At 28.6% G+C, this 72,089-nt stretch overlaps 6 protein-coding genes and 1 pseudogene across 27 annotated transcripts; 6 read left to right on the top strand and 1 right to left on the bottom strand.

The window, feature by feature from the left end:
- Positions 1-12,585: 12,585 nt before the first annotated feature.
- On the top strand, positions 12,586-18,091 carry LOC126552725 (uncharacterized). Of its 21 annotated transcripts, none has more exons than XM_050207521.1 (11): positions 12,586-13,571; positions 14,037-14,105; positions 14,199-14,282; positions 14,353-14,436; positions 14,507-14,590; positions 14,661-14,744; positions 14,815-14,898; positions 14,969-15,052; positions 15,123-15,206; positions 15,301-17,048; positions 17,170-18,091. In XM_050207521.1, exons 1-10 carry the CDS (start codon positions 13,364-13,366, stop codon positions 15,435-15,437), a joined length of 1,002 nt encoding a protein of 333 aa, XP_050063478.1. In that variant the 5' UTR covers positions 12,586-13,363; the 3' UTR covers positions 15,438-17,048; positions 17,170-18,091. The 21 variants fall into 21 exon arrangements, with proteins under 21 accessions (XP_050063478.1, XP_050063477.1, XP_050063487.1 ...); XM_050207520.1 differs by having other exon boundaries at positions 14,019-14,105; XM_050207530.1 differs by lacking the exon at positions 14,199-14,282.
- LOC126551756 (zinc finger MYM-type protein 1-like) lies at positions 16,129-16,803 on the top strand. Its single transcript, XM_050205846.1, has one exon. The coding sequence runs from the start codon at positions 16,129-16,131 to the stop codon at positions 16,801-16,803; it is 675 nt and encodes a 224-aa protein (XP_050061803.1).
- Positions 18,092-27,366: 9,275 nt separating the features above from the next.
- On the top strand, positions 27,367-29,545 carry LOC126551755 (uncharacterized). The gene is made up of 3 exons (XM_050205843.1): positions 27,367-28,763; positions 28,874-28,968; positions 29,133-29,545. Exons 1-3 carry the CDS (start codon positions 27,367-27,369, stop codon positions 29,543-29,545), a joined length of 1,905 nt encoding a protein of 634 aa, XP_050061800.1.
- A 13-nt stretch (positions 29,546-29,558) lies between these two features.
- Positions 29,559-31,162, top strand: LOC126551754 (ATP-dependent DNA helicase pif1-like). The gene is made up of 3 exons (XM_050205842.1): positions 29,559-29,679; positions 29,725-30,275; positions 30,428-31,162. The coding sequence occupies exons 1-3, from the start codon at positions 29,559-29,561 to the stop codon at positions 31,160-31,162; spliced, it is 1,407 nt and encodes a 468-aa protein (XP_050061799.1).
- A 6,257-nt stretch (positions 31,163-37,419) lies between these two features.
- On the top strand, positions 37,420-44,551 carry LOC114119120 (uncharacterized). 2 transcript variants are annotated; one of them, XM_050206215.1, is made up of 9 exons: positions 37,420-37,636; positions 41,989-42,235; positions 42,298-42,526; positions 42,594-42,956; positions 43,148-43,241; positions 43,333-43,602; positions 43,690-43,759; positions 44,084-44,249; positions 44,319-44,551. In XM_050206215.1, the coding sequence occupies exons 2-9, from the start codon at positions 41,989-41,991 to the stop codon at positions 44,443-44,445; spliced, it is 1,566 nt and encodes a 521-aa protein (XP_050062172.1). In that variant the 5' UTR covers positions 37,420-37,636; the 3' UTR covers positions 44,446-44,551. The 2 variants fall into 2 exon arrangements, with proteins under 2 accessions (XP_050062172.1, XP_050062173.1); XM_050206216.1 differs by lacking the exon at positions 37,420-37,636 and having other exon boundaries at positions 41,942-42,235.
- Positions 44,552-49,337: 4,786 nt separating this feature from the next.
- On the top strand, positions 49,338-52,611 carry LOC126551753 (E3 SUMO-protein ligase ZBED1-like). The gene is made up of 4 exons (XM_050205840.1): positions 49,338-49,507; positions 49,591-49,721; positions 50,873-51,505; positions 52,280-52,611. The coding sequence occupies exons 1-4, from the start codon at positions 49,338-49,340 to the stop codon at positions 52,609-52,611; spliced, it is 1,266 nt and encodes a 421-aa protein (XP_050061797.1).
- Positions 52,612-66,678: 14,067 nt separating this feature from the next.
- Positions 66,679-68,255, bottom strand: LOC126551751 (uncharacterized; annotated as a pseudogene).
- Between the last annotated feature and the right edge of the window lie 3,834 nt (positions 68,256-72,089).

Raw genomic sequence — 72,089 nt, 5'->3', positions numbered from 1 at the left:
TATAAATTGTGATAGATGTTTAATAAAAGAAAAATAACCACATATTTTACTTGCTTTACCAAGTCTACCATAAAATACGCGGATGCGGATGAAAAAAAATAGTAAGATCCCTAAGGTCATTACAGAAAATGAAGTTGTGGACTTGCCGGTAATATTTGTTTAACTAATTAATGTTAATTATTTTATTTATGAGGAAAATGGGAATATTAATTTAAATTACCTACCTAGTGTATTAGGCTGTTGATTTCAATGTCCATGATATTAGCTGTTATATTAACAGTATTTTGACTGATGCTGATAGATATTTGGTAAGAATTAAATCTTTTGTCAGTCCTTAATTATACATGTACCATATTGTGTAGTGTTAGTTCATTATTACAACTAATACAACCAAAATTGATTAAGATTCTTAAAGGTGTATGGATACCACCAGCTACATATACATATCCTTTACTCGATTGTAATGCAAAGAGAGGTTGAGAGAGTTCAAGCCCCATTGGCTGAAGGCTCATAACTGGCTGGAATATTCTGAAAAGTACCAAGGTGCTTTTTGCGAATTCTGTTTGTTTCAAAATTTGGGGGCGTTGGTAGTCAAAAATTAAGAACCCTGGTAGTGGAGGCTTTTACTAATTACAAAAAAGCTACATGTTCGCGCTAATCAATGTGTTATCGCGGGACGGTGGTCTGAGCGACGACGACGACGTCGTAATTATCTTCCTTCCTCTTCATCCACCACTCCATCCTTGTAGTTGTGTAATTATTATAATATCATTGTTATTTATTCTCTTTGTATTATATTATTTTCTAGTGAAAGATTATTAGTCGGCCTTTGGTCACATATGTTTTATTATTATTATTGTTATTATTTTGAGACCAACGCCCTTTATTATTTTTTTTCTCTCTGTCGTAATTACTTTTACTTTGTTGTAGTTTTTTCGGCTCGTCCGCTACTGTAGCGATTGGTGTCTTTTTTCTGTTTTTTTTGGAATATTTTTTATTAAGTCGCATTGAGCGCAATATTATCAAAACGAGTTATATTATTATACTTGTATTTTTATTGTTATTCGTTGCCAGTGCGGCTCGAATACTCTTTTTTGCCAATCAGGCGTCCAAACATTGGTGCGTTATTATTTTATTCACCACCCGACTTGTCGTGTGCACTTCTCGCCACGCCGACTCTCACTGAAGGTTAGTCATACATCCGGCATATCTGTCTACGTTAGTTGTCTTTGTTAGTTGTTCTGGTACCGTCACCAACATCACGTAGAACACCTCCGGCCGATCATCGTGCTGCTGCTCACGTCCGCGTAAGACCGCCAGACCTCACCGTGGTGTGTGGGAGGCCGCTTAGGTCGACAGATCATCAGGTTCCTCGAGTGCTGCCCACTGCCTCCAGACTCCACTTAATTTTAAGTAGTTTTCAAGGTTTTGCCTAGTCATATAAGCTCTGTGGGCAATGCACCAAATCGAATCGCCCACAGAGCTTCCCCCTAATAACTAAATTGGCATATCCTATTTCCCTTGTGTATCCTCACCTGTCGACGACGTCGTTGTCATAGTGCACCTTAGATCGCATACCTGGTTATAACAAGGCGTCGGGTATACTAAGTTGCCTACCCTAACACGCCCCCCAGACACTTTGATTATTTTATTCGCTCTCGGACGTCGCCAAGTGGTCCTTAGGGTAGCCCCTCTAGTTGGGCGCATACACTACAGAAGTATGTATATTTATATGAAAGTTTCATGAATGAACCATATGTATTTGATGACCATAGTAAACAAATTGCATAAGTGGAAACTCGAAGCAGTAAAAAGGCTACATCAAAAAATTTCACTTTTGATTAGAATTTTAATAATGTCTGTAGTCAAATATAAATAATATAATATGAAATCCATTGCATTGTTTAGACATGCATACCTCATTACCCAAACACTAATATACTACCAGGCATTCAAAATTCAAACATTTTCTATTTTAGTGGTAACTTATACATAACATGTGCATCAATTTAAAATAACTAAATTAAGTTTTAACATATTAAAAATCTCTATTATAGTATATTTATTTGCGATTGATAAATAAATACATACCTAAATAGAAAATTATTTGTATTCAGTTATCATTTTTAGTTTTGACTCAATTTATTGTTCAATATAAGGATAAATTAATAAACAATAAATAGAAAATAACCTTATACCTTATTATTATTGAAGCTGATAACCCACATGGTCATGGCTATGGGGGAAGGGGATAGGGGTCAGATTTAAATAAGTATAAATATTTTAGACTTAATTCCTAAGTAGGTAATCCATTTTAATTAACCCAAAATAAATTGTCAACCAACTTGTCATGATTTTATAAACTTTGACACGGTCTTGTCGCACGAATACCGCGATCTCACCCGCTAGACCCCCTTGCCTAGTTATCACCACTCGTTCGATAATCAATCGGGACGCCCGAGCGATTAATCGAACCAGTTTCTGAGTCGGCGATGAGCCCCGAAGCTCCCGCGGCGTGGGTGACGACCGCCGAGAGCGACGGCGGCGTTTGTCTGTCTTTAACCGCGCGTTACGCTACGTCTCCGTCCGCCGATCATCAGACCGCATCTGTCGCGACAGTTGAATATTATATCTGATATATATATATATATTATTATATGTATATGTTACTGTCAATGATGAAAATTGAATATTTACGTTATTAACCAGTCATTAACGTTAGAAGCCAATTCACTAGGTTATTTTCGTTAACTACCGGGTAATAACGTCAGTATCTAAGAAAATAAGTTATTGTTGTAAATTACAAAATAAAATAAAACAATTTTACACAATGACCGAATCTTAACGTTATTAACCATTGACTGTTGGTTAATTCGTAAATAAAAAATACCCATCAATTTTATTAATTACAGACTATACTTATTAATATTTGTTTTATTATTTTTTTATTACTAATAATATATTATATTTATTATTTATTATTTATTTTTGCAAGGCATGCTGTTATGGCATTTTGAGTTACACAATATACCAGCTGATCGACAAATTCATTTGTTTGTTCTACACTTAAGTTTGCAATTGCACCTTCTGTAACCTTGGGATCCAGTGACACTATTAAAACCTGAAGCTTCTCTCAACGTAATTTCTTTTTCGGTATTTACAGATTCCAAATCAACGAAATTTTCTTTGCAAGAATCAATCTGCGACTGAGTATACATATGCTTAATAATGCTGTTTTCCGTACCTAATATTATATAAATCGTCTTCAACCTGGGTGATAACTGCTAATAGATTCCGTGGTGATCCCCGTGCTCGATCAACATCAGGTATTGAAACCTTAACTGTGGTACCAACTTCTAGTGGACTAAATTTCTTATTCGAAATAGTCATCATTTTTTTGGCTTGTTTCTTGAGGCATTCACTTGATTTATGTCTTTCATTCTGTATTTGCTCATGACGTTGGCAATTCAGGCAATTTGTACTTTCATTGTCAGCTTCCAGGGAAATAAAACATGTTTCACACTTTCTTAGGTTTGTATCTAATATATTTAAATAATATATTATTTTTATAAAATTTAATACATAATATTAATTTACCTGTATCTATCATATTTTCTTGTTGTTCTGCAATTGGTGAAACAACTTCTTCAATATTTTGTGCTAAATCATTTAATCCAGTTTTTTGCATTTGATTAAATAATTTTTCTATATCTTCTTCTGTTTTTAATGAATTTATTTCATCATTTGGTAGATCAATCGATAATAGTCCTGTTCTGGCAGTACAGCCGAACATGGCCTCATAAGGAGATCTTCCCATACCTTAAAAAATTACTATTTTTATAATAACCATAAAATAACCGTAGATGAGTTTGGAACAATTATACTATAATTGTTATTATGCTCTAATACTTCGACAATGCCCTTATTATTTTAACACATTAATACACTATATACTATCAAACATTCTAATTATAAGCAAACAACTGTAGTATTATTGAAACCGATTAGAATACAATTAGTAATAATAATAACTGGAGTTATTTCATTAATTAATAATCATAAAAACAAAAAAAATAAAAATAAAAAAATACTAATTTATATTTTATTACTATTATAATATGCAACCAATGTCAACCAATTTTAAACATATAAATTAAAAACCTATTTCATAAAATAATTTTTTTTTTAAAGTGGGTAAGTACTTTATATTATTTTAAGTAGGTATACTATAAATACTTTTTTTTTACCTGAATGAAGAGCTTGGTTTTTCTGAAACTGAATAAATTTCAAACCAGAGGGCCAATCTATACTGTTGTTTTCTGCCATCCACGTAGCCAACATATCCTCTACATCTCTATTTGCTCGTGAACCTTGGCTCTGGCTGTGCCTCGGTTTACCGTGAACAATTTTTACGTTTTCCCACATATTGTGTAGTTCAGTCATAGTCGAATTTACGAATTCACGGCCATTATCTGACTGCAAAATAGCCGGTGCGGCAAAGGTCGTGTAAATGTCAAGTAAATTATATGCAATCTCCTCTGCACGTTTACTTTTTAAAGGCCTTAAAATTACGAATTTCGTTAAATGGTCTTGATAACAAAAAATAAACCGAAAATCGTTAAAACGTTGAGACTGCATATCTATTAAATCTACTTGTGCTCTCGAGTTAAAAGCATTGTGTAATATTGGTTTGGAAACCAGTCCTCTTTTTCTATTAGTAGATTTTTTTTGGCAGAGTGAACAAATTTGTAAATATAGCATAATTGTTTCCTTAGTTATATTACAATACTTATTTTTTATTTCCGCAAGCATTCGATTTCTCCCACCGTGTCCAATAGATGAATGAGTAGTATGAAGAATATCAAAAAGCTCTTCATTTGATACATAATACAACATAATATTATTATTTTCTGATACAGAAATTTCTAGAGTACAAATATTATCTATCTAAGATATCGATATTGATTTAACTCCAGGACAAATCGCGTTATTTAAATATGCACCAATAACCTCGTGTGATGTAGAAAAGAGTTTTAGTCAGTATAAATGTTTCGCGGACATCGTACTTACCTTAGTTGGCTCGTGAACGGCGATGACTAGTGCTCTGGAGAAGGAAGAGGTGAGAGATACAAGTAATATATAATAAATAAATAATGAACACAACTTAGATCATAATATACAAAATATCATATTCAACCAAGTACAAATAAATGATAACTCATACGAGTAATAATATAATAAATAGATCGTCTGTCTTTAATAACAAATAATACTTATTAAATAAATTATTATAATAGAGTGGTATCTTAAGGAAAAAATGGAAATAGGAAACTCTGGAATTCTTCTTGATTGACCGGAACTGGCAAGATGGAACGTCTATAGCTTAGCGCCAAGCAAACCGGAGCTGGCCGTATCCAAAGCTGGATTAAACTAATCGTACCGGAACTGGCGAATGGCGAAGCAACAACAAAAGATTGCCAAAAACACGGTTCTTCGAACGAATATATAACACAACTTGTAGGAAAAGCCAATAATGAAAAAAAAATACACGTGCTTCTTATCAATTACTAATAGAATCAAGAACTTGACGACGTGAACACCGAGCAGCAACAAAAAACATAACGGCCAGAAGACATGTTGTTGTTGTCGCGCAGTGTTGCCGGACGCCGCACGTTCCAGCTAAACGGGAGGCGCTGAATTCTCGACCACGGAGGACATTAGTGGCATGTCCCAGATAGCAAGAAATTGTTTTTTTTTATATCAACAAAATATTTTATTTTTAATTATATCATTAAATAATTGTTACAGTTTCATTATATGCTCATCAAAAAAATGTTATTTTATTGATTATATAATGTTATTTGGCCAACAGTTTGACATTTGATAATTATCAAAAATAAAATAATGATTTATCATTATTTTTATAATATCTTTAAATTAACACACAAATTATGTTAGAAAAACATTTTTTATTATTATTAATAAAATATATTTTTTAAACATTTCATAATTATTTTACTAAACTGTTGTTTAAACAACTTAAAAATATAATTTTCATTATATTTTAATATGGTTGGGAGGTGCTACTATACTATAATATACTAGTATAGTGTATTTATCTTATTATAAATATATTGTAGGTAATATACATAATGTGTATTTTTACATTATTTTGTTCTATTTAATTGATTCTTAAATTTTTAATAATCTTTTTAATAACTACAGCATTTATAATTATAATATAATATTTGTGTATGCTAATTAGTGTTACTTGCATCACTAACTCTATACATTTATATTAGACCAGGTCATCATTAAAAATAAATATAATATATTAAAAATATAAAAAATTGTGCCTTCAAATTTAACACCAAAATTATTTTTGTGCTCCTCATTTGGTATTTTGTCACCGATATATCTTTTCAGAGATGGACTACTTTTTAAAGTTATGACTACATTATATGTTTATGGTAGACATTTAAAAACATAATTAATAATTATGACTGTTAAAAAGTTATTTAACAGCTGACAACTACATTACAAATTATATGATTATGAATTTGCTTGATGTTTATTTTGCTCATAATTTATAAAATGTATGGACATAACCTGCACAATTATAATACACAAATTTAGCACCAATTTTCTTTTATTGTACTACTATTCAAAAGCAATTTGTTATTATAATTATATTCTCTGAATTACAAATTTTAAAATTGAAATTAATCAATCCTTCATAGATTGAATAGTTTTAGTTTTGGCACATCCCTGAACTTAGCGCCCGAAATGAATATCTTTAGAGGCCCCTCTACATCAATCGTATCAAATTTATTGAATTTTTTCATGAGCTTGATGGAGTCTGGAAATAATTAATAAAATTGTTTTAATAATTTATAGTTATATATATATATATATATATATATATTAGTTGTAGACAGGATAATGAAAAATAAAAGATAACAACGCAGTCATTACCAAATATAACTGAACATAATGTTAATGTGTAGAACACCTTTTTTCCTTTTTGTCCTTTATAACTAAATATATTCAGCAATTTATCTTTGAAAAGGAATTGCTTCAGTTCTAAAGTCTGTAAAATAATTCAATTGTACATATTTTATAAGTTAAAATTATAGATGCATTATATATATATTTTTAGAGGATTGTTAGAAACTGACAAATTTTATCTCTAAATTTGCACCTTTTGTAAATTATTTAAGTTATACAAATTTATAATTTTATCAACAATATTTTAATCTCAAACATTAACTTAATATTTAAGTCTTATTGTTCAAACATATTTTCAAATTTAACAATAAATCATCAATAATCTATAACAGTTTAATCATCCAAATAAATAGTTTCAAAATGCAGTTTCACAATCTTCCTTTAAAAGAAATTATTATAATTATATTATATTAATATGATATTGACCAGTTTATTATTAATAATGTCATCATAACAACAAGTGTAACAAAAAGTATCTTACAAATTTCTGATCGATTTCCAAATGAACTACATACTTATATCAAAATGTTGTACCCAAATAATCAAATTAATTAAATTTATCAATACTAATTTAGGTATTAAATTTACAACTTTTTTTCTGAATTTCTGATTGGAAAATTTGGATTCAAACAACGACAAGTCTTCTTCATTTTCAATAGGAAGGATTTGAAATATTTCCTTTTGAAATGTATTCTCATCAGTTAACATCTCACCATAACCAAGCCCAGTTTTTTTCAGATTTATTTACTAAACTATCGATTTTATCAGATAGTGACATAATATCATACTTGATATTACATATGGTACGGTTCATTTTGTACATACGATCTAAAAAATATCATATTATAGAAATAATTATACAATATATTAAATAGTCTTATAATTACTAAAAACACATATTATATACATATTAATTACTAATATTTTTCTAAAAACATATTATAGTTTCCTATAATTTTTAGTTTTAAAACTAACGCTTAACTTTTATTATTATTTATTCTATTTATAAGACTTTAATTTATGATATTAATAATACTAAAAATATTTTAATCATTTGCTATACTATATAATATATATATTGAGAATACCAATAATTTTAATTGAACTCTTGAGACTCAGAACACCATATTATAATTAAATAACAAAGTAAATATAATATAATAGTTGTCAGTATTATCTTTATGTATACTATCTACAAACATGTCCATCAAATCTACTACTTGCGAGAATAATTATGATATTATCTATTTAATTTAAATCTAAATTTGTATACAATACAAATTTATCTTTTTGAGCAGGTTGATAGTCAGCTGGCAAATTCAACAATTGTTGAGAAGAAGGTTGATAGTCTGACAAATCGAATAAGTTTTTTTCTTTTCTGTTACTAGTACTCTCAATTTGAAGTGGTTGAACAGCTTGAGGTATATTTTCTTCAGTCGTCACTTTAAATGGAGAAGATGATGAAAAAATTATGGTATTTGATGGAAATTCCGGACCTAATAAAAATGTATTTATTTTTATCAAAATATTAATATTTTTTAAATATTTTATAAATTGTATACAAGGGATATTTCAATGATTTACTGTTATATATGGATTAAATATACCAACATGACAATTGGGGTAGGTAATTATTGCAAATTGACCTTGCACAGACATTATTCAAAAACAAAGCATGACATTTTTAATAATATGTGTAGGGACTCCAGTTGAATTAATATTTATAAGCCTAATATGTTTTAAATATTAGTTACCTATTTATAACTACTAACATTATTAATAATAGTAAGTATTTTTATTTTTATTTTTTACTAACCTTTCTGAATTTTTGGAGACTCTGGTAAACTACAATGTTCTACATAATAACTTAGCTTTCTTTTTACATTTAATGTTCCACTGGGGATATTATCTGTTTGTAATGTTGAATCGGTTGGTGTAACTAAAATTGTATTAAATAAATGTTATATAAAATTGTATCATTCTTAATTGGTGTAATATTAACTGTAGTATTAACAATGATTGTCTGACATATAGGAAATGACCATTCACAATGTTCAATTCCATAGATGTATTGGATTCCATTGCTGTATTGATATCTTCTTGTTTAACTTAAAATATAAAAGAGTACATAATATAGTACTTTATTAGTCTTTGAATTATTGTTTATGATTTTTTAAAAATTACTTAAATCATCATCAGAAGCTGGACTCCACATTTTCTCATTATACAATTTTTTCTTTTTTTCAATTTTCCTTTTTTTAATGTTTTTTGTATGGTATAAGTTTTGGGTTGATTCAGATAGTTCAGTAGTAGATAGATCAGAGGTAATTTCAGATATTTTAGCTTTGTTACGAGCTATTTCATAAGTTTCTGGAAAAAAAACCAATGTACAACTATTATAAACATAAATTACATGAACAAATGTATATTTAACTAAACCATAGGCATCTATACTATATTGTAATATCAGATATGTGTATATAAATATGCAGATAGATATTGTATAAATACTAATATACCTACTATACAGATTAATCTATATCATGTTAAGTACCATATTTTAATAAAAGCATAAAACAATTTGTATCATTATATTCAAATATACACTTACCATAGCTTTTATTATTCAATTTACGGCCTTCTAAATAATCAAATTTCAATATATTTGGTAATGATCTGCGTGTTATCATTTTTTTAGCATTTTTTCTCGGCCAAGCGCATCTATGGTTTTTATACCAATGCGAAGGCACAGCTTCAACCGAATTATCATCCTTAAAAACAACTACACACCACATTGTATAATTATAAATAGCTAGACAAATCTAAAAACAAAATAAAATAAACAATTGGATGTGCATTTAAGTTAATTTATACTAAACATAATAAATACATATTTAGGTGCCTATGTATAGGGGTAATGAATTGTATACAATTAAAACAAACATAAAAACATAAATGACTAAAACTTGTCTTAAGACTATGTATTTTAATACAATCCAATGCAAGTATATTAATTAAACATTATAAACATAAGGCTACCTATAACATTTTTTTTGTAGAATGTATTATTGGTAATGCAATAAAATTGTTATTAAATGGTAAAACTATCATTTTATTTTTAATATTATTAATGGTATACGATACATAATTATCTGATAATTGGTTAACAATATAAATATTTAAACATTTTGATTCAATAAGTTTAATGATTAATGGGCGTTTGTTTTCAAACTGTTTACATATTAAAATAATATCTTCAGTGTTTTTGTTTTGAATTATGTTCAAAATTTTTAAAACATTATGATCATGAGTGAAAAAGTATGAGTCAGCTTCAATATGTGTTTTAATACTCATTGTTTCGAATATTATGGTTCTAAATTGATCTCCAGTCTTGATATACTCTAAAACAGGGCCACATTTGTGCAAACCAGCTAACCGGTTTAAAGTTTTTTTTAGTTTTATGGTTGATTTTAAGTCACAAATTTCTTTATATCTATTCACAACTTGTTCTAAAGGCTTGTTTGGCTTTCTCAGCATTCTTTTTAATGAGCACATAAAATGTTCAAATGGAAATGCTGAGCAAGTATCAAACGGTCCAAATCGGTCATAATCTTCATAAATATGGGTTATACCATGAATGTTATGCGAGATAAGATGACGGCCATACATTTTTTCAAAATTGTTAACAAAATTATCTAATAGTATACGAGAAACATTAATATACTTTGCATAATCAGGACTTAATAAAATTATCATTGCCACACTTAAACCAAAAAAATGTTTCCATTGTTCATCATGTAAAATAGGTTTAGTTACAATTATACCAATATATACTAAAAAATTTCTAAATTCAATCGCTTTCCAACCACTCACTTCAAGTAGTGTTCTAGGTTTTCTAGCAAATTCGCAAGGCACGTGGATTTTCAATTGTTCTAATGCTTTAGACATTTCTTCGATTTTCCATGACGGATGTCGGATTCTAATTGGTCCTTTGATCCATAACATTATGAGTTTTCATACAGTCCCTAGGCACACCAAATGCATGTAATCTAAAGAAAAGGTAGTAACAACATTAAACATTGGCAATGTTGCCAAAAGAGAAGTGTTACCTACATGATGTTCTTCTTGTGACTGGAACTAAATAATTTTGATGAGTCCTTGTTGGCGGACATCTTATGGATGGTGTATATGGAAAACAAATTCTATTGGCCAAGTATTCAAATTCAATTTCACATTTTGAGCAGGAATAAAACCCCGAATGTCCTTTTATCTTTAAAATATATGATTTTGCAGGCACATCGCAACACATAGTTCGAATGGAAAAATTGTACTTTTTACTATCAATCTAAAGACCTTGTTCAATTAAAACTTTAGATTCATCAATAAAATCTTTAATAAAATCATTGCTATCCTTTGGTTTTTCTTTTCCACAATATATTCCAATTGGAAATACACTCTCATTGTTAGGATATATGTAAGCTAGTATTGGCCAAAACTGTTCAGAATTACTTTTAAATAGTGACAATCCATCGATTCCCACAACTATTTGAATATTTAAATTATCTTTTGAACATTCTGATATATTTTTTTTAATACCATTGGCAATACCAAAATTGTGATATTTACTTGGTTCTACCACACGCAGATTAGGTTTTGCATTATTGGAGAGCATTATAGTTCTAGCATCTTTAGGAATAGTTTCAAAGCAACTATGTTGTCTAAATATTAATAATAATTTGCTTAAAGCATTTTGAGGAATATTATATGTAATGACCCATTGTGTAATTAATGATATAATAGAAGATATGTCATTGTCATTGTTTAATAAATGTATATCATCATCTTCATCGGTTTCAGATGATAAATACTTAATTTCATCATCAGCCGAGTCATAAATTGGATCTTCAGTTAGTTCAGTAGTATTTTGAATTCGATTTTGGTTTAAATTTAAATTTATAAAAGTATTATTTTCATTTGGATTTGTTGGCAGATCAATTTCAACTATACTTTTAGATTGTGGTCCACTTTTATTAGGTACAATTAAAGAAGGAATATCATAATTAACCACCATGACATCTTCACTGATATTAAAAGAGATATTAATATTCCGTAACTCATCTTCTACTCTTCTTCGTTTTGATCGACTACTTAGATTTGATTATTTTCGATATGACATTTTATCTGAATATGGAATACTATACTGGTCAGAGTTGATAGGTAAAACAAATTTTATATAATTGATAGGTATACTGCTTAATTATTTTATTTAAATACAATTTTAGGTAGGTTTGATGTTTTACTTAAGCTATACTGCTATATATTAATAAATACAGACTGCATAACATGTTTAAATAAGTAGGTAGGTTATTAACTTATGTAGGTATATATTATTGTTGATTTAAATATTTTAATTTCAGAAAATATTTAAATATCATTCATAATTCTATACACAACTATTTTAAACACTTAGGTATAATACATTTGTATGAATACCCAGGGGCGCCGAGACCTATATTGATGTAGGGCGACTGCCCTACATATTGAAATGGGTGGGTGGGTGGGTGCCGAGTGGGCAGTAATTGATGCCTGATAGAATTGATAGATATTCACTGTAAGAAAGATATATAAGAAATATATTAGGTACCTATGTAAAGTATAATAATTATTATACGTAATACACTATAATATAATACCTATTGTAGTTGGGTAACTAATACAATATTATAAGAATAGTTAATAGTTTAGAATATTACAGGACGTATAACGATAATATAGCTATTTTAACAACTTAAATGTTATGATTTACATTATTCATTTATTCGTAACTCGGGCCGTTGAATTGTATATTTGTATTATTTTGTACTGCGTTAACTGTTGAATGTCATATTATACACTATACAGTTTGTAGTTAGTGAATACTGGGTATTTTTCATTAAAATATCGAATAAATAACAGGAAATACGTCAACACATGTAATGATGGTTGGTACAATAATTGTAACGAAAAATCTAAAATTATCGCGGAATATCGTAATCACATGGAATACCCGTAAAGTGGTAGTATGCCAGTATAATATCAAAAATATTTTTAGATTTTATGGTTTTATTATAAAATAATAAAAGTATATATTATTATATATAATTATTATTTTATCGATGAAAACATTATTAAATATTAATTTTCACATAATTCTTCATTCAGTCCGTCAGTCGTGTGCTGTGTTACCATTTGGCATTTTTTATTTATTTAGCTCTTGTGTAAACTGTGCATCATTTAATTATTATAGTGTTGATTCTACATTATACGTAATTATTTATTTTTAAAATTCTCACGTGTTATTAATTACAAATTTATTATGTCGGAATCTGAAAAATTGATGTGTGTATGCGGTAAAAAACGAGAAAACCTGAATATTACAAATTGGAAAAGACACCTGGACAATTGTAAGCAACGTAAAACGAAAATTAATTCTCGAAGCATTACTTCCTTTTTTAATACACCGAAACCGAAGAAAATATGTATGGATACCGATATAATTCGTTATCCTTATCCAACTCCAAATGGTAATTACTTAAGTCTTAAACTTTGATAAATATTTAATAGTTATTGCATATTTTTGCAAATGTTTACAAAATTCGAAATTTATTGCATAATTAACAGAAAATTTAAAAAAAAAAATTATAAAATAATATTTTGTCAAGTAGGAATATTAAACAGAATTTTGTTGGCATTATAATAATTGAAATAAAGACAACATTTATAAAAATACATTAAGTTCAAAAAATGTTTAAGACATTTTTGTTTCATTAAGTATTTAAGTACCTAATTAATTATTTGTGAATAAATTTTACTGCATATTACGAGGCATATTATAATATGGCATATTTCGTTACTTCTTAGTGCATAAAAATCCGTGATCTAGTCATGTATATTACAACGTATAAAATAAAACCAATTTATTTATAACAATTTAGTACTTATTTTAGTATCTTTTAATAAATGTATTTTAGCGTTCATAAATGATCCAGGTTCTAGTGTTCATGAGCAAATTAAGAAAAAAGACATGATTCTTACTCCCAGTTCAGTAAATAAAAACGGTAGGTAAAAATGTTTGATAATATCAAAATAATAATATAATAATATGCTGTTTTAAAAGTTGTTCTAATGCCTATTTAAATACACATTTTTAGTTTTGGACTCTGTTGTGGGTAATACATTTAGTCAAATCGTAAACGAAATTGATCAAGATAGTGGTAATCCTTTTAATAAAAATGGTAGGTAAAAATGTTTATAGTATGCTGTTTTAAATGTTGTTCTAATGCCCATTTAAATACACATTTTTAGTTTTGGACTCTGTTGTGGGTAATACATTTAGTCAAATCGTAAAAGAAATTGATCAAGATAGTGGTAATCCTTTTAATAAAAATGGTGGGTAAAAATGTTTATAGTATGCTGTTTTAAATGTTGTTCTAATTCCCATTTAAATACACATTTTTAGTTTTGGACTCTGTTGTGGGTAATACATTTAGTCAAATCGTAAAAGAAATTGATCAAGATAGTGGTAATCCTTTTAATAAAAATGGTAGGTAAAAATGTTTATAGTATGCTGTTTTAAATGTTGTTCTAATTCCCATTTAAATACACATTTTTAGTTTTGGACTCTGTTGTGGGTAATACATTTAGTCAAATCGTAAAAGAAATTGATCAAGATAGTGGTAATCCTTTTAATAAAAATGGTAGGTAAAAATGTTTATAGTATGCTGTTTTAAATGTTGTTCTAATTCCCATTTAAATACACATTTTTAGTTTTGGACTCTGTTGTGGGTAATACATTTAGTCAAATCGTAAAAGAAATTGATCAAGATAGTGGTAATCCTTTTAATAAAAATGGTAGGTAAAAATGTTTATAGTATGCTGTTTTAAATGTTGTTCTAATGCCCATTTAAATACACATTTTTAGTTTTGGACTCTGTTGTGGGTAATACATTTAGTCAAATCGTAAAAGAAATTGATCAAGATAGTGGTAATCCTTTTAATAAAAATGGTAGGTAAAAATGTTTATAGTATGCTGTTTTAAATGTTGTTCTAATTCCCATTTAAATACACATTTTTAGTTTTGGACTCTGTTGTGGGTAATACATTTAGTCAAATCGTAAAAGAAATTGATCAAGATAGTGGTAATCCTTTTAATAAAAATGGTAAGTAAAAATGTTTATAATATATAATATTTACAAATATTTAATAAAATAAAGGTTGGTAATAATAGTTTTTTTTATATATATATTTATATAGATATGAATTTTATCAATACTAACATGGAGACTGTCGATATCGAAGTGGATACTGAGATGGAGACTGTAGACATGTTCAGAAATGATCCAGCACATTTTGTCAAGTTAAAACATATAAACCGGAAATTAGAAGTTTAATATTAGAACTAGGTCCTTGTCAACCATTGTCAAATGATCTTCCAGGAAAGAGTTTTCCTAAAAATGGTTCAAAAGAAAATAGAAGCTTTAAAGAAATATACTATTACCGGATTCTTCCTGACAAAACAAAATGTCTCCGCGATTGGCTGTCATATTCTCCAAGCAAAAACAAAATATATTGCATGCATTGTTTTTTATTTGGGACAAATTTGCACAAAAATTTAGAAAAATCATGGACAAAAAATGGATTTGACTCATGGAAAAACTTGTCTTCTGGAATAGAGTATCATGAACTTACAAATGATCACATAAACGCCACATTAAAGTATAAACTTCGAAAAACTTCAACTCCAATTTTGCCTAGTTTGGAATACCAGCGTAAAATTGAAGTCGCAATGAATCGACAAGTAATAAATGAAATTATAGACATTGTTTTATACTTAGCAAGACACAATCTGGCTTTTCGAGGTCATAGAGATAACTGGTCAGTAAGTTCGCCTGGTGGTAATTTCAAAGACTTGGTTATTTTAATAGCTAAAAGTTCAGCTCCATTATCTGACCATTTAAATAGTATAAAACTAAAAAAAAAGGTCAAATTTCTTTTGTTACCTGGGAAAGACAGAATCAGTTAATAGATTCAATATCTCATGATATTTCCTCTCAAATTCAACAAGCAGTTGTTCAATCCAATATGTTTAGTATATCTATTGATTCTACTTTTGATGCTTCACGTCGCGAACAAGTATCATTTGTTATTAGATATGTTGATGATAAATTTGGGTTAATTCACGAAAGAGTCATTGCTATTAAAGAATCACCTATTACAACAGGAAAAGACTTGTACAGCTTATTTGTTGCTATTATGGAAAAAGAAAAACTTAATTGGAAAGATTGCCTTGTTGGGCAGTCTTATGATGGTGCTTCAAACATGCGAGGAAATTACAAAGGCTTACAAGCACATATAAACAGAGAATGTCCACAAGCTTTGTATGTATGGTGTCATGCCCACCGACTAGCCTTGGTAGTCAAGCAAGCTGTATCCTGTGACTCAAATTCAAGAGACTTGTTTGGAAATTTGGAAAGTCTATATGTCTTGTTATGGTGTTCAAAAAAAAGAGCAGCAACATTTAGAGAAGCTCAAAAAAAACACTCAGACTTAAAATACACCCAACAACATGCTGTTAAACGAGTCTGTACAACACGTTGGAATTCCCATTCAGCAGCTTTGAATGTAGTTTTCAAGTTCCATCATGCAGTTTTACAAACATTGGAAGAAATAAAAAATCTTGAAGGTGTTACTGATGCAACTGTTGGTGCCAATTGTAGTGGTCTTATAGAATATTTTACATCACGGAGATTTTATTAACTGCTTTCACATTCAAAAAGCTATTTGACATATTAGAAGTAGTTACAAGACAATTCAAACACATGATATGGATATTTTATTGGCAACAAGTATCGTAACTAAAACAATTAATTCGATTAGAAAATTGAGAGCAAATAATTCATTTGAGGAAATTATAAAATTAACAGATAATTTTATCAATGAGAGTGACACAGATTTTTTACCATTAAAAAATATCAGACCTAGGCGTGTTCCAATTAAAGCAGGTATGATATTATTTATTTCAATTTTACAATGTAGTTAACTAAAAAAAATTTTCAAAGTTAAATTATATATTAGTTATTTTTAGTGAATAAAACAACTAATTGTATTTTATTAATTATTTAGGTGAACTAATGCAAGATGATCCTATTGTTTGTCCAACTAAAAAGTTTGAGGTAGAAACTTACAATGCTGTAATAGATATGACTCTAAATGAATTGAGTGACCGGTTTGAAACCACAAATATTGGACCATTAAGAGACATAGCATTGCTCTCATATCGTAGAATACAAGAAGTGCACAATGATCCAACAATGCTACCAAAAGATTCATTTATAGAGTTATGTGAGGTCTATTCAAAAATTAATAGAGATTGTTTGATTTCTGAATATATGCAGTTTTGTAAAAATTTCAATGAATTTGAGAATAACTTAAATTTACCAAAGTTTTTGCATGATGTTAGTAATAATAATTCAAGTGATGATGAAGATGAAAATGATAATAATGATGACATTTCTATGCTTGAACTAAATACATATGATGATTTAAATGAAACTTGGGATGATCAAAGAACAATTAAAAACATTGGAAGTACTAAAAAAATTTTTCAAATGTTTTGTACAGCTAATTTAACCAGTTGTTTTCCAAATTTGTATGTAGCATTAAAATTATCAGTCATTCTTCCAATTTCTAGTTGTAGTGTAGAGCGTTCATTCTCGAAATTAAAACTGATAAAAACTAAACTTCGAACTTCCATGCTACAGGATAGGTTAGAAAACTTGATGAAAATCAGTTGTGAAAAAGACTTAGATCCAGTAGTAGACAATATAATTTTATCGCTAGCTGGAAAAAGTTCCCGCTTATGTAAAGCATTAGTGTATTAATGTACTTTGTTAATGTATGTTTAAGTTATATATTTTTTATGAACAAATGTTTAATTTTTCTTTTTGTAAATACATTCCACCATTGATTATAATAATTTGTTATTTCTATTCAATTAATATGAATTTATAATATTAAATAATTAAAAATTGATTTGTTATGACAATATGTTATTATTATTTAATATTAAAAATGTAAGCAATGAGTTTGAGTTTATACATTTGTATTTAATTACTAGTATTACTAATGAACTATAATTATATACATATTTTATATTGAATCTAAACATAATATCTATGTTTGCATAAATAGGTAGTACTAATCAAACCTGTAAATTGAGGAACATAAAAATACACACATTTTTTATAAATACCTTTATACCTCTGTAAATTTCAGTAAGTACTATATATTTCTTATTAGTAATTATTTATTTGTATGATTCTAAAGTGGGTACCAAAATTATGGATTTTTGCTTGTTACACGCATAACACAGTTTTATGAACGTATTAAGGATATATCTATATTATAACTGCCTTATTGAATGCAATTAAGACAATTAACTTACCAAATAGGTATTTAGGTAAGGTGGGTGGGTGGGTTGTCAATTATGATTTGCCCTACATATATTTTTATATTTCGGCGCCCCTATGAATACCTACTATGAATGGCGTATGGGTAGGTACCAAACACCAGTGGCGTAACTATAAAATTCTAGCCGATGTGCAATATTATTTTGTGGCCCCTAAAAATAGTTATACGAATAAAATTAAACAATTACACATTACATTTATGATGTAAATGAAAAAACATGTTCTAATGGCAATATTTCTACCCGTTTCATGGGCGATTTATTTTTATACTCTATACGGGAATAATATTGTAATATCCGAGGTAATATCTATGACAGTATGGCCAAATAATAGTATAATATTTATAGATAAAATTCTTCGTAATATAAAATATTATGGTTTTATTGTAATTTATTATTTATTATAAAATAATTTAAAATATTAACAAAATATAAAATTTTAATATACATATTTTAAACAAAGTATCAAAATTCATAGGTCCCCTTTTGGACCTTTTAGGCCCCAGGCCCCTGTGCAATGCACACCTATGCAACCAGTTACGCCACTGGTAGGTACATTAAAATATACCTATCTATTTTATGATAAATACAATTAAAAGCAGTTAATTTTTAATCACCGTTAATAACATTTGCCTGTCTATATCTATAATAAATGATAAATGAAGTAGGTAGATTATCTGTAAATTAATGTATATATTTTACTTACCAGTTGGCAGTTACCAATTAATAGTCTTGCCAAATCAAAGTTGAAAGGAACGTATATTTTTGAACTAATATGGATGTGATATCGTACGGAAATAGTGACAGCTCGGAACAGTCAAAAACTCAAAAATCACAAGTCACAATAATAATATGAAACTATGAAAATAATTAAACTTAAACAATCGTTTGGTGCGTGAAATGCGTATCGTCGCTGTCGACCGTCGTGCTCGCAGCGTCGTCTGGTTTTAAATTTTAATCGTAATAATTTGTTAATCGTTTATTTTAATACATTGTTCCGATTTGGCGATTTCTGATTGTAAATATACCTAATGATAAAATTAAAAATATAATATTATTATTACTGATATAGAAGTATAATCACTATAATCAATCGGTCGTTATTAACGTTTGCGTCTATACTCGGAAAACTCTATTATTAACACAGATATAGATAATAAACTAGATTGCTAACTAGTGATATGATGTGAAGTTATTATCCGCCATTTTGAGTAGGTCAAATGCATGCTGAAAACCTAAATTTGAATTTAAGTTTAAAATATTTGAAATGTAATTTTTTTTTTGTCTGTTCATTGATATTCATTATATTCATTTTTGTCACAATAAATTATGATTGTATATTTTTTTAAATATATTTTTTGATTATAATATTAATGTAGTATTTAATTCTTTAAATGTATGATTTAAAATTTTAGACAATAAATGAATTATTTGTTAAAACCAGTCTGTTGTTGTTTAACACATTATATAATATATAATATATTATTACCTAAATATTATATTATTTATACAATAAACCTATTATTCTCAATACTCATTATTTATTTATACTTTTTTCATAGAAAATAGTTATAGTACATAATATGCTAACTCCTGTTTGACCTGTATATACTTGTAAATGTTGTACTAAGCGTACAAAATATTTACATACATGCAAGACCACATAAAATAAAATTAATAAACCTAATTTGGCATACATATTTGAACATACGATTACATTCTTATAGTAAAATATAAAAATCATCTTTAATGAAAATGGTTAGTAGGAGGCAAAAACTTCATAAAACAATCTTATTTTATAACATGTAAAAGTATTTATTTTTTTATGCAATATAACATTGTTTTTATTTGTCAAAATACACCTACTCTAACTGCAGTTAAGAAATTGCTCAATTAAATATACCTACATACCTTAGTATTATTAACAAATAATAATATAATTGGTAATAAAATAGTATTGTAATACACTTACTTAATTTATAAGTTAATACATAAATTATAAACATAATAGGTATGAAATTATTCAATTGATTATCATCTACATTTCAAATTAATTAGACGACATTAAATTATAAATTATTTAACTAACGTCAAATAATAAAATGAACTTTTTAGCTTCACGACTTCACGAAAAATACGTTTACAAATTTAAAATTTTTTAAACATGAATTCATAGATCAATATAATATATTTATTATAGTGAGAAATTATTGTGTACTAATAATGGCGGATTTGTGGCTTCAAACGTTTATATGGTTAATGTAGGGAACCTAGCAATCTAGTTTATTATCTATATCTGTGATTATTAATAGATGCTTTATGGCTTTACGCAGCTGCGGGCGTACGTATTTGGACAAACCCGATAATAAACTGCTAGATGCCAACGTAGAAAAAACATATACATTATATATATTATATATTTATAGATTATCATATTTAAAATATATTTATGAATTATGATAGAATTATCACATATAATATATAAATATAGAATAAAATAATATATAACATTTATATAGTAGGTATATTATAATATTATTTATATTTTAATACATTGTTGTTTCTATTTTCTAACACATTGTATTATCATAATATACTCGGAAACGCGTCCTCGTCGAAGTGACGCGTATGTATTTAACCAATGTAATCGAAAACGCGCGCGTACGATACGTCGCGAATGGTACGCGGCCATGTAAAACGGGCCTTAGGTACTTAGGGCGTTATATAATATAAGCGGTAACAGTAGCTAGAGTATATTAGTACACCTATATTACCTATATATTATTATTTATTATACACCATACGAATTACGAGTATAAGACCATCCTCCATAATATGAACATATTATACATTTTATTATAGGTATTATGTCAAATATAAATTGTGTTTTAAATTACAATTAAACGAACATAGGTACCTACTTAATTTGAACTGGTCTTGAATAAATCACAATACATACAACATGTCAACATACACATTATTCAGATTAAATCGACAAAGCATATATATATATATATATATATATATATATATATATGCATATAATATATGAGCTATGAGCAGCATATTATAATATTAAGGCATATTTGACCAAAATGGATTTTGTACAGTTACGAGGACGTCGCACTCGCATATTATATGTTGTCTACTTATTGTCTCCATCTTACACGCGTACAATATAGCAAATTTCACTCTCAGCAGATCACGTTTAGCTCCGTTAATTTAAAAATGAGAGTGAATATACCTCTTTCAGTTAAAATTTCATGTATCTGTACGATCATTTATTTTAGTTACAACAAAAATCAAAATCGATTTTGCTTATAAATTCCCGTTTATTCCTTAATTTTTCATTTGTTTTTCATGGCGCCTTTAAAAACTAGGTACTTGTAAAGTTTTACTATCAAATAATTTTTTGATTATAATATATATTATTCTGAAACGTAATATAATTATTTAGATTTTAATAAAATTATGATCATATTTTCGGAATATTATTTTATTATTTCATAAATAATGTCATATTATTGATATATTCAAAATCAAATTTAAGCAATTCATATTTAACAACATAATGATAATACATTACGAATATTATTTTATTATTTAGTTTTTGATGTCATATTATTAATATATTCGAAATATAATTTAAACAATTCATATTTAATAACATAATGATAATACATTACGAATATTATTTTATTATTTCGTTTTTGATGTCATATTATTAATTCTTTCATAATATTATTTCATAAAATAATTATTTGATGTTTATTTTATAACATTATTTTTATGATGAAGATACGATATTAATAAAATATTATCATTACGAAAATGCTATCTGGGGTATGCGTCAACAATTAATCTATTTTACGTTCAAATCGCCGGATGTTCGTATCAGAAAATTATTGAAACAACACATCATAATATTAGCATGTTATAATAATCTATATCTATATCTATACTACTATATAAAATAGAACCCCCTTTTTTGTATGTACGCGCATAACTCTAAAAGTACCCAACGGATTTTAGTACAGTTTTCACTAATCAATAGGTCTAGATTCAGGGAAGGTTTTAATATACAATTTATTCGTATAACTTGAATACTTGATTAATAAAATTAAAAAATAATTGTGCCATACCTTCGTACATACTTAAATTGCATAAAATTATCGCCCCGTGAACAGATTTCTCTTGCGCAGTGGCACTTTTATAAGATTTTCTAACCCAGTATCTCGAGTTCGAATCTCGGTATCGGAGAAACATTTTTTGCATTGTTTTTCCGCTTTTTACTTATATCAGTTATATGAAGTTATTTCCATAGATATTAAAGAATGGATAGGCCATTTGTGCTTATCTTACGGGCATGAATTAGAAATAATTTTGAGGTTATAGAGGTCTTAACACAAATAGATAACAGAATTAGGATTAATTATTTAAAAATTATTTATATTATTATACAATATACATATTACATTTTATAATAATAATTTTAATAATTTATAAATTCCAATATCTATTATCTATACATCCATCAATGATAATAATCACAAAATATAATTTATGATAAGACCTCTGCTTGAGTGAGAGGCATTAATAAAATCTGTCTTTCTCTCTTCCCCATTCCGGCCACTGAGATAGATAAGAATATACTGAAGCGCGCACTTGCCTATGCTCGTATGTTACGAAAAACGGGCTGACGTATTTTTCGTTACCCCCACTCCTGTATGGCAAGAAATTGAACTGCCATACCAATAACATTGAAAGACTACACATTTTAACTTGACACAACTCTGGGATAAATGGTCGTATTACGTGAACTTTGGTATCAAATTTTTTGTTTTTATGTGTACTTCAAACTCGTATTTACAAAAAATACAAAATAAAAACTCTGAACATTTTTATTTATTTTTGTAATAACTCAGGTTTTTTGAGTGGGAATCTAGATATTAAAATTAGGGTTTTAAATTTTAATTGGATACTAATTTATATTTTATTACAATAGTTATAGAACCTATTAATTGCAATAAACAGCATGATTTTAAATTAAAAAATTAAAAATATAATAATTAGATAATATATTATTCACCTATGGAATTGAATAGATTTTAATTTACTTTCCTTGTTCCAACTCTTTGTACATCTAAAGGCCGAACATGACAAAACCATTTTTGTATGGAAATCAACTTAAAGTTTCAATTACCTTATATCTATCTATATCTATATCTATACTACTATATAAAATAGAACCCCCTTTTTTGTATGTACGCGAATAACTCAACAATGCCTGGACCGATTTCGCTCATTCTTTTTTTGTTTGGGTCATAATTGCCAGGAGAAGGTTCTTACGGACGAAAAATTTAAGAAAGTTATCGGGTTAGAGAAATATGACGAGGTGGTGATGAAATTACAGAAGCGCCATCTATCCAGAAAATAGTCAACTAAATTATTTTTGGTAGTCAATGGCAACCATTTAAATAAAATAAATCATTTATTTAAAATGTTTTTAAAAATGCATGCAAATAGACATACAAACTTAAATCGTTGTCATAGTAAAAAAAGAAATTAAAAATCTATATATGTATAAAAATGGAGACAAAAATGTATAAAAATTCATCAATTGAGAACAGCTGAACCGATTTCGCTAATTATTTTTTAGTTGTAGTTGTTATTGTCTGGAGAAAGTTTTTACGAAAGAAAATTTTTAAAAAGTCAACTGAATAAGTAGAAAAAGTGCAAAATCTATTCATTGATGTCTGGGATTTGAACTCGATACCATTGTCTTATTTACTCTATGGTAGACGTAGACATCTAAACATCAGCTCGATGTACAATCAATATAATCTATGGTTTCTATAGTTATTTTAGTTTGGAAATTTGAAATTTGTTGAGTGAATTTTTTTTAGTTCACAATAATCTATCTATCTTCTATTTTTATATAAAAAAAAATAGAGACAAAAATGTATAACATTTCATCAATTGAGAACGGCTGGATCGATTTCGCTCATTCTTATTTTGTTTGGGTCGTAATTTCCAGGAGAAGGTTCTTATGTAAGAAAAAGTTAAGAAAATTGCACGGAAAATTAATAAAAATACAATGAAAAATAAAAAATACCGATGACTACTATTACTATTATTATTATTATTATTATTTTATTTTCGGTAATCATGGTAACAATTTTTTTATTATTATTATTTATTTCCCCCATTTTTGTAACATTTTTCACTGATGATTCGCTCCTATTGGTCGCAAGAGAAGGTGCTTATGTAGTACAATTTTAGGAAAATCCACCAGAAAACTTCGGAATCTGGATGTAAAAAAACAACAACAACTATCACTGCAGTGATAACTAAACTATATTAAGGTCACTATTGATTATGATTGAATATAATAATTATAGACCTGTTGTTATATTTTGTTAAAACTATAACAACAAAAATAAGAATTAGCAAAATAAGTCAATGTCTACAGTAAATTTCAAATTCACAGCAATAAACTAACATAACAAGTTATGTTATTAGATCGATGCTTACAATTTATACGGTACATTCGTAAAATCGTAACACAAATTTAGTGTGCAATAAGAAAGCATTTTACAAAATTCGCATACTAAAGTGGTGGTTTACCAAGATTTTTGAGAATCAAAACGGTCAATGAAAATGTCTAAGTTTTGAACACCATTAAACCGAATATTAAATAACAAATTAATCAAAATTTGAATCATATTATATAGAATTGGCATTTTTAACGGGCAACGAAGTGCACGGAGCCAGCTAGTAATTAATAAAATGTAAAACATGTTATTAGTAAATACACAAAACAAAAATAGTGAATACTATGCATGAGATAAGTGTAGGTATTAGATTTTCTAATAGTAGTCTAATATTTCTAATAGTTAGCCACAACATCAGAAAACAATGCCTTTATTATGATAATTATTTTTATTTATTTCTATTATATGAAATTTTTTACCACCCTTAAACATTTTTTAAAACTATATACAAATGACATCTATTTTATTTTATGTTATTTTTATTATGATTAATCTCTTATAGATACTTCAAATGTATATTTTATACCTATAATTTAAAATATTTGGTGTATTATTTTTATTAAATATTATTATGATATAAAAGTAGTTACTATTATTAAACGAATATTTCATAATAATATATTATAAATACCTATGTCAAAAAAAGTGTTACATAATTAAGTTGATATAAAGGTACATTAAAATTTAAAAAAAATGTATTTAGTTGGTACGGGGCTTTTTTTTCCAAGATTCATTATAATAAAATTATTAAAATTATATTTTTAATATTAATTTCATTAAATAATATAAATAATAATATGGTATCGCGTGATGAGTGTTATACTATGTATACTACAGCGTGGGCAATTTTGTTTTTAATAAAAATGTTGTTCAGAGTTTTTATTTTTATATTTTGTAAATACAAGTTTGAAGTACACATAAAAACAAAAATTGTGATACCAAAGTTAACGTAATACGATCATTTATCCCAGAATTATGTCAAGTTAAAATGTGTAGTCTTTCAATGTTATTGGTATGGAAGTTCAATTTCTTGCCATACAGGAGTAGGGGTAACGAAAAATACGTCGGCCCGTTTTTACATCATAGTTCGCGCTCCAGTATATTCTTATCTATCTCAGTGATTCCGGCACACTTCCCTCTATACGATTATTATAGCGATGGCCTATCCATTCTTTAATATCTATGGTTATTTCAGTATACAGATAACACATTAATTATCGTTGTCGACGCGTATGGCATGGGGAACTGCTGTGTGTATGCATGGACTTAGGTCCGTATTTCATTTTTTTTATTTTTAGTTATCTCTAAAACGTCTACAGTAGAAGTGGAGCACGTTCTCGACGTATTAGTGTTATATTGAACAGGCGCACCAAGCGAAATAATTTTAAGTACAATTAAAACGACGTTTTCGGTCGATATATTAATTTTATTTTTGAAGTGGACTGTCACGGTTGGTTTTTGAAGTTGTAGTTACCGTACGTTTGAATTTTATGCCTGTTCGCGTAACCAAAATAGACCAAAATACTCACACTGGCAGTTTCCCAGGTATCTCCACGCCGCGCGCGTGACATTACGCGTTATCGAATGCTATTGACTCTTTTCGTGCGCGCGGTTGATAATCAAAACACGATAATAATAATTGGTTCTTTGAGCGCACAGTCGAGACACGTCAGTCGTTTACCAAGTCGTCTAGGCAGTCACTGCGTGTTACGTGTAATCGCTCGCCGTACATCATCGTTGTTATTATTATTATTATTTAAATTTATTAATTATTATTACCATCCTATTTTACCTTTCCACCTATTGTATTGTTAGCCTTTCGGCAATCAAACAATGCCTAACCGAAAGTCTACTATAGGACGTAGTACGGCAAATGCTAAAAGAGTACGCTTAGTACGTAGCAATGAAAATTCTGTTGAACGAAACAATAGACTTTTACAAAATCGTGAAAGAAATAAAAATTTAAGAAATGTTAATGCATGGTTTAATAAAGAATACTCTGCAATGAATTACGATTTTACTATTGATTACAAAAATGATCCGATGGTTACATTAGGTACAATGTCTATTGTTTGTCAATATTGTTTAGCTCTAAAATGGAAAGATGAATCTAAAGGAATGTGTTGTTTAAATGGTAAAATTAAATTAGTAGAGATTTGTCCCCCTCCTGAACCATTGAATTCTCTCCTTACAGGTGATCATCCTAAACATGGATAATTCAAGCGTAACATACGTCGTTATAATAATGCTTTTCAAATGACATAATTTAAAAGTCGTAAAATAGTTGAAGGTAACTTTATGCCAACTTTTAAAGTACAAGGCAAGGTATATCATTTGGCTGGCAGTCTACTACCGAATAGATCTGACGAATACAAATTTTTGCAAATATACTTCATTGTCGATCTTGAAACTCAAGTGACAACTCGATGTAACATAGATTCTAGGAAACTGTTAGACAGCTCTTTGATCAGGTCATTACAAGATATGTTGCACTCACGTAATATATACATACAATCTTTTAAAACAGCCATTAAAAGTGTCCCACCAAATGTTCCCGATTACAATATAGTCATACACGCTAGCAGGGTACCAACAGGTGAACATCGAGGACGTTATAATGCGCCATCTACAAGCGAGGTAGCCGTAGTGATATCTGGCCAACAATTTAATAAACGAGATATTGTACTGTGTAGCCGAGACGATAATCTTAAAAAAATATCCGAAATTCACAGGTCTTATGACAGCCAGCAATATCCTCTAAAGTTATGTCGTAGTGAAGATGGATATTCTATCGATATTCATCAAATTGACCTTCATACTGGAGTTCCATTACAAAAAACCGTTTCGTGTATGAATTATTACTGTTATCGCATTATGAAAAGACTAAACAATTGTAATATGTTACTCAGATATGGTATGTTGTTAAACCAATATTTAGTCGATCAATATTCTAAAATAGAATTAGAACATTTAGCGTACATACGAAACAATCAGACAACATTACGAGCTGAAAATTATATACATTTGCAAGATGCCTTGAACTCAAATGAGCCGAGTACCGAAATTGGACAATTAGTAATCCTACCATCATCATTTACTGGTGGATCACGATATATTCACGAGACACAAGACGCAATGACCTATGTAAAAAATTATGGCAAACCTAACCTGTTTATCACTGTAACATGTAATCCAAATTGGGAAGAGATTAAAACTAACCTTTATCCTAACGCACAGCTGCAAGACAGATATGACATAGTCAATAGGGTGTTCCATTTGAAAATACAAAAACTATTGACTCTCATTAATAAAGCTAATATATTTGGTGAACCACGTTGTTTTATGTATACGGTCGAGTGGCAGAAACGTGGCTTACCACACATTCATCTTCTATTATGGCTTGAAAATAAAATAACACCAGACCAAATTGACAATGTGATTTCAGCAGAGTTGCCAAACAAAGAAGATGATCCATTATTGTTCAACTCTGTAGTCAGACACATGATTCATGGACCATGTGGAGTTTTAAATACAAAATCTCCGTGTATGACGGAGGGAAGGTACTCAAAAAAATTTCCAAAATTATTTCAAAGTCACATATCAACTGGCGATGATGCTTACCTCAAATATCGGAGACTATCACCTGAAGAAGGCGGACAAATTGCTATAATTCGAAATAATGATATTGATAACAGGTGGGTAGTCCCTTACAACCCACTGTTGCTTAAAATATTAGACGCACACATAAGCGTGGAACTGTGTAGCTCTGTAAAATCAATTAAAATATTACCAAATATATAAACAGAGGTAGTGATCAAGCTACATTTAGTTTAGACAATCGAAATGAAGTGGAACAATTTCAATCTGGTCGATACATATGTAGTTCTGAAGCGGTTTGGCGTATTTTATCTTTTGATATACACGGACGAGCGCCTGCTATTATTCACTTGGCAGTTCACTTAGAGAATGGACAAAGGGTTTTTTTACACAACATAATGTCAATGACATTGTGAACAATCCACGTAATACTACACTGACTACTTTTTTCAAATTATGTGCTAAAGACGAATTTGCTAAAACCATAACATATGACAAGGTTCCAAATTTTTATACTTGGAACCAATCTATCAACAATTTCCAACGACGACAACGAGGAACCCCCGTCGAAAATCATTCTGGGGTAAAAAAAACTGATACCCTTGGCAGAGTGTATGTAGTTCATCCGAATAACAGTGAATGTTTTTACTTAAGAATTTTGCTCCACGTGATCAAAGGTCCAATTTCTTTTGCAAGTCTACGAACTGTGCAAGGAGTGACGTACGATACATTTCAAGAAGCATGCAAAGTAATGGGTTTGTTAGAAGATGATTTCCAATGGGAAAACACATTATCTGAAGCTACTGTATGTTATAAGATATTTATTTGCCATTTTGATAGTATTTTGCCAAGTAACAGACTCGATAAGGCTTTGGCATAATCATCGTGCAAGTATGGCTGAAGACATATTGTTTCGAAAACAACAAGAATGTCCATCAGATGATATAAATTACGATGAAAATATTTTTAATGAAGCTTTACTTGAGTTGAATAAAGTGGTGCAATCAGTTTCTGGCAAAAATATCACTGATTTTGGATAAATTCTATCGAACAATATAGATCTGAATACCAATACTGAATACTTGCGAGAGACGTCCTACGATAGTTTCCGTCTATTACAGGTCGTTCAAAATGAGAGACGTTTAAACTCTGATCAGAAAACGGTTTATGACGCAGTAATGACATCTATTAATAATTACGAAGGCAAAACATTTTTCCTTGATGCCCCTGGTGGTTCAGGAAAAACATTTTTAATTAATTTATTGCTCGCCAAAATAAGAACAGACAGAAAAATCGCTCTTGCTGTGGCTTCATCTGGAATTGCAGCTACGCTTTTAGAAGGTGATAGAACTGCGCATTCCACTTTCAAGATCCCGCTAAAAATGTCCTACGATGACACATCAAGTGTCTGTAATATATCCAAACAAAGCAACACTGCTCAATTGATGCGGGATTGTGTGTTCATTGTTTGGGACGAAGCATCTATGTCCCACAAAAGTTCGGTTGAGGCATTGGATAGAACCTTGTGGGACTTACGTAATAAAAATACATTAATGGGTGGCTGTACAGTCTTATTTTCTGGAAATTTTCGTCAAATCTTGCCAGTTGTAGTAAGAGGAACGAGAGCTGATGAAGTCAATGAATCATTAAAGAGATCTTACATTTGGCCAGACATAACTAAATTGAAACTGAAAAAATATTATCATCTGACCAAGGAAATAAAACTTTGGCTGATGCTTTACTCCGTGTTGGTAATGGTCAGTCACTGACTAGAAATGGTAAAATTGATCTGTCTGAGCTTTGTTTTTTGATATCTAATTTGCTGGACCTAATTGAAAATGTTTACCCAGATTTACCTAATATTTCGACTAAAACGTCAAGTTGGCTTCAAGAAAGAGCAATATTGTCACCAACTAACGATCAAGTCAATAAAATAAATGACATGATGCTGTTAAAATTCAATGCACCAACAAAAGTTTACTATTCCATTGACACTGTTTTAGATGCAGAGGAGGCGATACATTATCCAACTGAATTTTTAAATTCTTTATCTCTTTCAGGGACCCCACCACACAAATTAATTCTAAAAGTAGGTTCTCCTATAATTTTACTTCGTAACTTAAATCCACCAAAATTATGCAACGGTACAAGATTACAAATAAAGTCTTTAAAAAACTGTCTGCTTGAGTGTATAATCCTTACTGGCTGTGGAGCTGGGGAAATGGTCTTGATTCCTAGAATATCAATGATACCAACCAATTTGTCATTCCAGTTCAAACGGCTCCAATTTCCCGTGAAATTAAGCTTTGCAGTGACTATTAATAAGGCACAAGGTCAAACATTAAACTTTGCAGGTTTAGACTTAACCGTCCAATGTTTTTCCCATGGTCAATTGTACGTAGCTCTGTCACGTGTCACATGCAAACAAAATCTATTTGTGATGGCCCCAGAAGGCGAGACACTTAACGTGGTGTATCCAGAAATATTTAATGCTTAAGACAAATTGTTATAATTAACAAAAAAAATAAAAATCATACATCATAACGAAACAAATATATTCCACATGTATATATAACATTATACTAAACTGTAGGGTTGGCAACACCATCCTGCACCTCCGACAGCGCACTGTTTTGTGTGTGTGCGTATTAAGTATTCGTAGTAGTTAGTCGTTACGTCTTATGTCTAATGTATTTTTCTTATGAACCACATTATTATGTTATTACGTATTTTAATCTTTTTATGTCAAATATAGTTCTTCTTTTTAAATCTTAAGTGATTAATATTATTTTTATTAATAATGGGTCGGCGTAAAGGTAGCGCCTCCTACAACTTAAGAAGTGGGATTAACGCGATTCAACCGGATGAAAATGGCGAAGACGTGCAAATGCACAACCACGATGTCGCTGCCGATGGCGATGCTGTTCACGAAGCTGTCGTAGCACCTACAATTATTATACCACCCGCGAGTGGTGAAGGTTCCAATCAGAATACAACTCCTGACTTGAACGCAATGTTTCAATTACTGATGGAACAAAATCGCATGCTCATACAACAGCTGTCTGTTTCGAATTCAAAGATCGATAATGAACTTGGTAATTCGTTTTATGTCATGCCGGATTTGAATCAAAGTATTAAGTCGTTTACCGGTCGCGAAACCGGCTCGGAAGCAAAGGATTGGCTTAAGACTTTCATTGGAATGGCTGAAATAAACAAATGGTCCGATGCATTAAAAATTGAGTCAATTCGTGCAAATTTAAACGGTCCAGCTCAGCAATAGTTTAAAAGTCGTCAGTTCAGCTCTTGGGAAAATTTTGAACAACAATTTACACGAACATTCATTGGTGTTCCAAATCGTACAGAGTTATGGCATACATTGGTCGCTAGAACACAATCTAAAAATGAAGCAACTATAGATTACTTTTATGATAAAGTACGTTTGTGTAGTGAATTATGTTTGTCATTTGAAGAGACAAAAACACAATTATTGGAAGGTTTTTATTCACAAAGTATGGTTACATATTTATTATCAAAACATCATACAGAAACGGATGGTATGTTCGACGACATTTTAACTTATGAACGATTAAATAAAATGCGTACAACTGTTCATGGCTCAAACAAGCAAACCTCAAGCAATTTAAATTCATTTATTAAAACTAGTGCTCAAAAAAATGAAAAAAACATCTCAAATCCAGAACCAGAGAAAATCAAAACCAAACGTTGCTTTAATTGCTATAGTCCAGCACATACTGTTAGTAATTGTCCAGAACCTAAACGGAAGCCAGGGTCGTGCTTCAGATGTGGATCTACAGAACATCAACAACGAGATTGTAAACTGAAAATGAACAAAACGAGTAACTGGCTAGACCTAAAAAACTATGAACTTCTTTTAAATTTTTAGGTATAGGGAAACTATGTATAGCATCAACATTATCTGGATTAGGTGAGATACCTTTATGACTAATTTCATAGCCTAAATAATGAATTTTAGTCTGTAAAAATGAACACTTGTCTAATCTTAATTGAAGGTGATTTTCAGTCATAATATCAAATACTTGAATTAATATACTAATATTCTCATCTATTGTTTCAGTACTTATAAGAATATCATCCAAATAAATCAAAATTTTATTAGAATTTACTAAAGAATGAAAAATATTATTAATATAACGCATAAATATTGCAGGACTATTACAAAATCCAAAAGGCATACAAGTATATTCAAATTGACCCATAGGAGTTACAAACGATAAATACTTAACCGAATCATTGTGTACTTTAACATGATAAAAAGCATTTTTTAAGTCTAATCTAGTAAAATATTTTTTATCTTTTAACATATCAAGATGGTCATCAATTAATGGTAATGGAAATCTATCCTTAATTGTTACTTTATTTAATTCTCTAAAGTCTACACAGAGTCTAAGGTTACCATTTTTCTTTTTTACTAGTACTATAGGAGAACAATATGGAGAAAAACTAGGTCTTATGATAATTGATAGATGGTCCAGGAGACATAAAATATTAAACTGGGTGACGTGAAGGTGCTTGCTCTAACTCTGGTGGATCACGTCTGAATTGTGCCTAATCTGGGCCCCCTTATATATCGTCCAGGGACTCCCGCGGTACCTACAGCTCCCTGTTGGTCATCTGCACCTGCATCCGCTTCTTCCCACGCTTTGCGTTATCCGAACGATGTCGTGCGTCAATTATGTATCTATAATATTCTACCGGGTGGGTAATTACGCACCTAGTATATTCTACCGGGTGGATAATTACGCATCCAAACATTTCACCAAATAGCAATCATATAGCCATTATTTCTAGCGGGTAGAAAGCATACGTGTGATGATACCTTTTGATTAGTTATCTTTTACCTTTCATTTTAGGTCCCAAATTGTTGGTCTATACTCGATCATTACTTGCTTAACTGCTCACCCTTAGCATAATTATAGGGATGTTTGTTATGCCCCCTAGCGTTGTGGTTATTGTCGGCTACAAAATGTAATTTATATATTATATTTAATATAAGTATCAGAGCACGTTGCAATATATTTAATCATATTATCATAAAAAAACAACGATATGAAAACTTAATAAAGCATTTTAAAATATTAATATTAATTTTATCCTATGTCTAGATTCAGTTATTCAGTTATTTAATTTGGTATGTGGGTAGAACGTACCTAACATTCGTGTGTAATATTAATTAATTATTCACGAATTTATTTTATTATTTTAATTGTATTAATCAAGATGAAGTAGATTTAAATATTAAATATATATATATATTAATAATATATACTATACTAACATACTTTATATTGTATTCTTAATTGATTTAAATTTGATATAACTAACATTATTATTAAGTTACCAATGTAAAACTGAAATTGTAAGTGTAACTGAGTGCATTTAAGAAAAATTGTAAAGATTTCTGTCTTGCAGACATAACCTTTTTTTTTGTGGAGAGGTGTTATGGGCTATGAGATATCTAAAAGATATCTACGAGATTACAAGGCTAAGTTAGAATGACCATGCCTCGTGTCAAGGGTAATGCGGATGCTACTATGGCCATGACGCGTGTCGGGATAGTAAGCGCACCAATAATTACAGTGCACTAATGATGCATTTGAGATGTTATTGCACATTCTAAAATTCGTGTCCGAATTTGCAACAACAATTACAAGGACACCTGGTTTTACCCAGAAGGCGACAACACGACGTAAACAAGAGACGCACCACAATATATAAGGGAGCCCGAAGACCAGCAACGGCAGATGTACCAAAGCTATCAACAACTGAGCACTTTCACGACACTCAGCCACTTATTTTGTTTGTTACATGTATTTTATTTATATGCAATAAAGACATATTTCGTTATTAAGTTTAACTTTCATTCAAATTAACCATTTAGATTCAAATCTGATACTGGCACACAACAATAGTAAAATGAGAAATTAATATATAACCATTATTTTCATATATTGTTTTTATATCCATCATACTAATTTTAGGTACACCAGTGTTAAGCAATTCACAATTTCCGGTAGTTGGAGGTTTAAGTATAGAATAAACAGAGAGAATTTTATATATTTGTATGAATGTTGGTGTGGAAGGATGATCATTTGGACCTGAAGCTTGGCGAACAGTTCCAAAAAATAACTAAAGAAAATTAAATGATTAAGTATAAATATTATTAATGTATATTTGTTTATTCTTACTTCGAGTGAGTCTTGATTTATTTTAATAGTTAATACATAATTAAAGCCACATTTATTTAACAAATATTCTGTTAAATCAATAGTTGACTTCTGTCACTCTTAAACCATCAGCTGTATTGCTGGTCAAAAAGTTATCTTTTGAAATCAAACCGTTTTTCACATTTTGTTCCCAACCATTAATAAAATGAATAGTATTCTGTAAAACCTACAATTAATACCATTTATACAATTAAAACTACTATTATTTAAATACTTAATTAAATTACAATAATAAAATGCATAGAGGTAATTTACTATTAGGTCATTGCTATTTTCCCGTATACCCTCTTTTGAAAATTGTCTGTTTCTTCACTCCCACCGAGTCCTGCACATTGACTTTCTCTATAAAACTTAATTCCATCTGCCATAGATTGACTTAATACCTTAAAATCATACATAATAATTAGGTTCTAAATAAAATAATATCAGTTAAAATAACTAAATTGTTTTATAAGTATACCTGTGTGGCCAGCTTAACACTCATTTTAGCCAAATTATCCAAAAACAAATGCCTCTTTGTTATTTTTGGACAAACTCTAATAACATTAATGGAATCTCTGTTGAAAACTTCCACAAATATAATATATATCCCCTTTTAAATGGAATATATCTTGAAATTGTTCACAAATTTCTATTATGGATTGCCTTTGTTCGTTATCCATATGCCCACTTCTAATTAATTGTTTAATTTTATCTACGCGCTTATTATTATTGTTATTAGTTATTACCGGTTGAATGTTATAATCGAATTCGCGGTCATATTGAATTTTGTTTAGATCATATCCCCATATATTTTGAGGTTCCTCTGTTATATTTAACATACTTATTACTACTTCACCGTTTTGTACGGTATTTACAATATTTCCACAAAATACACTCTCCTTAATTTCTTGCCTATGAATAAAAATGTCCTTATTTTCTACATCTTTCGCAGCTTTAAGTATAGATACTATAGTCTCTGTCCTAGGTTTTAATATTATATTCCTGTTGTCTACATTTATATTAATCGCTAATGTTTTATTTGCTAAATCTATTAGGTATAGAATTATTTCCTTTTAAGAAACTATTACCTATTATACCATGCTTCCTTATGGGAAAATGCTTATCTACTAAATTAAATTCTGTACTTATTTCCTGTCCTTGTATTATTAAAGGTATTGTTATTTTGCCTAACGTTTGTATTGTATTATTACTTATCCCCTTTAAATAAATTTTTAGCGTATCGTCTATAGTTAGAATCCGCTACGTAAAACATCAATTTTTATAACGTTCACTTCACTACCTGTGTCTACAAGAAATTCTAACTCGTTTGTTATACAAGCAGGTGAAATGCATTTAACATGGTTGTTATTATTTATTGTTGTGAGTATGATTGGGAAACAATCTGTCGGATCCACGGATACGTAATTTATCGCATGCGCTCCGCGAGTCGCCTGTGACACCCGTCCGTTTCCCGAGTTAATAATATTTCCACGTTCGTCGCGTTGTTTTTGAAAACTTACATCGGCCATGTGTCCTCGTTTATTACAATAGGAACACGTTTCTTGTGCATATGTTACGTAGCCAAGTCCGTCCTGCGTTTGATTATATCGATTGAGCGGTCTTGCGTTCGCTCGGCATTGCGATGCGAAATGACCTTCGAGATTACACACTGTAAAAAATGTTGTTAAATTTCAATTAACGTCGCAATGTAAATTTACTCAGTATATGTATGCTAGTTAATTTTGCAAGTAAAAGTAAGTAAATTTTTCACAAATATTTAGATAAATAATGTTCACACACATTTCTGTGTAAATTTATACTAAAAGTGTTGTATAAATATACAAAGGTTTTCAAAATAAATTCATTTTATGTGTAAAATGTTAGTAAATTTATCACAAGTACTATTTAAATTTTGTTTGTATACATTCTTGTGCACATTTCACCTACAAGTTCCCTTAAATTTTTATAAACTTAATCAAAGTAAATTTAATTTAATATTAAAACATTGGTGAATTTATATAATATATTTAACGTTCATTGATATTAATTTTAAGTGTAAAAATAATTCACAATACTGCAGAATAACTTATAAGCTTGAAGTCATTTTAATCCTCCAAACATATTAAATTAAATAACCTGCAGTCTGCAGGATTCTCAAAATAACAATTTTAATCAGTTATTTCAATACCTTCAAATAGTCAGAATATTATACTTGGATCAATGCTCTAATGCAGTTAATTTAACAGACAAAATAAATGCAGTTTAATTCAATTATAATGCTTGAGAACATAGTGTGCAGTTAAAACAACTATCGCATTTCTATGTGTAATGTGTACCGTATCTACTATCTACAACCCGTATGACCGTATATACTATTACTATATACTGCAATGACAATGAGCCCTGCCGGCCAGCGGTACGTTGTACGTATTATTATTTATTTTAGTACTTTATATTTCTGATTCCGGGAAATACGGGTTTTCATGATGACAACGATAACGACCGATAACCGTTGATATTCGATTAATTTCGATTATTATATTTTATTATTAGTCTGTGTGTCACTGTGAATCGTGATTCGTGATTCGTATTCGTGACAGTGTCGTGTAATGTGTTTATTGATGTTATAGACTGTTATTTTCATTTTTTGACCGTCCATAGATTTACTTTTACCTACGTAATTTTACGCTTTCGATATCTAGACGATCAGACAATTTCAAAATGTAAGTATAAAACTTAAATATATGTTTCTTTTACTATTATAAGGTATTAGCATATATAATGTTTCATTTGGCTTAGAAAAAAACACATTTTTTAGTATTATAAATAATAAAGTTAAATATTAATTTAAAAATGTAGGTAAACCTACATACATAGTACATACATTATTATATAATATATTGTTATACATATTTAAATATGGCTATTATATTAAATAACAGTATAACTAACATAAAATAAACCATAGTTATTATTGTTATTAGTTTTATTATGTTAAAAACTTTATTATGTATTGTTTGAATTTTAGTATGACTTGTTCATATTTAATATTCTACTATATGTATAGTATATTTTGTTAATTATACATTGTATAGGTAGTACGCAGATGTAGGTAATACTATTGACATACATTGTAATCTATGATTTTAATGTGATTTAAATGGTTGAATTGTAACTCATAAAAAATATTGTTATAGCTGTAAGTACCTATCTAATATTAGTATTTTAAATTTATTAATTTAGATCACCAAGAACTTGATGTATTCAGTAATTTTAAATCTATAGTACTCATACCTATAGGGATTTATTTAATTTAATAAATACCTGCCTATAACAACTAACTCAGTATAAATAAGGGCGTCCTGTAATAATTTTGATTTTAGATTGAAAGTGTGTAGGTAGATACAATGTACTTTTTAAGACTAGTGTTTCCAATCTTTATGAGAATTTCAGAATAACAGATAATAAACCATACTAATTTTACTTAATCTGTTTTTAATTAATAAATAAAGTATAAAAATACATTTTCATGTTATTAATGAATAATATAATAGGGACCTAGTTAAACTAAATAGGTAGGTATTATAGATGTAATTTGGTATTAATTTATTATACATAAACCTATTCTTATTTATTTTTTTTTTTAAATGTAGATGTAACACTTATTTGTTATTTTATAGCTAATCTTGTTTTTAAAAATTAATATACCTAATGATTAATTTAAATCCGTTTTAAGATTTACCTACATATTGCTAGAATCTTGCTAGAGTTGAAGTAAATAATATTTTTTTTTATTCTTCAACTTGCAGCAATAGTAAAAGAGCCTATAGATTATATTATAGATTGTATTATAATATAGATTGTTACTACTTATTGAATTAAAACTAATAAAAGGCTGAAAGTAAGTTTCTTACTGGGGTTATATTATGTAGGTAAACATTTTCAAAAAAAGCAATACAATGGCTCTCTTAAATTTTTTTGAAATTAATTAAATAAAGATATATTATTTTTTTTAATTTACCAAAACATTAAATTAAATATAAAATATTAGTAGTCCTTGTTCCTGTTGGTCTTATAAAATAAAAACATATTATGATATCTCTATTATTTCAGTAGATATTGCAATGGGTAAATCCTCACAGGACACCCTGTGTACCTAATAATAAAAATTAATTTTAAGTATTGTATTTTAGTTTGTCACTCAAAACCATCAAGAAGGATTAATAATTATGTTGACTTGTAAGCATTGTCTATATTCTACTTCTTCAGGAAAAGAATTTTTCAATCATGTTTTGCTCCATCACAATGTTAATCGGATACCCAGTGTAAATTGTGGTTTTCAAGACTGCCCAGTAACATTTTCCACTTTGAACAGATTAGAAACTCATATTTTACAAGTCCATAATAGAGAATCTATGAATAGTAGTGATACTGAAGAAGATGAAGATAATAATCAGAATAGTAAAATGTTGCAATGTACTCATTACGGTTGTAAATATTTAACTAAAAATCAATCCACACTCCGCTCTCATGTTTTTCGAAATCACCGAAAAAATAATTTAGTAAAAGTAAATTTTTCTAATGACCAACCTTCTGAACCTGTATCTAGTACTGAAACCATGATTATAGATGATGATGATGATGATGATGATAATGTACATAAACATATAAACAAAAAAGAAGAATTACTTATAGTTTTTGCGCATCTATACCTAGTCTTACATTCAAAGTATAATGTACCAGACTCAACGTTACAGTTTATTATAGAAAAATATCGTATTTTAATTAATGAGTCAAATCAGTTATTGGAAGAAAAAATGGTTCGTGCATTTTATGAAAAGGGATATAATAAGTCAGACATTGAACCTATAGTAAAAATGGTTATGCAGCAACATCCTTTAATAGAACTACACTGTTCAAATGGAAAAATGGGTTCAGATTTTAAAAGGAAAAAAGAATACATGCGTCTTTTTCCCTATATTAAGCCTATAGGATACAATCTGGGTTTAAATGGGAGTAATAAACCTTGTCAATACCATTACATACCGATAAAATCATCTTTGGAAAATTTATTTAAATTTGATTCGGTTTTTGAACAGTATAAAAATAGACAAAACTATTCTCCTTCACTAAATGTAATTGAAGATATTTATGACGGATCTCTTTTTCAAAATCATCCTATATTTGCCAAAGATCCAACGGCAATACAAATTATCCTTTATCAAGATGAAATTAATCTAGCTAATCCTTTGGGATCTGCTAAAGGAAAATTTAAACTCCATAACTTCTATTATACAATTGCTAATTTACATCCTTGGTGTCGGACCAGTACCGATCACATGCAGATGGTTTTATTATGTAAAACAGTTGATGTTAGGTATTTCGGTCTTAATAAAGTGCTTGAACCATTAATTTCAGAACTAAAAGATTTGGAACAGACCGGAATACATGTAAGAGGCGAACAAATTAAAGTTAATTTAATTGTAATACTTGGAGATAATTTGGGAAGTCATAGTATTGGAGGTTATACTGAGAATTTTAGTACCTCCAAATACTTCTGTCGTTACTGCGAGGAATCTAGGGACAATTGGTTACTAGCATATAAAGACAGACAACTTGTTGAGTATGATGATGAAGATGATGAAAATAATTCAGAGAATAATGTATCTATGGAATCTGTAGGTTCTCACAGTCAACCTTTACCACGTATACAAGCTCCTAGTCGTACGCGAGAATCCTATAATTTTTGTGTGAATCAATTGGATACCAATCCTAATGGTTTTCGTGGTATTGTGAGTAATTCACGTTTCAACGAGATAAATAATTTTCATGTTGTCAGTACAATGCCTCCATGTTTAGCTCATGATCTTTTTGAAGGAATTGTACAATACGATTTATATTTAGCCTTGACATACTTTGAAAAAAAATATAAACTAAAAAAAGAAATCATAAACCGCAAAATAGATAATTTTGCATTTTTAGGACTTATTTTTAGGAAAAACTAGATAAACCATCAAGAGTTCCTATTAAAGGCTATAATATAGGTGGACATGCTGTTCAAAATTGGGTATTTTTAAGGTTCATACCCTTAATTATTGGTGATAAAATCAATAGAAAAAATGATGTCTGGAAAATGATAATATTACTTATTCAAGTTGTAGGTATAATATGTTCTCCATCCATATCTAATGAGCTATTAATTCATTTAGACAGTTTAATAAAAAAATACCTTAGTATTAGAGTCAAATGTTTTGAAGTACCTCTTCGTCCAAAACATCATTACTTGGAACACTATCCACAACTTATACAAGTTTTTGGGCCACTTATGGGTGTTAACACGTTGTCATTTGAACACAAACATGTGTTTTGCAAAAACTTTGTTCGGACATCAAGAAATTTTAAAAATGTGACCAAATCCATCAGTGCAAAACATCAATACTACCAAAGTGCATTGACAAAAAACAAAATATTTAACAACAGTCCGATCATACAGTCCGCTAACACTCTCGAAGAATGTACTTATGACAATAATATCATGAAATGTCTCTTATCTGTATTTTCTGTTGATGAACTAAATTCATTGCATTTTGGAACAGAGGTTATTTACCGTGGAACTCAATATTGTAAAGATCAATGCATTGTTATTGGCTCTCAGACAAATTTAGATATTTGTAGAATTGAACTTTTTTGTATTAAAAGTAAAGAAGTATATGCAATAGGACTTCAATGTGATGGCATTCTTGACGATGAATTTCAAATTTATGTATTAAATCTCAGTGATAACTATATTATTATTCCACTTTCAAATCTAAAAGATTACACGTCATATTCAGTATACACACATAAAGAACATTCCATAATAGTATTAAAACATATAGTAAATTTATAAATAGCTCTCACCCTATATTATATTACAATATTTATGAAGTTACAATGTAAATCAATTTATTTATTTTATATTTATATACATTTTTTACGAGATTCTAACATAGGTATTATTTTAAAATAGGTATCATACCTAATAATACAATTGTATATTTCTTTTACATACTAAGTTTATTTTCTTATTTCTAAGATGGATAATAGTAATAGTAATGATGAAGATAATCCACTTCCAGTGTCAACATTTAGAATGCAACTAGTTCTGAATAAGTGCAGACCATATTTATCACTACCAGAAGATGAACCAATATTAGTTGAACGTCTAAACAAATTAGGTGTGAACTGTTTGGATGATTTAAAATTATTAAACTTTGAAAACGATTTAAAGGGTATAATAAAAATAATCCAGTGTCGTCAGTTACACCTGGAACTGTCAAAAGGTATAATTTATTTGGAATAAAGATATTCATATTTGATTTAACAAGTTATTTAAAAATTGCAGATGTTACGATTAATGAAAGTATTGATACACAATCTGTAATCCACAATGTTTCTTCATCATCTGTAGAACATGAAGGGTCTCCTATATCACAATCAAACACTGTATTTGGCTTCAAAATACCAAAGTTCCGAAAATCTGTAAGAAAAGCTTTACAGAAAGGTTCATTGCGTAATGACGAGAGACTTCATATAATTGAAACTGTGTCAAACCACATGCTTGACACCATGAGGTAAATATATCTTTTTTTACATTAGTTTTAAATAATTTATAATATGATAAAATAATTTATATTTTAGTAATCCTGGACTTCGTGAATGTAGACGTGTTGGAAGAATGTTGGAAAGCAAATTTCCAAGTGCTTTAAAAAATAAAGAATTTGACGACAATTCGGAATACATAGCAAAGCAACTGTTACATCACATATATTACGTAAGACGAAAAGAACGACAAGATCTGAAGCAGAGGGGCTCATTACCACATAACTATAGCAGTTCATCAAAGACTTTCAATGAAAAAAAAAACCAATATGGAACACATCCTGAGAGATATGATCCAAGTTCTATACCAGATGGAGAAACTTTAAGTACTTTGGAACAAAAAAAAAACTGGTTAAAAGCTACATATCTGTTAGTCGACATAGACTGGAACCGTGTCACCAGGTAAAATATAATAGTATTAGGTATAGTATATATATTATTATATTCCAAGTTTTCAAGAATTTGGTGATAATATTATTATATATTTTAATAATATTTCTGGTACCCAAATGTCATCGATCTTTTTGCAAAATTGTTAATAAACCTTTAAATTATTTATATCCTATATGCATTTAAATCAAATTTTTCCACAGCTATATGAAAACTACGTATGCTTCTCAAAGACAGATGATTTTAAATGATGATCCAATTGATACAATATTATTAGAATGGCCATTCCTCGGCAAGGTAATTTTTGTTTATAGTATGGATTCTATTATTATAGTGTTGTAAATCATTACTCATAATTTTAAATATAATGTTATATAAATATCTATAGGAACTTTACCTGAAGAACCATTTCTACTACCTGACCAATATAGAGGATAAAGCAATCGATAATTTTAAAACAAAAATACCAAAAATGTTAAAGTTTGTCCAGGCAGAAGCTGAAAGAAAGCGAAAAGATAATAAGTTGCAAACAAGATTAATGAATATAATTAAAAAACATGATAATAATAAAAATAACTATAGTGATTTTTTGACTATACTATTATGTTACATGGCTATTATGAAGGAAAATTTTGAGCTAATGTGTATTATGTTTGAAGTAAATATTATTATCTGCCTATAGCTTATCATTTTATTTTTTTATCGACTTATTTAATTATTAAATCTTTTTAAAATTAAATTATAGGACACATGTAGTCATGATGAAGTGCAATCAAGTCAGAAAATAATTTCAACACCTATTGTAGCTTGTCTTGGTAAGATTATAGTTTTATAAAATATAATCAATTTCTTTTCTTGAGTAAAAATGTTTCACACTTAGACCCAACTTTTCAACAAAGATATTGTTAGATGAAATATTAATAGTTCCCAAACAATTGTAAAATCAGTCATACTATTTAAACTAAAAATTGTATTATGTTGAATACATCTCTAAAATCATTGCAATATATCTAATTTGAATTTTAAAAAACCTGTTGCTCTAAAATTTTTTAATACTTTTGGATATTTTGATGATTGTAATTCCTAACTGCTAGTTTTATGTCATATATATAATAATTAATAATGTAACAAATGCATAGGTGATATTTGGTCCAATCCTAAATGCTTTGTCTTTGTGGATAAGCAATGTTTATGGCGTGAACCACTGGCAGTTGAAGAGGCAATTATTATAATGTTTATGTCATATTATGTATTTAACATTCAGTATCCAAAGGAATTAGCTGGTATTTTGCAGTTTCTCCAAAGGTAACTCTTATATTTTATGACAATTTCTATTCTAAAAATTATTTAATTATTTTTTATGTGTTTTTACAGTTCTATGTTTAATATAAACGAAAAGGGGAATAAGGTGAAAAAGAAAACTTCTTCTGAAAAATTTGTGCCGAAATTGCTTAAACTGATGACAGATTATGATACTTATGTCAAAAAGTGGACTTGTTAATTTGTTTTTTTTAAATATTTTTTCTGTATTAAAAGAGTACCTTAAGTTTACTTACCTTACTTAATATTATTATTTAAGACATCATTATATATTCTATATATATATATACATATACATTTTTGTTTTTTATTTACTTAACAATATATTTACAATCTATACAAATATGGTATAATAAGTAAGTCTAATGACAAATTTGACAATGGCGTTAAAGAATAGGAAGGCTCGCAGTTGTGCCACCTGACAAGTTTAAGTTTATACTATTATGCAGGTCCTTGAACCATTATCTTTTTAACCTTCTATGTATGGAGTGGCAGAGGATAGTCTTAGGATTGGAATGCTAGAAGAACTTAACTTTGAATACAATTTGTGGGTTGGTAGAATCAGGTCTTTGTGGAGATTTTTGTTAGTTACATACTTAAGGGTAGAGGTTATTAATAGGAGGAAAATAGATTGAAACAAATGCAGGGTGTTGGTGTTTGAAGGCTTTGCTAAAGAGTGAGTAAATTTAAAGAATTTCAATTTCTTAACATTTAAAATTTGAAACAATTTGAATTTAATAAAGTTCATTATGATAAGTTATTGGGGAAAATCCAATGAAATATACATTATACACTCACTATATAAGTAAACATTATAGTTCATAGTTAAATTAACAATATCAATGGCATACATTTCAACTGTTACTAATTCTTAAATTTAGCGTAAATTTTAGAATTAGTAACAGTTGAAATTTACTAAATTTTAACTTGCATATTTAACTATTAACCGCTAACTAATATGAAATTACAAGTCACGTATGTTTGTAAATATCAACCCATAATAATAGATAAATTTACAAATCATAAAGATAAGTAAATTTCAAGTATGACCTACTGATAATTTTACACATCAAATAGGTTAATAAATTTCAACTTCACTATGATTGTAAATTTACAAGTTATATGTTGTAAATTTAAACACATGGTGTTATTAATGTGTGTTGCCACACATTTTGTGCAAATTTACACAAATAATTAATAACAGTGCATGTAAAACAGCATTTTACATTTAAATTGTTGTTCCTAGTTATTTGGTTGCCATTAGTACTCCCATTGTTAGTGTTATTAATATTATTGTATCTATTATAACTCGGTGGATTATTATTCCGTTCGTGGTTAAAGCTTTGATTATACGGTCAATTATTATACTGGTCGCTATTTCTAAACATGTTTTGCGTTTCATTATAAGAAAAATTGTTATTAAAAGGTCTATTAGGTAGTTCATTATTTTTAAAAATGTCTTGCACTTCGTTATAAGTTCGAATATTTTTATCGGCCATTAGAGCTATTTGCATAGCATGTTCAAGGGTAGTCGGATTTTTTGCTTTTACTTCAAATTTTATTTCTCCTGTTAACCCATTAATGTAGCTAACCAGAGCCTGTTCTCCAATATTTTCGCGTAATGTCATTGTCTGAGATGATGTTTTTCCTACGGCTACCGCATTACAAAGTTTTTGAAATATTTCCTCTAGGTACACTATTATTATAAGAATGTACGGACTCGTTAGGCTTTATTTTTATAATATTTAATTCTATCTGTAAATTCGCGGCACCGTATGGTGACTCGAACGCGTCTAAAATTATTTGTTTAAGGTCCTCCCAGGCATTAATTTCTTTGTACCTAGTCGCGTTGTTAACCTTACCAGTTAGTTTAGTTGCTGCAATCATTTTTAATAAAAGTGGTAATTGGTCGGATTCTACTGCATCAATTATGGTTTCGCATGCGGAAATAAACGGATAAGTGGTCTCTGCCAGACCTGAGTATTGGGGAATTATTTTTAAAGCTTCGGTTACCTTAAGTGTAGTTATTTTTGGAGATGCCATTTTTTTTATTTTTACTGCCCTTTTTACTGGTATATATTCTGAATGAACAATATTTTTATTGCTTCTTAATCCTATCGTACACGTATTATTTGTAATATGATTTTTTCAAACTCCTCTTAATTAATTAATGTAATAATTTTATTTAAATCTGCTGGGTTACTTATTTCTATATCTTCTTTAATTAACCTACTTATTTCTGCTTCAGTAATTAATTCGCTACTACTATCATTTAAATCTACAATACTACTATCGTTTTCTATTATACCTATTATCTTATCTAATGTTTCTCGAGCTATTTCTTCAACTCGTCAATAATTTCGGCGTCCTTTTCTGCAGAACCCGTACTCATTAATTAATATTTCTCTCAATAAATCTCAAATAATTCTCATATATAATCTCAATAAAAATTCTCAAATAATCTCATATATAAATATAATAAAATTTTTCCTACTACGATGGACCAATAGACCAAAGGAGACGATTACATATATAAATTATGCCTACAAGACTGCTGTTTTCATTTTGCTTGCTTGATCTTCTCGCCGTGCCTGAACTGCAACAATGATTGTAGATCGATTTCCACAGAGTTGTTGGAAAGACGTCTCAATCCAACGGTGATCCACTTGGTGAAATTGCCTCTGGTTGAAGAAGTTGACAGGAAAATATTAGTAATATTTTTAATCTGTCTGGTTCTCGGAAATCAACCCTGTCCACAGCGCCAATTTTTCTGTTGCGTCCCGACTAGGTCGATTCATGCATCAACGTACAAAATGAATACGTCGTGTTGTCCAAGTATAAGTTAATTGTTTATTAAAATAGTTCTTGCACGAATACAATTATTATAAGCTTAAAGTAAATTGTATATAATAAGATAGTGAGTGATGTTACGACCTGCCTCAGAAACTGATATCAAAATGACTTGAGTGGTGTTACGACCGGCCTCTGAGTGTTATAGATATCCCTATTCGTTGGTTATACTGTAACTGTCTGTCGAGCTCTTTTCTCGGTATTTCTTTTATATGATTAATTACAAGAGTGGGTGGTGACTCCGTCATACGAGGGGTCCCGGAACGACTGCTTGTGTATTCTTACCCATGATTCTTATCGAATCGTTAAGACGCCGAGTTTCGACTTTGTAAAGAGACGTGTGATTTTACTTTAATTGTCAAATTAATATAATATTCCACTCTCTCGTGTCCTGTACTCGTGTGCCTGTAGTATTAATTATATAAGTTAGGAAATTTGACATTGTATGATCTTATGTATATAAAATAATTGATACGGACAGTACAGGTTCGTAACACACTTATAAATAACATTACGTCATCGTGCTGGATTCCATCTGGTCACAAAAGATACATTGATCCAATATTTTGGCAATTGTTGAAGAATTAACTTTATCAAAAACTTCAGATGTCAATAAATATATAACCCCAGGCATATAAACCAATAATGTTCCAACAATTACGTTCACAATAAATCTACCTTCAATGTCAGTACTTTCATCCATAGATATCCAAATTTTATTCCCGACGACATGTTTTTTAATTTTATCAATTGTTTCTTCGTAACATTCATTTAAATAAGTTTTTCTTAAGGTAGATTCACATAGAATACCTTAAGGGTATATTTTTCTAGGAATAACCGAAATTCAGTATTCATTATTTTATTAAGGGGAATATTAGCACACATCATTGCCTTACATAAATATTTTGAAAAATCACACTTTTTGGAGGTACTTGAAGACAAAAACTGTTGTGTAGTTGATACATTTATATGATTTAATGGACGATTTAACAACCGCTCATGTTTATTCGTTTTTACATGCTGAATAACCGTAAATCATTTTTTTACAATTCATTTTAACTTCACAGACTTTACAAAATAAAATAGTACCGTCAGTTGAAAAAATATTTTCACCAAATTCTAAGATATTTTTTTTAGTTTGTGAATTTTTCAGCATTTTTTATACATTTTTTGTATTGTTTTAACGCTTGGGTAAATTTTATAGAGCACAGATCAATTTTACTAACACGCCAAAGTTCACACACGAGTACACGACTGTCAACTGACGGGGAAAAATATAGTTGCCCATATAATTTAATAATACACCTATAAATACACTATTATATGGAACAAATTTGTATTAGATTAACGATAATAATTCTGTAACATAGATATAAAATAAACGAGTTTTATACAAAAGATAATATTACATACTGTTGGACGTTTTTGCAATAAAGATAAATACACTCTTTAATAATAATAGTCGATATGTCGACTATCTAATATGGTTAGGGTGCGGTAGAGCTGGCGGTATTTACGGTATACCGGTGAGTCACCGGTATTTGGAACTACCGGTATTTAAAAATACCGGTATTTGAATATTCCGGTATACCGGTATTTTTCGGTACGGTGAGTAAAGATACGGAATTTATCGAATGTACGGTATTTACCGAAGAGACGGTAATTATCGAAGAGACGGTATTTACCGAAGAGACGGTAATTATCGAAGAGACGGTATAAATTATACTGAAGGAACGGTATTTTTCGGTACGGCGACGGGCGACGGCGGTGCCGATTACGTGGCCGTGCTATTTCCGATAATTTTTTCTTTTATTAGTTTATTCTTATCTAACATGTGTTGTGTAATTATTCTTATTCTTATATTAAGTCAATATACAGGCCACAGGGTGTATCATGCTCGGATGTATAGGAACAATAAGTGTATATTATTTAATATTAATCAATTTATGTTCGCATACTATGTTACATTCTATATTCGTATTTTTACATACCTTTTATTACATATCTATATTTTGATACCCATTAGTATTTAGTCTACAACAAAATTATTATTACTTGGTACTACCGATATGTAGTAAAGCACATCGATATTCCAGCTCGTATTACGGCGTGGTTATACACTGACGCGCAATGCGTATCATAAGTACTGTGGCACTCTAAGTGTTAACATCATTATTTGCTTGTTGTGTTTCTTGTCAAGTCATTACACAAGATTATAGAGTTATGAAAACAAAATCAAAAATTTGGTTATATTTTGAAAAACATCCAAATGAAGGGCTTTGTAAAAAATGCGGCGAAAAAAAAAACAGCAAAGGCGGTAATACGAGCAATTTAAAATCACATCTGCGTTACAAACATCCAAATTTGTACTCAGAATATTTGAAAATTGATGGGTAAGCATACATACATACATAATATATCAATTTTTCATAAAACTAATATTATCTTAAATGTATTATTTAAATCATTTTTAAAGAAATAGTACAATTACTACATCTGAAGAAACGCAAGAGTCCAATATTGATGATCCTGTTTTAATAAATCTTCAAAGCAATTTGGTTTCGGATAGTCAGAGCAGTGAGGCATCAATCTCTACAATCTCTAAAGGTTAGATTATGTGTAGTTGTTAAAAACTGTCAAAAATAATTATCTATACCTATAATTTTTTTTTTTATATGAAAATAAAAACTATAACTAATTTTACAAAAATACAGCCTCAATTGATATTGAAAATATAGTATGAAGTGGAGTGGTGTTGGTGTTATTTTATTTTACGTTTTGAATTATCACCGTTCAATTATAATTAAAACACATTGATGGACAGTACTGCTATAGCAGTACTATTTTCAATAGTTTTATACGGTAGAGAATTTCCCACTGCCCCACTACAACTCAACGGACCATTGGGCACTGTATTTTAAAACCACTTATTTCTATTTTTAGTATTTGCTGTTTATGATAATAATATTATCGGTAATATTATTGACAATTATTTACGACAGCTGTTTATTTTAACGAATAACAATCAGATATTGAATTTACTATTTATAATTTATTTATTTATATAAACTATCGATTGTTTCGTCATAATATTTAGTTATTTGATGGTACTGCTATAGCAGTAGTGATATACGCACTTGATAATTACTATGTAGGTGGACAATACTGTTATAACAGTAGTCAAATTACTACTGCTATAGCAGTAGTATGTAATTGCGTTTCAAAAGTTACACAAAAAAAAACCACAACAATTCAGAATGTCCATCAATGTGTTAAAGACCGGATTTTGCATAAATGCATGTTATATTATACGTCTTATACTTTTTGTTTATAAAAATTTAAATTTTATTTTGCATGTTATGCACTTTTTTCTTGCATATTTTACAATTTAAAATGCATATAAATACGGTCTTTAATTATAATATAATATTATTACATTATAGTTTTATTAAAGTATGTATAAAAAAAACAAAATGGAAATCTATGATTGTAAACTTATAAAGTTATAAATAATAAGCATATTATATATATAAAAACAATGTCATTATCAACACAAACATGAAACAATATTAATAACTACACCTTTACTTTACAGTATACATTTTTTTTTAAACTTACAGGAACAAAATATAAATCTAGTGGTAACTCACCAATAAAAGTTGGGATTTTTAAACAAAGTAAATTAAAAGTATATCACCCACTTGATAAAAAAACAATTGAAAAATATAAGCATGCCATTGCCGTTTGGATGTGTGCAGACATGCAACCGTATAATTCGGTAGAAAAAAAAGGATTTAAACATTTACTTTCCGTCCTCTGTCCTAGTTTTGAACCTCCTAGCCGAAAATATTATTCTGACCATAAAATTCCTCAATTATACGAAGACGTAAAAAATTGCATTAAGGAAAAATTAAAAGGTGTATCGTATCTTGCCCTCACAACCGATTGTTGGACATCAGGAAATGGTCATCCATTTATTGGATTAACAGCCCATATTATAAATGAGGAATGGGAATTCGAAAATTTTTGTTTGGCATGCACTTCTTTGAATATCGATCACAATAGTTTTAATATTAAAAATAGTATCAAGCAAATATTACATGACTGGGATATTGACGAATCTAAGATCGCGGGTATCACCACAGATTGTGGATCAAATATTTTAAAAGCTGTTGAACTAATGTCATTTAATCATGTTCCTTGCTTTGGACATGTTTTAAATACTGGTGTTACAAATGCATTTTCCTTAGAACCTGTTAAATATTGTACTGAAAATGCAGTAAAAGTAAGATCTGTTTTCCACTACAGTTCCAAAATGAAACGTGCATTATTAAATGAACAGACAAATTTAGATCTTCCTCCTCTAGTTCCACCGTCATCGTCTGACACTCGTTGGTGGTCACTACTTCCGTGTTTAAACTTTTTAAATACACAGAATGAAGCGTTGAAAAAAATTTTAATATCCACTAAACACCAACAAATTTTACCCACTTTTAACCAGTTGAAGTTAATTGAACGTATATTACATATAATGGATCCTTTAAAACAGTTGGGTGAAGCTTTAGCATCAGAAACTAATGTTACCATTTCAGGATTATGGCCAGTATATGATAAACTAAAATTAAATTTAAATAAAACAGAAAATATAATACATAATTCCATACAAAGTGCTAATTTAGAAACGGATAGTGTTCAATTATTTGACAACACTGAAGACATTCATTTTAATAAAAATATATTGCTAGAAGAATCTTCTACTTTTTTTTCTCAAATAAATTATAATACCGAAGAAGATGGTGATACAGATGAAACTTTAAATATAGAACTGTCGCAAGCACTCAATCATGTAGAACTCTTAATAAAAGATACTATATTTGAAAAATTATCTAAACGCTACTTTGAAAACTTTAAAACAAAACAATTAATACAATTAGCATCGTTTTTAGATCCCAGGTATAAAGCGTATTGTTTGAATGATTGTGATTTAAGTATTATAAAACAATTACTAATAGAAGAGTTGAAAAAATCTGGAGATCAATCAGGAGAAATAAATAAAAATAAATCGCTTTCATCGAAAAAAAAACGTTATTCTGGTAAGTTTATAATATTTAAAAAAATTTATATTTGACAAATAACTATAATGAAACATTTTGTACAATTTATAGGCATAGCTTTATTTTTAAGCAACAATGTACCTTCTGAAACAACATTAAATGACCAAAATATTTTTGAGGCGGAAATCGAAAAATATATTCAAATTCCCAAAGCAGACCTAGATTCAGACCCTCTTGCTTGGTGGAAAATATATAAATCAGAGTTTCCGAATTTATCTTTGTTATCAAGAAAATATTTATGTATACAAGGCACTAGCGTACCTTGTGAAAGATTGTTCAGTTATGGAGGTAACGTAATTACTGATAAACGTACATCATTGTCAGCGGAACATGCTGAACAACTAATATTTTTATCAAAAAATTCTCATTTGATAGTTAACTAGTATGATTTTTATTTTTAGTATTTTGGTTAAACTTTAATTTAATTGTATTAACTTTGTTGTGTAAAGTAACACATATATGTAAAACAAATATTACTACTATTATTATATTACTTTGAATATGTTAAAATCATAAAAATAACAATTTTTATGATTATGATATAAAACAGTGTATACTTATAAAAAGTATATACGAGTATACCTTTGTTATTTTATTGTAAATAAAGGATCACATTTTTAAATATGTATTTTAGTATGTACATTATCTATTATTAAAAGTAATATAATTATTTTAACATGTATGGCTATGAGTTTATGTTTTAGTGTATAATTTATATCATAATTAATACCTAATTCAATTTATCACTCATTACTATGTATAACATTATTCATTATTAGTTATAATAACTGTGATATTACAATATCTTATAATTCTTGTACCTAATTAATAATGTTTATAATCAAACAAGTAATTTTTTTTTCAGCTGAATCTTTTAAATATTTGTCTATGCATTTTGTCTTACTCTTATATTCATGTAGACCTTGTGTGTCAGAGTTATTTTTATAATTAATTTTTTTTTGTTCCGATTCACATTAAAAATGTGTACTTTCCAGTTTCTACTACCACCGTGTTCGGTAAAGGAGCTTTTAGCCTTTAGGCACACTTGACCTTGTCGTTTAAATTTAGATATATTCAACTACATAACTATAGTCTGTACAAAACAACACGACACGATGAAGTGTAAAGGCGCCTCAACGTATTAACGAAGTTTGAGACTATACACAGAACACGGCGATAATATACGGTATTTATATGATCTAATAAAATACATGTAGTATTTACTGAATGTATACGGTATTTACCGAAGAGACGGTATAAACCAAAAATACGGTATTTATGGAATGTAGGTATTTACCGAAGATACGGTAATTATCGAAGAGACGGTATATATCGAAGGAACGGTATTTACCGAAAAATACCGAATTACCGGTATACCGATAGAAACCGGTATGTAAATACATACCGAATACCGGTGAGTAAATTTCACATACCGCCAGCTCTAGGGTGCGGTATGGTGACTATAGATATGGTACGGCGTACGCTAAATAATCAAAAACAAAATAATAAAACCATAATTATTAGAAGAAAACTACAGTTTTTTTAGAAAATATTAAACTAACATAGAAATCCTATTGCTCTGAGCCCATAAGGCATTTAATATAATATAATACTTAAAAATAATAATATATATAACTATATACCTTTATACGTTATTACGTATAATGGAATAGCTGGTCACACACACACATACACTCACGTACGTCGTCCGTTATTGTTGTTGATGTATTTATGTGTCTGTGATTATTTTACTTTTATGTCATGCCTGTTTAATGTTTAATACTTTAATTCCCTATTTATTATTGTCGCCGTGAATTATAAGATAATATGTTAAAAATTACGTACCAACGCACTATCAGATTCGCATATTTTGTAGTTGTTTCTACGAACCTGATCGACAACATTTTTATTTGTTAACCATTCAATAATTATATTTTCTTTAGTTCTGTAATGTTTCTTTATAAAAAGTCTAGGATTTGTTTGAACACGCTTTTTTGGTAAACCAATAGTTATTAGAGTAGCTCCTTTCGGTCTTACACAAACTTTGACTTTTAGGGGTAACTTGGTAAGTTAGCAAAAAGCTCATTAGCACTAGGTATAATTATGGCATTATCATACTCACCATCATCACCATCAGTATCTTCTTTTTAATTGGCCATCTGAGATATATCTGAAATCACATCATGATCAGCAGTACCCTCCTCTTCAATTATATAATCATTAAGTAAACAAGTATCATCTTCCAACAATTTTATTGACAACTCTTTATTATTTGCCCAACAATTGATAATCAATTTCAACTATTCAATTTTCCTATGAAACTGATCATTTGACACAGTACATAAATTTTCAGAAATTTTAGTTGAATACATTGACGCTTTTCTATATTTTTCATGTGACGTTAAACATTTGTGTAATTGACTACATAATATAATCTTCAAATACTAAAAATGAAAATGTTGTTTTAATTTTGATTTTTATTTTAAGATCGAAATTATAAATTAGGTACAAAATACAAATTGTTATAAAGATATAAAATTATGTAGGTACTTTGTGATATTATTGATATTCGATAACTGAACTATCGGCTTCAGAATTATTTTAGGTAAAATATATGTCAAATTTTAATTATAGTATTTGAGAATAATAACGCTATGAGATCCGGAATAAAATTTAATTTGAAGTAGAAAAATATGACGTATCGTAGCGAGATCCTAAATAAAAGTAAATAATGTTTATCGTTATGAGATCCGATGTAAAATTGTATTTGTATAGTAGAAAAATAAGTATCGTAGCGAGATCCGAAATAAAAGTGAAAAATATGTATCGTTGTGAGATCCGATGTAAAATTGAATATGTAGTAGAAAAATAAGTATCGTAGCGAGATCCGAAATAAAATTGAATAATATATATCGTTGTGAGATCCGATGTAAAATTGAATATGTAGTAGAAAAATAAGTATCGTAGCGAGATCCGAAATAAAATTGAATAATATATATAGTAGCGAGATCCGAAATAAAAGTGAAAAATATGTATCGTTGTGAGATCCGATGTAAAATTGAATAATATGTGTCGTTGCCAAATTTGAAATAAAACAATAATGTATTAGGTATATTGTATAATCTATTTTAGGCAATTAAGGCAAAATCTATGACAGAATGTCGTTATATAATCTAAAAAAATATTTATCGGAAACAAAAAATATAAACAAGTTAAAATGTTGATATACTTACATATTTAATATTTTATGTATGGTAGTAAGTATTATTAATATAATTCATTGTTAGTTCTACTGTGATGCATTTTAAACAAAGTCATTATATAGCATAGTTTATTAATTAACATGGGCGGATCCAGAAATTCATCAAGGGGGGAGGGTAATTAAAATATATCCATCAGATACTATTCATACCTACTTAATAACATACTTATTATTTTATTAATATAAACATTAATTACTTATTATTTACTTATTAATATTTACCATTTACAATTTATTCTTACAAGCTGGTACAAACATTTTTATACTTTTATAAATTTATAAAATTTAAATATAATTAACTCAAGGGGGGGGGGGGTATTTATCCTTTTACCCCTCCCTTGGATCCGCCACTGATTAATAAGCGTATTATTTTTATTACTCAAAATATATAATTTATTTTATGAAAATTAGTTCCAATTTCCATTTAGAAAAATTTAATTATTTTTGATTTCATGAATTAAAACGTATATTTAAATATATTTGAATATTTATCAACCACATCTTTCATATTTTTTTAATTTCTATGCTAGAGTAGGGTGACCATACGTCCTGTTTTTTACAGGATTGTCCTTTATTTCAGCGTTGTGTCCTGTTGTCCTGACAAACTTCTTTCAGGACGCTTTTTGTCCTGTTTTTTTGATCAAACAAAATGAATGAATTTGAAAACGAAACTTACGAAAGTAATGAATAATGATTATAATTGTAATCTTGTAATTGTCTGAATTTATCAGTATGGAGTATGATGATATGTTTACGAGTTAATCTTATACAGTGTTATTAAAAATTATGTTTAAATTAATATATATTAAGTATTAATAAAAAAAATTAAATTATTATTAATTTTGTCCTGTATTTTTTTTTTTAAATATGGTCACCCTATGCTAGAGTATAAATAAAGTCGTTTAATATTTACAAAATATACAACTAAGGTGTTGTATGGGACACTGTAATGGATGTGTTAAATTTGATATAAATAATTATTGCAAACGAAAACCGATTCGTGCGAAGACTTTGTATGTCTGTCGTGTCTATCTCTCTGTCGCCCTATATTACTACAAATTGATATGATAATATTATTGCTATTTAAGAAACGTTTTTAACTATTAGTTTAATAAACTATAAAATAAAAAACAAAATAACTAAAATCGGTTATCTTCGGTTATTCGATCTCATTTAATCAAATTTGAACATAAAAATCTATAAAAAAAACTATTATACTTTTAGATTTGTTGATTATAATATGAACTACTTAGGAAAAACTTGGTTGTACATTTTCGATCCTTGGCTATAAAAAATAAAAAATTTTTACATTCTTAACGATACGAAGCCTCCAAGTCAGATACATTGAAATTGCTATTATAAAAACTTTAAGAGAAACATTGTTTTACATTTTGTTAAATGTAGGTATATCACTTGAACCATTAGGTTAGGTTATTATCATACCCGTCTAAATACAATTAATGTTTTTAAATACAGTAATATAGAATTAATACAGAATTTGGGAAACAAGATCCTTTAAATATTTGCATATGAAACCGATTTGGCATTATCAACAATAATTTTAATTATTTAATAGGTAATTACAAAAGATAGGTATATTAATATAAAAGTTAAATTTGTATTGTATTATTATACTAAAGTATTACGTTACACAACTTACACTAATGGAATAGGTAGGTAATAAATATTATTAATTTTCGTTTTATAAGTTATAACTAGGTTTATAGTTATTAATATCAATTATTTTTATTTTTTTATTTTATATAAAATACATTGATATTTTAGATTCTGCAAACAGAGAAATGAATGTATGGTTTTCAACAATGTTTTTATTTTTATTTTTAACTTTATGTATATTCGTGAAATGAAAATTAAATCAATTTTTTTAAATTTTAAATAAAAATAGGTAGACACGAATTCGTTCCTTCATAATGTAATAATTTTTAATTTTTAAAATATTTGAACTTATACAACTATATAATATTTTACCTGCATATTGACTATTTTCTGTCTCCATATCTTGAGATTCCAAAAATTTTCTTACTTTGAATTTCACTAAAATAAAATATACCTATTTAACATTTTAATAATATTAATGGTTAAATAAAATAAAATAAAATAATGTGATACCTGTTGAATCGAGATCGTTATTGATTTGTATGTTGTTATTCGTATTATAATTACTCTTGGCAATTGTATTCATATCTATTTCAAAACAGTTAAATAAATTATTAATGTTCTTAAAAACTGTGTCGCTGCCATCGCTGATTTACGTGATGTTATGACGGCCAATTGTTCACACAAGTGGACAGATTCCACATTAATAAATTTGAATATTTTGAGTATTATCTTACCTTGATTTGTGGTACCCGCTGGTTTTAGCATTTCCAACATTTTTTTCGATCTTGTTGATCTCATTTTGATTTTTAAAATATTTATGATTCTAGGTATAAAATTATTAACAATGTAAAACTGTAATATATGTTATGTATATACTGTAATATTATAGTTATTACATAAAATATTTTAACACTTGTACTACCACTACTCATTACACACAAATAATAAACATATAATCATCACTTCTATACTACAACCAGAACAACCACAAGTAAATCAGTAGTCCGTAGTCCGTTCACAATGACTGCAGGGAAGATTATGACGTGATTACGAAAATATTTAATATAATATGGTTTGGTACATTTGCTTATAATCTATAATATATTGTTATTAATAAAATTCAATGATTAATAATAAAAAAATATAATAAACATTGGCTGTATAATATAGCATATAGATTCCTATATACATGCAGCGCACAGCTAAAAATAACTTGCTTTCTTTGAGAGTCCATGTCTAACCGGCAGTGTCGTGGGATGGCACGCGGGTCACGGGGATAGATAAAAAATACGGGTGCGGGTAACAGGACAGTTTTTGTATTGTTGACGATAATATTAAATTGTAACACATCGACAACAATCAACAACCAGTCAACATACTATTAACTATTAGCACCAGTTTGATAGTGACGAAAAAGTTATAAATTTTAATACTACTTGTTAAGACATAGCAAATTTTCTTTCACTAGTTTCAATAGTGTTCTGTTGACTGTTAGTTTTGATGTTAGAATGAATTGACCTATAATAAACTTGTATGTAAGAACATTATCTCTGTTTAAGCGTGGGCGATTTTTAGATATTTTCATTTTCAAGCAAGATAATAAAATAGATGTAAAATATCAAAAATTAAAAATGCTCATATCTCGCTCGAAAATTAAAATATCAAATAAAAGCCAACGCCTAAGCACAATCATTGTTCTTACCGATTTTGCCAACTTTGATGATTCCCATTTACACAAAAATTGACCTAGATTGAGACGGTTCAACGCAAAAACGTCTCTTCTATAATGATCGATAGGAAAAAAGGCTTACCTTAGGGCTAAATCGTAAACAAAATACGAAAAATAAAAACAATTACCTTGAACTAAAAATGATCTTTTTACGCGTTTTTTCGCACAGAAAATTGCTTACAATAGCTGTTGTTTAGTATCTACGCAAAGGTAATTAAATTACAAATATACAGGTGAAAAAAATAAACCTCTAACTCGAAAAGGGGCCGAGAACTAATCGATCAAAAACCGTAGACAAAAAAACATATAAAAAAGCACGAAAAAAATATGAGTATTCAAAATCTTCACACTTAAAAAACGACTTGGGGCTAAATCAAACATACTAACGTCACGGCCCTAAGAGTAAAAGTTAAAACGTTAAATAATAAATACGAAAAAAAATTCAAAATAATTATTACTAAAAAGCGGGTAAGTGAGTATCGCTCTGCAGTACATTAGAAGGTGGGGAGAAACTCGGACTAGGGTAGGTTAAATTTGAATGCAATGATAGGTATCATTGTATACGAAAAACAATTCTGAACGGAGATGATTTGTCAGTCTAGGATATATTATATTTAAATATTGCTATTTATTCTATTTTGAAACAAGTATTTTATTTTTCAATTAAGACGCATTTGCATACGGCATGGTTAACCAATTTTTCCAAAAACATTGCATGTAGTTATCTTAATCTATTCTGTGATAATACCATATATTGTTATAGATATACCTGGTATACCACAGCTTGATTGTAGATATCTGATATATCTATATTATGTACAATCGTTGTGTACACAAAAAGAAATACCATAGGTATCTAGTTTGTTTATTATATTTAAATATTGTTATATATTCTATTTTGAAACAAATTCAAACATTTAAGTAAAAGTTTCAAGATCTTACGTTAAGTAATTTTTTAAAAATAACAAAAATCGAAAATTATTTATAAGTAAAACGTTATTTTACACGTGTATTTTTGATATCAAATTAAAATTAAAACTTTAAACACTCATAAAATTTATTAAATTGAATAACCCTCAAACTTTCTTATAATTATTCTATGCTTAACTTATGGACAGCATAGTATTAAATTTTCAATTCTTAGCTTATGATAGTAAAATATTTATAAATTTTTAACTAGCAAATAGTGAAAAATATTCATGATTTTGACGAATTTTTGTCAATATTTGAACTTTAAATGCTAATAAAAAAAAATTGTGCCTATGTAATTTTATAATTTTTGAATGAGAGTTAGAACAAGTTATGTGGACCCTTGAATTAAATTTTCAAGTAATTTGTCCCAGCTAAATTTTTTTCATCAACATTTATAAAAAAAAAATAAAAAAAAATTGAAAATTTCAATTGTCTATAAATAGCTCAAAAAAGTCAAAATATTTTGAAAATCAAATCACGTAAAGAAAATGGTGATCTAAATAACTGGTAAAATTTTCAAGTATTTACGACTTATACTATATGAATAACAACAAATATCAAAAATCGTAAATTTAACAGTGTATAGAGAGAACTCTAACATAAACATTTGGTGAAAATTTCAAGTATTTACAGTGATTAGTTTTTGAATTACAACCATATAAAAAATCGATTTGGTCGAAAACTGGTTTTGCGTAAAAATTCCCGTTTTTCTGTCACTTTTTTTTTTGTTTTTTTTTATTTTTTTGGGAAACTGTTGGAAAATGTTTACTTTTCACCTTTGTAATACACCAAGGATATCCACTTTGCCATCAGAAATCTCCCCAAAAGTTTGAAATTGAAGCATTATTTCAACAAATTATGCTGTTCACAGACACAAAAATAAAAAAACAAAAAAAACATACATCATTGTAAAATCAATACATTTATCACTCCCTTCAGAATCTAAAATGTTAAATGGACATTTAGCTTATGGAAACATATTGGTATACGAAAATTCAGTTAATGCGTTTTTCAACTTTTTTTAACCCCGATTACGGTAATGGATAATGGTTGCACTCACTTCAACCATAATTCCTTTTTGAATCGTCGTACACCAAAATACCAGGATCTCGAGTTTGGTAGTGATCGAACGAAAACCCAAAATCCAAAATACATGTAACTACGTAATTTTAAAAGTACAATCTACACGCGAAAAATCATAACTACATCGATTTGGGGGTATGGTCCTCTATAAAATCCGACTAAAAAACGGATCGTCGCCTCAAAATCTAAGTGCCTGTACCAAAATAACCGAAAAACGCCAATTTTGGACATTCTAAGCCCCAGAAACGGAAAAAAACAGCTCTTATGGTAACGACACAAGACGCTGAATTTGATCACCGATCTCCAATCTACCCAAATATCGAGTTTTAGAAACTTCGTACAAAAACTAAACGTTTTCCAAAATATAACAAGAGGGCCCCGAATCTCGGAGTACGTTTTAGAGGTGACTAAACCAAAATGTTTGGTGAAGAAACGGTTCTCCTAAGTTGAAACCCGACCGAGAAATAACTTAACTCAAAAAAAGGGGAAGGGGAAACTTTTAGTATGTTATGCATGTGGTCATTTCCGTCCGTAAGCCGTTTGCAAAATCGCTCCAATACCATTTGCAGCTTCGGAATGTCGCAATGGTGGACCTTTTGTGGAGTACTGTATTTGTGGCGAATATCAAATAGATATTATAAATCACACAAGACACAAATATATAAAAAATATTATACGAAATAACTATGTTAAAAATTGTACTGCGTATATTTGATATATATCGTATATACCAGGTTAGTCTCGGAGTATCGGAGTCTCAGTTTTCCAAATTATGATGTTATTTATGTTAAAATAATATTTATATTACAAGTTCAATCATGTACAGATACAGTATCTTGTCTTAAGTAGCCCAATAAGTAATGTTGTTTATTTTTCTTAGGAAGGAGGGATGCGTACTGAGTACTACTCTATAATTTAAAAAAAATAACATTTTAAAGTTAATAAAAAAATAGTATAATCTACCTAACACCTGTACCGTTTTCAATAATATATAAATATGTTTAAATATGTGAATATGTACCTAAATACTAAACGACCAAATAATAAAAATGAAAATAAATTTATTTAGAAAATAATAATAAGCATAATATTATACAATATTATTCAATATTTGACGAATGTCATATCATATATTGAGAAGTATATCATCTAATTAGTAAGTAACCTAACCTTACCTTTTTTTTTTTTCGGGTTTGAATCGACGACCGGAAGGGAACCGCTTTCGCATTACTTCCTTCCAACCTAACCTTACCTAAGTAGTACATATATATTTTATATAAATACAAAAATAAATAATACTATTATATTATTATGCATAGTATGTTTAACTGCAGTATACAGTTATCAGTGGCGTAAATAGGAAAAATGTTAAAGGAGGGCTTAAGCCCCAAGAAATTCATTTTATAATATGTTGGCATACATCATACATAGTTTTAAGAATATCTGTATTTCTTTAATTCTGACTTCAATAGTTAAGTATCATACATAGCACACATATACATAGGTACTATGTAGGTACTACATACTATTTTTTGACGTGTGTCCTAGACTACTCCTTATGTCCTTAACAATAGTGTGAAGTATATGATATTGTACTCTTTTTTTTAAATTATTATAGACTAACACGTGTTTATGTGTTTTTACTATTTTTTATTATTTGGTTATTAATTTATATTTTATGCTTTGACTTAAAGCATTCATATTGGTTGCTAGCACAATTTATGATACTATACTAAATCGAATATATTTAAATTTTACATTTGGTATTTTTACCTTTAAAAAAATAATTTATACTTTAGTTTAAGTTTATTTTAAATATTTTAATATCAAAGTATTTTCATCATAAAGACACACACTAAATGAATTGACATTATAATTTCAAATAATTAGTTTTTATAATTGATAATAATAATAAAATAAATTGGGGAAGCGGAAAAAATGACCACGGAATTTAGACATTGTACAATTAGGACAGAGAAGGAGCTAAGTCTTTAAGTGTACTTTAAAAAAAATGTTATATCTGGTCACGATATTAAATATAGGTAGCCCAAGTTTTCACATTATAATTTATAATGTTATAAATTTTCAAATATTTTCATAAAAATTAATGCATTTATTTCATTATAAAAAAAATGACTCCTCCTTTTGAGCTACTGACAGTAGTCTTACCTATGAAATAATAGACTCTAATATAAAGGTTACCTACTATATTAGTGTTATAAAATATGTATAATAGAAATTATTACAAATTATAAGCGTCATAATTTATTATTATTATTATTACCATTTATTTTATTAATATTGGATTATTGAAAAAATTCTCTAAACAAATAATATTGTTCTAACAAGGTCGTATGACTGTTAACGTTAAGTAATAATAACTATTGTTATTTATAGTTATTATTATACTCGATAATACGGGCGTTGGGCGTCGGGACGTCGCTCGTCGCACGTTACTGAATGCGCGCTGTGACAAAAATATTATAACCAGCAGATAAAATAATATTACAAATTATAAAATATAAAATAGGAATTCCTAACGTGCATATAAAACTGATGAACAAACAATGCAGTGTTGCCGCTCTCATTAAACGTTATGGATCTCGTAACATCTATTACATAAAATGGCGAACATAGGCGAACAAATTATGATCATAGTATAATACACACAGTTTAACACACAACATTTTTAAAAATGTGTCTTTGTGAGATCCGGCTATTTTTTGTTGGAAATCGTTCAAGGACACCTATAATATTAATATATGGAGAAAACGTTACGAGATCCACTCATTCGGATCTCACAACGAAAACGGATCTAGCAACGCTGCTCATTTTCCATACATCGGATCTCCTAACGTACTAAATGTACGGCCACACACACACACACACACACCCATAACATATTTACCATCACATACATACTAAACGCAGTACACACACATATTACACAAGTAATCTTACATCACACATACACAACAATCAAACATATTATACATAGTTAACATATCGATACCTATTTTATTCATTTACGAATAAGTACCTAGCTAAATCATACGTTATGCATAGGAATGTTTCACACACACACACACACAGACACACACACATAACAGCTTCACATACATTAAACCTTTTCAAACATACATTGTCCATAACAAACCCATAATGAGGGATGTGGTATCCCTGTCACCAAGTCCGTTCCAAATACAAACATGTACAGACCTGCAGAGTCATATTCGAGTATTGTCGGCGAATAAAAAAGTAGTGCATGAGGCAAAATGAAATCAGTCCATGTACTACCCTTCAAGTGTCAAATCGTGTTAATTCAGAGTTCCTAAGTTCCTAACTATTTCATACTGTTATTTAAAGTACAATTTTTTTATAATTCATTACCCATATATTCGTTGAAGGGTACAGTCTTGTTTCGCGAGTTCGACTAGTGCTCTTCAGTTTTAAACATAATCATGTTTTCGTGTTGTGTATGCGATAAAGCCTTTACATTGATCAAAAATCTACATAGACATGCCAAGTCACACGAATCACCCACTAAAATCGTATGCAGTATTTGCTCAGAAATATTCACGCGAAGAGATAACCTCATCAGACATAAAAAAGAAAAACATCGTAAGTATTTTTTTTTCACAATAAAAATTTACAAATTTATTAGATAAAATATTCATAATCAAATTAATAATAAATAATACTATTTTCAGGTTCAAATATTATAATCCAATAACAACAACCAACCATAACCAAGCGAGAAATTCAAGATTTTTTTAAACCAGCTGAACAAATTTACGATTATGATGGTAAATATATTATTCATAACTTTATATATATATATATATAATATATATAACATAGGTTCTTATTTTATTTTATAAAAAATAGAACAATTAATAAAATATACAAAGTTGTATACAATCATGGAAAACATATAATAATTTAGATAAAATCCTGATAAATCCCATAATTATAGTTAATCCCGTTAAGATGATATATATATATATATATATGTGTTGAAAATGTTCATAAAATTGTTCAATAATTTTGATAAATTTTCATGTAGTAATATATTAATTGATAATATTTCCATACGATTATTATCATAACGCTATTAAAACATACATAAATAATTTTAATTTATTATATTTTTAAGTATAAACAGATATTTTAATAAATATATTTGATCATATTATACATAATAATAATAATAAAACATGAATATCTTATTTTTTATGAAAAACATATACACATTTAATATATATAATACCAATACAAACATAAATAGACATACTATTTATCTAAAGATCTTAATAAACCATTACGAACACCAGCCTATATTACTGTTACTATTATTTCATGTTATACAAAAGAACGTTGTGTATTATTACTATAACTGAGGTCTATATAATATTTGTTTTTGCTGTTATATATATATATATATATACATGTAAGTAATAATAGATAATATACCTACTTCATTTTATTAATGTATATTTTTAAAAGTCGTATTTTCCATATGATAAACACATCACCAATATTTTATTTTAAATTCTTTATTTTTCTTCAGGTATTTTTACTAAAAACGTTATATTTCTAACAACAATTTATCTTTTCTTTCTCATTAATACAATTTTAATTTTTTTTCAGTTCAATCTCGCAATGGTCATAAGCGCTCATATCATAAGGAAAATTCAAACGAAGCGGCAAATGCTAAAAAAGCACGTTTACTTCTTGTACAGTCTCCCGGCTTTATCGAAATTTCGTCTTCTGCAAATAGAAAAGTCGTATGGTATTACGCAAAAAAATATCGAAAACATTCAAAACTATATTGAATTTTTTAATTCGATTAAATCTGAATTAGTCGAGTTACTTAAATCACAAGCGTCTAAACATCCGATCAAGTTTAATTTAAAGCTGGAAGCTACGTACAATATTCCGAATGTTGATAATTCAACAGAGAACCGTTCATTTAAGACCTCAGCCAGACCAATTTTTTCCGAAACTGGTGTACGGGAAATTGTTGAAGAAGGCATTATAAAATTAATGGCTGAGCAAGACGAATATTTTAGCAAGGGAAGTGGTTATACGCTACAGTGTATTGACGGATTATTGTTAGACGTATATAAATATACGCCTATGAGCGCTTCATCTTATATTCCGTTACCTGATTTCATTGAAAGAAAAAAAGCTGTAATCAACCCGCAAAACTCAGACCAACAGTGCTTCAAATGGGCTATATTAGCAAAACACGTTTCGGGAAATAACAAAAATCAAGTGGCTGAAAATTATACAACTCACGAAGAAAAATATAATTTTTCCGGTCTCACGTTCCCGACAAAATTACATCAGGTTAACATTTTCGAAAAAAATAATCCTAACGTAACTGTCAATGTTTACGGACTCGAAAAAAATTTCCAACCACCACAAAAATTTTTCAATGTTTTCAGCTATTTCAACGATACTCTTCACAAAATGTTCACCCACATTCTGATTATCTTCATCGCCACGAAAAATTATAGGTGAAGTTGGAATATTAAATTGTTCAAGCAGTTCTGCGGGAACGTCGTTATTTGCTTTAACCATAAAACCATAACTCATGGCCTCGTGTTTTTGAATAGCTTTTGTATTGTTTCCACATTTTTCATCTGAATTTTTTAGTAGTGCTTCAAAATCTGCATATATAACTATCGGATGTCGTTGAGTTTTTTTCCATGCGTCGAATTCTAACATCGATCCAGGAGCAGGCATTCGAGGTAAAATTGGTTTATGTATTCCGCATATTTACTTGTGTTCTTCAAATCGTATGCGCTCATTTAATTCGTATTTATTAATATTTAAAGGTTCGAATGATGTAAAGCAACGTATACAAAATACAGTGCTTGCTTTATGTCGGGTTTTCTGTGATCGCACCAGTCGGGAAAAATTAGAGATGTAGGTAAAATGAGAATTTTCATCATCGGTTATTAGTAACAAGTCGAAATGATCTGTTTTTTCTTCATCTACCACCCTCAGTGGAAACACTTCATATTTTGGAAATTTTTGTGGTGGTTGGAAATTTTTTTCGAGTCCGTAAACATTGACAGTTACGTTAGGATTATTTTTTTCGAAAATGTTAACCTGATGTAATTTTGTCGGGAACGTGAGACCGGAAAAATTATATTTTTCTTCGTGAGTTGTATAATTTTCAGCCACTTGATTTTTGTTATTTCCCGAAACGTGTTTTGCTAATATAGCCCACTTGAAGCACTGTTGGTCTGAGTTTTGCGGGTTGATTACAGCTTTTTTTCTTTCAATGAAATCAGGTAACGGAATATAAGATGAAGCGCTCATAGGCGTATATTTATATACGCCTAACAATAATCCGTCAATACACTGTAGCGTATAACCACTTCCCTTGCTAAAATATTCGTCTTGCTCAGCCATTAATTTTATAATGCCTTCTTCAACAATTTCCCGTACACCAGTTTCGGAAAAAATTGGTCTGGCTGAGGTCTTAAATGAACGGTTCTCTGTTGAATTATCAACATTCGGAATATTGTACGTAGCTTCCAGCTTTAAATTAAACTTGATCGGATGTTTAGACGCTTGTGATTTAAGTAACTCGACTAATTCAGATTTAATCGAATTAAAAAATTCAATATAGTTTTGAATGTTTTCGATATTTTTTTGCGTAATACCATACGACTTTTCTATTTGCAGAAGACGAAATTTCGATAAAGCCGGGAGACTGTACAAGAAGTAAACGTGCTTTTTTAGCATTTGCCGCTTCGTTTGAATTTTCCTTATGATATGAGCGCTTATGACCATTGCGAGATTGAACTGAAAAAAAATTAAAATTGTATTAATGAGAAAGAAAAGATAAATTGTTGTTAGAATATAAACGTTTTTAGTAAAAATACCTGAAGAAAAATAAAGAATTTAAAAATAAAATATTGGTGATGTGTTTATCATATGGAAAATACGATTTTTAAAAATATACATTAATAAAATGAAGTAGGTATATTATCTATTATTACTTACATGTATATATATATAAATATATAACAGCAAAAACAAATATTATATAGACCTCAGTTATAGTAATAATACACAACGTTCTTTTGTATAACATGAAATAATAGTAACAGTAATATAGGCTGGTGTTCGTAATGGTTTATTAAGATCTTTAGATAAATAGTATGTCTATTTATGTTTGTATTGGTATTATATATATTAAATGTGTATATGTTTTTCATAAAAAATAAGATATTCATGTTTTATTATTATATATTATGTATAATATGATCAAATATATTTATTAAAATATCTGTTTATAGTTTCAATGTATCACATAGATGTGCCAATGAAATGTTATCCATTTTATGTAGTACGGGCTTAAAACTTCCAAAAGATGTTAGAACTATTCTAGGCCAACATAAAACTAATCATTTGATTGTTGAAATTGAAAATGGTTCATATCTAGATTTAGGTATCGTAAACATGATTAAACCACATTTAATTAAACAAATAAAATGTATTCCTGATAATATAACGATTAAGTCGAGCTTCAATATTGACGGTTTACCACTTGCTAAAAGTTCAAAAACTCAATTTTGGCCAATTCTATTGTCATTTGTAAATTTACCTCATTTTGTAAATAAAATTTTTCCATTAGGTATTTACCATAGTTTTAAAAGCAAACCTGGTAATGTTAATGAATTTTTTAAACCATTTTTAAACGAGATTCAAAATCTTATAACTCATGGAATTAAAATTGAAAATAAAATAATACATTTTGAAATTGTTCACATTGTAGCAGACGCCCCAGCAAAAGCATTTTTATTAAAAGTTAAAAATCATAATGGGTATTTTGGTTGTAACTCTTGCGAAGTAGAAGGTGATTTTATTGATAATAAAGTTTGTTTTTTAAATTTGTGTGCACCATTACGTACTAATGATTCATTTCGATCAAAGTCCAATACAGAATACCATAAAGATGGATTAAGTCCTCTGATAGAACTTCCTCTAGACATAACAACCACTGTAGTACTTGATTATATGCATTGTGTGTGCCAAGGAGTCATGAAACGGCTCCTAGAATTTTGGGTAAGAGGTAAAAAACCAATAAGAATTTTAGAAGAGAAAAAAGATATTATTTCTCTATCTCTTTTAAATATAAGAAAATTTGTACCATCTGAATTTGCACGTCTACCAAGATTATTAGATGATCTTGAGTATTGGAATGCAACCGAATTTCGTGAATTTCTTTTATACACTGGGGTAATTGTATTAAAATCAAATTTAAAAAAAGATATGTATGAACATTTTTTACTTTTATTAGTGTCCATTCGAATACTATGCTCAAATGACTTATGTCAAAAATATAATGATTTAGCTTTAAGACTTTTAAAAATATTTGTTCAAAACTATTCTTCAATTTATGGTCCTCAGTTTATTAATTACAACGTCCACAGTTTGATACACTTACCATTTTTTGCTAACTTATATGGACCTTTAGATAATTTTAGTGCATTTAAATATGAAAATTACCTCCAATTTCTGAAAAAATCTATGAAATGTTGTAAATTCCCCCTTTCCGAAATCAATAATAAAATTATTGCATCTGAAAAAGAAGAGCTGATAACCAAGCTGTTATTATTTCACTATGTCACAGTGTCTGATATAAATATTAAATTTGTAGTTCAATTACATTGTACATGTTTTAAGAATATATTTATACTAAATTTATTGTATGTTTCAAATAAGTTGGTGAAAATAGAAATATTTGTATACAATAATTTCTGTGTTATAACATGTATTTATTTATATTATGTATTTATATGTATTAATTTTTGTATATCTTAAAATTTTGTTTTAATTATATTTAATATTTAATTGTAATCATGTATTATGTATTTTTGACTTATGTAAATAAATATGTAACATATATGACAATTATTTACCTATTTTGTTTCAACTTTATTTTTTAGAATATTATACTATATTTTTGTTGGGTGGACTATGGCAATATAGTAGAGCCACTAAAGTATACTCAACTAAAGTAAAAGAAAATTAAATCAGTTTCAGCACTATCACTCAGCGGCGTATGCATAGAAAATATTTTGTTTGAAAGGGCAATGACGAATGAGTTAAATTCTTTTAAATTTATATTTTTTTAAATAATGTTTACGTTTTACTGAATTTTTTTTTTTTTTTTTGGGGGGGGGGGGGTTCCAGTCAGGATAGTGTTGGAGTTGCCAACATTAATGTAATGTTGAATGTGATTATGTTAGGAATGTTTTTTTATTAACTATATTGAAATGTTTCAGAAAAATATTTATGGAACATACCTATATAATAGTTTAATATTGTATACAATACAGTCACAAGAAACACGGCATAAAGCGTTTCTGCCATGTTTTAGTAACTGCTATGGAAGTTCCTTAGAAACGTTTCAAAGTTCCTAATGAATGTTTTTTTTATATAACAGTAACATAACTTTGCACGGTGGGATGGAATAACAATCATTGGTACCATTGGAGAGTTCAAAAGTCGATTGTACAAAAAGTGGGATGCTGGTGTAACGTTACATTAGCACCGCCGCAGAAATTTGGTTTTTTGAGGCATTTAGGAAGGTGTACAAATGTTTATATTAGGATTACAAATTTGTACAAATGGAATAACAATCGTTGGTACCATTTGAGAGTTCAAAAATCGATTGTACAAAAAGTGGGGTGCTGGTGTAACGTTACATTAGCACCGCCGCAGAAATTCGGTTTTTTGAAGCATTTAGGAAGGTGTACAAATGTTTATATTAGGATTACAAATTTGTACAAATGGAATAACAATCGTTGGTACCATTTGAGAGTTCAAAAATCGATTGTACAAAAAGTGGGGTGCTGGTGTAACGTTACATTAGCACCACCGCAGAAATTTGTTTTTTTGAGGCATTTGGGAAGGTGTACAAATGTTTATATTAGGATTACAAATTTGTACAAATGGAATAACAATCGTTAGTGTATTTTTTTTTTTTATTCTCATATATGGTGGTGCTAATGTAACGTACCTAACGTAGACGGATGGAATCAGCTGCTAAGGGTAAACTTGTTGAAATTGAACAATTTAAAAACTGTTCGAGAACGTGCATCGATTTTCCAACACCTATAACTCTGTTGAAAAAATTTGAAAAAATAAACAATGTATCAATAAATATTTACAGCTTAGATGATAAAAGTGTAATTTACCCATTACGTATAACCAATATTGAAAAAAAATCATTTTGACCTTTTTCTATTTGATAATAATAATACAGCTCATTATTGTTATATTAACAACTTCTCGAGGTTTATTAGAAGCCAAAGAACTAAAAATTGTTCAAAATTGATTATATGTAAGAGATGTTTTACAAGTTTTGGAAATAAATCGTGTAAAAGCAAACTTTGGGGTGAAACAGGATTAATTAGACATAAAGAAATGTGTATTAAAAATAAATTAGGAAGATTTATGATGTTTGAAAAAGGAGATGACGATTTCATATATTTCAAAAACTATAAAAATACTCATAACAACCTGATAAATTCTTTAAAAATGGTAAAAAACCAAATACTCATATTACACATTTACATAAACTTATGAGTTACGGGTTTTATGTAAAAGTTGACTATAATATTATTTCGAAAAAATTAATAAAAAAGTTTGAAATTCCTAGAAAAGTAGTAATATACTCGTACAGATTACAGAGGTAAAAATGCTGCAAAAAAATGTATGAATAGTATTATAACTATAGGAAATAAAATTAATGATATTTATAAAACTAATTTACCAATTAACAAATTAACTTTAAAAGAAGAAAAACATTTTCAAAAAGCTAAGGTTTGTGAAAAATGTTTATTAAATTTTAAAGATAATAATTTGTTAAAAGTTCGAGATCACTGTCATATAACTGAAATTACAGACGATGTATTTGTGTAAAATGTAATTTTCAGCTAACTAATCCATCATTTGTACCAATCTTCGTTCATAATCTGACATATGACAGTCACTTTATAATTCGAGAACTTGGATGTAACGATAAAGATATTCATGTTATACCTAATTCATCTGAAAATATATAAATCATTTAGTAAAGAAATCGCACCAAAATTTAATATAAAGTTTGTTGATACATACCGTTTTATGGCTGAAAAATTAAGTAAACTAACAAAAAATTTATC

This window comes from Aphis gossypii, chromosome X (genome assembly GCF_020184175.1).
Source record: "Aphis gossypii isolate Hap1 chromosome X, ASM2018417v2, whole genome shotgun sequence".
In the NCBI taxonomy this organism is placed as follows: domain Eukaryota; kingdom Metazoa; phylum Arthropoda; class Insecta; order Hemiptera; family Aphididae; genus Aphis; species Aphis gossypii.
The sequence above is the reverse complement of the archived record's forward strand: the minus strand, read 5'-3'. Positions and strand labels throughout refer to the sequence as shown.

Excerpts from the sequence above, each read along its gene's own strand:
- LOC126551755 (XM_050205843.1), top strand. The coding sequence starts at position 27,367 with ATGCCAACTTTTAAAGTACAAGGCAAGGTATATCATTTGGCTGGCAGT. Across the intron at positions 28,764-28,873 it reads AATAATGATATTGATAACAG|AGGTAGTGATCAAGCTACAT; the intron begins GTGGGTAGTCCC and ends ATATATAAACAG. Across the intron at positions 28,969-29,132 it reads TAGTTCTGAAGCGGTTTGGC|ACGAATTTGCTAAAACCATA; the intron begins GTATTTTATCTT and ends TATGTGCTAAAG.
- LOC126552725 (XM_050207520.1), top strand. The coding sequence starts at position 13,364 with ATGTCGGAATCTGAAAAATTGATGTGTGTATGCGGTAAAAAACGAGAA. Across the intron at positions 14,437-14,506 it reads TAATCCTTTTAATAAAAATG|TTTTGGACTCTGTTGTGGGT; the intron begins GTGGGTAAAAAT and ends ACACATTTTTAG. Across the intron at positions 14,745-14,814 it reads TAATCCTTTTAATAAAAATG|TTTTGGACTCTGTTGTGGGT; the intron begins GTAGGTAAAAAT and ends ACACATTTTTAG.
- LOC114119120 (XM_050206215.1), top strand. The coding sequence starts at position 41,989 with ATGGATAATAGTAATAGTAATGATGAAGATAATCCACTTCCAGTGTCA. Across the intron at positions 43,760-44,083 it reads ACCTATTGTAGCTTGTCTTG|GTGATATTTGGTCCAATCCT; the intron begins GTAAGATTATAG and ends ACAAATGCATAG. Across the intron at positions 44,250-44,318 it reads ATTTTGCAGTTTCTCCAAAG|TTCTATGTTTAATATAAACG; the intron begins GTAACTCTTATA and ends GTGTTTTTACAG.
- LOC126551754 (XM_050205842.1), top strand. The coding sequence starts at position 29,559 with ATGGCTGAAGACATATTGTTTCGAAAACAACAAGAATGTCCATCAGAT. Across the intron at positions 29,680-29,724 it reads AGTGGTGCAATCAGTTTCTG|ATCTGAATACCAATACTGAA; the intron begins GCAAAAATATCA and ends CGAACAATATAG. Across the intron at positions 30,276-30,427 it reads GTCAAATCTTGCCAGTTGTA|TCACTGACTAGAAATGGTAA; the intron begins GTAAGAGGAACG and ends GGTAATGGTCAG.
- LOC126551756 (XM_050205846.1), top strand. The coding sequence starts at position 16,129 with ATGTTTAGTATATCTATTGATTCTACTTTTGATGCTTCACGTCGCGAA.
- LOC126551753 (XM_050205840.1), top strand. The coding sequence starts at position 49,338 with ATGAAAACAAAATCAAAAATTTGGTTATATTTTGAAAAACATCCAAAT. Across the intron at positions 49,508-49,590 it reads GAATATTTGAAAATTGATGG|AAATAGTACAATTACTACAT; the intron begins GTAAGCATACAT and ends TCATTTTTAAAG. Across the intron at positions 49,722-50,872 it reads AATCTCTACAATCTCTAAAG|ACATGCAACCGTATAATTCG; the intron begins GTTAGATTATGT and ends GGATGTGTGCAG.